This window comes from Bufo gargarizans, unplaced genomic scaffold (genome assembly GCF_014858855.1).
Source record: "Bufo gargarizans isolate SCDJY-AF-19 unplaced genomic scaffold, ASM1485885v1 fragScaff_scaffold_330_pilon:::fragment_2:::debris, whole genome shotgun sequence".
In the NCBI taxonomy this organism is placed as follows: Eukaryota; Metazoa; Chordata; class Amphibia; order Anura; family Bufonidae; genus Bufo; species Bufo gargarizans.
The window spans coordinates 82,632-154,720 of NW_025334095.1; positions in this window are offsets into that span (position 1 = coordinate 82,632).

Genomic DNA, 72,089 nt, shown 5'->3' on the forward strand with positions numbered 1-72,089 from the left:
CCTTTAAGATTCATGACGCCAGTGCCGGTAATGGTGGCACACCAATTTCTGATAGGAATAATTGAGGAACACGATGTTGTGGTGAACCAAAACTTCCTTTTACGGGAAACAGTTAACTTTGTACAGTCTTTTGACAAAGTTCCATATCACAGCAGCAGTCTCAAGCAGGCTTATACAACTGGCAGGCACAATGTTCTTGCAAGATACTCAGAGGGTTAAACACTTACAGATCAGGTTGCACTTTTCCTCAGAATCCTGTCTGTCTTTATCCCAAGGCCCGTATGCCCTAATGCTGGCTTTATCCTTGGTAGGGGAAACTTCCTCAGGTATATATATCCTTGCTTTCAGTAAAATCCTTCTGCCCTTCAGCCCTCAGGTTGTCTGGAACACTTTGGCTCTGCTCTGCTCTGGTTATGGGAACTTCAGGTTTGCTCAGGGGGTAACTCTTCCCCTGGTAACAAACTTCTGAGCTACACTTGCTCAGGAACCTCAGGCAGGCTAGATTGCACTCACTAGCCTCCTGGACTACTCTGCCCTCCCCTTTCCTGTCTGGGCCTAACTATATACTAGGGGTTCCCTAGCCCCCTCTACTGTCTAGGAGGAGGAACTACCCCTAATAGGCCTGATACAGGAAATGCACAGGGAAAATCACATAAAGCATCATTTACAATACAATGGCCATATTAACCCTTGTGTAGTACCCACATTTACCTAGTGGGACACTACATTACTAGGTATAAATCTTGAATCCATTTGAATTTACAGGAACCTCTGGGGCCTAAAGAGGATTTCCACACAAAATGTAAAAAAGGACATCTATGTTATAGTGATAGCCAAAGCGATAATGTTTCTTGTAGGCCTCATGCACAACTGTATATATTGTGCGGTCCACCATTGTGTCAACATTATTCACCTCACTTGGGTTTAATATTATGGCTGATGGGCTCTACAGAACATGTTTGCACTATATTAATGATGTGGAATAAAAATACACATAGAAAGGTGTTGGCACACAGAGTGTGCTTTATCTGCAATGTGGCATTCACACTGGTGACAAGCCAAGGTTAGCCTGGAGTATATGGAAGAATAATTAGAAAACTAGACATATTCATTTTTAGACATGCCATTTCTAATCAAAATAGACGTCTCGTTTTTCTAATGCTTTGCTTCCACCCTTTGGTTAAAGTAAAGTAATATATCCCCTGGAGCAGTTTTGTCAGATGACCTGAGTCTGCCCTCAAGACGCGCTCTCATCAATCCCCATCATCCTCCTTTTAGCGTTTGAATAGCTTAAGATAAGGCTGTAAAGACCGCAGGAGGTCTGACCCTATTTATAAATGATTTTTTTTAAGATCTTGTAGATTACCTTCTTGTCCTCTTACCTTATCAACAAGAGGATGCCTCAGCTCCCCGCTGCTCTATTCAGCCTTTAAGTACTGTAAATTTGAGGCTATTATGTCTCCTTGGGAATTTCTCTTTGTGTTCTAACAACTTCCCAGGGTTGAGTACTTAAGAATGCAATAAACCAGGACTAGACAATTAACTGGGGTGTAATTAACCCCTTCCATGTACACTATATAACACTATGATGTGGGAAATTGCATTCATTGGTAGTGGTCCTTTTTATTTTAATATATGGTATTTCTTCTTTTATTGCTCTTTGACCTCATGATCCCTATACTTCCTCTAATGATAAAAAAGCTGAATGCTTAAGGGGAAATAACTATTGCTTTGTCAGTTTCTCCCAAACATCGATTTTATGTGTTCCTTTATTTGTAGTGCATTGATAAGCTCTAGGTCACATACAGGGCATGCCATATTTGAGGGAGAGGGGCCTTGTGGCACTTTATACTTATACCTTGTTGCCCATTTTAAAGTCAGTTTTCCAGGAGCAGAATATTCATGGTCTAGCCTCAGTTTAAGTTACCAATATCTGATTGACGGGAGTCTGACTCCCAGGAACCTCCCCAATTAGCTGTTTAAAGAGGACGCTCCGGTGCAGCCTCTTCCTAGGTCAGTGATGGCCATTCTGTGGTAACCTGGCCTATGTGCAGCTTTATTCAAGTGAATGGGCCTGGGCTGCAATACCAAGTATAGCTACTATAAATGTACTACTGCACTGCGTTTCTTATGCTGTGAGGTCACCAGCCGCAGCACTCACACAAGCGCTTCAAACAGCTGATCGCCAGGAGTGCCAGGTGATCCCACCCATCAGATACAGATGACCTATCCTGAGGATAGATCATCAATATTCCAATTCTGGAAAACTGCTTTAAACATACTCCCATCTCTATGTTATAATTAATCACAAAGTCGTCTGATCAATTAATTTAAAACAGTCCGTACATTAGGCCTCATGCACACAACCCTTGTGGCGCCTGCAAAAGAGCAGCACTACCCTCACCGCTCCCCGTGCCTCCTGCATACTAATGAGCGCTTCCATAATGAAAGCGCTCATTAGTATTCACTTTCTTAGAAGCATTGTCATTCACCCTCCCCCTTTTTGGGTGAAAAACATGTCTTATAAATTGAAAAATATGATACTTAAACCTTTCAGCCTTGGCCAGAGCCCTCACTAATTTTTCTATTCATATAACCATATGGGGGCTTGATTTTTTGGGGGACCAAGTTGTACTTTCTAATAGTATCATTTACTATTGCATACAATGTATTGGGAAGCTGGAAAAAAGTTCCAAAAGGGGTGGAATTGAAAAAAAAAACACAATTCTGCCACAGTTTTATGGGTTTTGTTTTTACAGTGTTTCCTATGCAGTTAAATTCTCCTATTACCTTCATTCTCTGGGTCACTACAATTACGGTACAACATTTATATAGTTTTTCTAAAAAAAAAACTAAAAAAAAACTTTGGATATTTTTTTTTTATTACATCACCATATTTTGCCCCCTTGTAACTGTACTTTTATTGATACCATTTTGGAGTGTATTTGACTTTTTAATCACTTTTTTTAAAGGTGACGTGCAGAAAAAACATCAAACTTGCCATTTTGATTATTTTCTATTACGATGTTCACCGTAGGACATTTATATTTTAATAGTATGGGCTTTTTGGGAGCAGTGCAAATATAATATAACTTTTATAAATTAAATATACTTTTTTTATATTTTTAAAATCTTTTTTTCAAGTTTATCTAGGGGACTTTAACATGTAATCATTAGATTGCTTCTCCCATAGACTGCAATTATTTAACCCCTTCTTAACCAGCCCCGTACATGTACGGCGTTGGCCGGGACTAGAAAAATGGCGCCTGTTCATAAGTGTGACAGGCGTCATAGTCACTGAGTGCCTGCTGTTTCATACAGAAGACACTTGCAGCTAATGTCTGCAGCAAAGCAGGGCTCCATAGGAAAACAGTATAATTCCCATAGACTCCAATACTAATGCATTAAAGTCAAAGAAAGAAGCAATCTAATGATTGCTATTTATAATTATATATATTATATATAGGAACTATAAAAAAAAGTAGGATAAATATAAATACTTGTTTTTTAAATAAAAAAATTTAAAAATATAAAAATTCTAATCATCCCCCTTTCCTCAAAATGAAAATGGAAAAACAGAAAAAATAAAACAATACACATCATGGGCATTATCACTTGCAAAAAACGTTTGTACTATTAAAAGATAAGAATACTTATCCCACACTGAAAACAGCGAAATGGGAAAAAAAAGTCAAAATGGCTGATTCCCTATTTTTTGGTTGCTTCTCCTCTCACAATTTTTTTTTTATAAAAAGTGATCAAAAAGTCATACATACCCCAAAATGAAATGAATGAAAAGTACAGGTCACCCCGCAAAAAATGAGCCCTCACACAGCTCTATCCACACATCACTACAAAAAAGTTATAGGGGTCAAAATATGGCCAAAAAAAAAGAAAATAAATATATTTTTTTCCCAAAAATTTTTCCCCCAGTATAAAAAGGCAAGTAAAACTAAATCATATGTGGTATCACCGTAATTGTACTAACCTGGAGACTGAAAGTCACTGGTCAGTTTTACCATAGAGGAAATGCTGTAAAAAATAAACCCATAAAACTGGATTGGAATTGTGTTATTTTTATCCAATTTCATCTCATCTGAAATTTTTTCCAGCTCCCCACTATTGTATGGAATATTAAATGGTAAAATTAGAAAGTGAAACTTGTCCTACTAAAAACAAGTCCTCACATGGCTATGTGAATAAAAAGTTATGGCCCCAGAAAGGCAGGGAGTGAAAAAGGTAAAACCTCTGGGGCTGAAAGGGATAAAAATGCAGCCTAAGGGAGATTCAATATATTCTGATGAGCACTGCCACCTACAAACCTCCATATAAATACACCGGTGGCAGACATAAGAGCCTCTTGCAGGTTCCGGTGTACCACCTCCAATGAACAGCTTCCCTGATCTCAGCATGAGGAAAGGGAAAGCCTGGCTGTCAATGGCACCTCATTACACAAAATTTCCTTCAGCTAAGCACCTTGGAAATGGTCCAGGCAGAGACAGAGGTGAGTAATGAATGTGCCTCCTGTGTCCAGATAGTGGATAATGAAACTGAGGGAGCTACTGCTCGTGCTTGTTGGTGGATCTTCTCTACTGGTGGTCTGTCTGGGTCATCTGAAACCAGTTTGCTGTGTTTGCCCTCACATGTCCACTGCTCTCAACGCCTCTTAACAGCTAGGTCAGAATGGCCTAAATGGGGGAAATTCGTTTAAAACAACCATCCTGCTTCTCTCAGTCCAATGATGCCCCACTCTCAAAGTCTGTTAACGATTTCATACGTGCAAACAGGATCGTTCACTGCATGCACAATTACAGCACACCACTCAATTAGGGGCGTACATAGAAATCAGTAGGCCCCTTTGCAAGACTCTAAATTGGGCCCCCCATGCACCATTCATAGCCCCTTCCACTACCCCTTCCTTACCAATATATACAGCAGTGTACTGATATGTGAGGTATGAGTTATAAATGACAGCTCATACCTCAAATATCAGTACACTGCTGAATATGCTATATATACGGTATATATATATATATATATATATATTTATATATTGTATGTATGTACAGTATATAGAGTAGTATACTGATGTGAGAACTACAAGATATAATAGATGCAGTGTGCATAGATATATGTGGTCAGTTATATATTATGGTTATTGTCTGAGGTACATAAGGTAATAGTGGCTGTAACTATAAGTGAGATTTGAGTAAAAAAAAAAAAAAGGAATGGGGTGCAAATAAAGAGAAAGGTGAAGGACCTCCTCTTACCACTCCATTCTAGTCTCAGTGGAAAGCCATGCAGTTCTTCTCCATGCTTTTAGGGGTTGACGAACCTTTGATGATGCTCTGTGCAGTTCCTTTACTAGATGTACAGGACCTGTGATGCTAAAGATGATGTTATCACATGTCCTGGCAGAAGCTCCAATCTAACCATGGAACTACACCATGCTCTGGTCAGTTCCTTTACTAAATGTACAGCAGGACCTGTGATTACATCATCACAGGTCCTTTAGCTTTCTCCACTGATGGTAGGATAATATATTGGAGCTGAACAGTAATGAGCTTAATTAGGGAGCGGGGTCTTTGGTTCACTGTGGGTCCCTTTTCCTCACGGAAGACATGGCAGCTGCATGGTCTGCCTTTATTGGAGGTGCATCACTGCACTCAAGTTATCGCTTTGTGTAAACACAACGGTCTGCTTTACAAATGATGGACTATGTGATTAAAATTCCAATTTTGTGAACGACAATCGGCGTGTCTAATGGGTCACTGTTGAAACATTCACTGCACCAAAAAATTAAGAATTAGACTTACCGGTAATTCAGTTTCCATGAGATTATGTTCGCGAACCATGTGTTCACGGTGGACCCCATTCACTTTAATGGCAAGCGAACCTGAAAAACCTTTAGGTCATATTTGCAGCCACCAAATACTTACGAGAAGTGCACAAATAGTCCCACAACATGGACAGTGACATACTGGAGGGGGATCAATGGGGAAAATTCCCACCAAAAATACGTATTTTAATCAGGGGCCATTTTTATGCGTCTTAAAGGGAAACTCAAAAATGGGCCCTGCTGGAGCCTAGAATTTTTTTATTTTAGGCCACGGGAGTACGGGCCCCAAAAATTTGGCATTCACCTGACAGAAAAGAACTAGTGATTATGTGGCTGGAGGTACATTAGGCGGTCACTGAATAACAATTTTACTGTAGGCCAGTGGAGTGCAGGCCATAAAAATTAGGCATTCGCCTGACAGAAAAGGCCTTTTATGCCGCTGTAAATACATAAGACAAGAACCATTCTTTGTTCTGGGTGGTGGCAGATATAGTTGCAAGAAAAAGTATGTAAACCCTTTTGGAATGATAAGGATTTCTGCACAAATTGGTCATAAAATGTGATCTGATCTTCATCTAAGTCACAACAATAGACAATCACAGTCTGCTTAAACTAATAACACACAAAGAATTAAATGTTACCATGTTTTTATTGAACACACCATGTAAACATTCACAATGCAGATGGAAAAAGTATGTGAACCCTTGGATTTAATAACTGGTTGAATCTCCTTTTGGCAGCAATAACTTCAACCAAACGTTTCCTGTAGTTGCAGATCAGAGGTGCACAACGGTCAGGAGTAATTCTTGACCATTCCTCTTTACAGAACTGTTTCAGTTCAGCAATATTCTTGGGATGTCTGGTGTGAATCGCTTTCTTGAGGTGATGCCACAGCATCTCAATCGAGTTGAGGTCAGGACTCTGACTGGGCCACTCCAGAAGGCGTATTTTCTTCTGTTTAAGCCATTCTGTTGTTGATTTACTTCTATGCTTTGGGTCGTTGTCCTGTTGCAACACCCATCTTCTTTTGAGCTTCAGCTGGTGGACAGATGGCCTTAAGTTCTCCTGCAAAATGTCTTGATAAACTTGGGAATTCATTTTACCTTCCATGATAGCAATCCGTCCAGGCCCTGACACAGCAAAGCAGCCCCAAACCATGATGTCCCCACCACCATACTTCACAGTTGGAATGAGGTTTTGATGTTAGTGTGCTGTGCCTCTTTTTCTCCACACATAGTGTTGTGTGTTTCTTCCAAACAACTAAACTTTGGTTTCATCTGTCCACAGAATATTTTGCCAGTACTGCTGTGGAACATCCAGGTGCTCTTGTGTAAACTGTAAACGTGCAGCAATTTTTTTTGGGACAGCAGTGGCTTCCTCTGTGGTACTCTCCCATGAAATCCATTCTTGTTTAGTGTTTTTACAGTATCGTAGAATCGCTAACAGGGATGTTAGCATATGCCAGAGGCTTGTGTAAGTCTTTAGCTGACACTCTAGGATTCTTCTTCACCTCATTGAGCAGTCTGCGCTGTGCTCTTGCAGTCATCTTTACAGGACGGCCACTCCTAGGGAGAGTAGCAGCAGTGCTAAACTTTCTCCATTTATAGACAATTTGTCTTACTGTGGACTGATGAACGTAGGTCTTCTATCCATTTCTTAATCGTAGGTCTTCTAAGAGCTCTTTTGTGCGAGGAATCATTCACATCAGGCAATGCTTCTTGTGAAAAGCCAACCCAGAACTGGTGTGTGTGTTTTTATAGGGCAGGGCAGCTGTAACCAACACCTCCAATCTCATCTCATTGATTGGAATCCAGTTGGCTGACACCTCACTCCAATTATCTCTTGGAGATGTCATTAGTCTAGGGGTTCACATACTTTTTCCACCTGCACTGTGAATGTTTACATGGTGTGTTCAATAAAAACATGGTAACATTTAATTCTTTGTGTGTTATTAGTTTAAGCAGACTGTGATTGTCTATTGTTGTGACTTAGATGAAGATCAGATCACATTTTATGACCAATTTGTGCAGAAATCCATATCATTCCAAAGGGTTCTCATACTTTTTCTTGCAACTGTATGTGTGGGCTGGCATGAGGAAATTCCTCCGAGATCCATGCCTCATACCTGTCGATTGGTTAGCTGCAAGAATGATCTCATATCCGAAGTGACCAACACATCTTCAAACTGCCCTCTTCTTGCATGCGCTGTAGGATTGGTAATCGCAACTATTCCGCTGTGGGTGGAAATTCCTCTGCCAGCGCCTGCAGCAGCAGAATGCAGCATCTCTCGCAGCAAGGCCTGGAAATGCTGCATTCTGCCAGCCCTCTGTGATGCTGGTAACATGTCCGCCATTTTGTGTTTGTACCCGGGGTCTAAGTACATTGCCACACAGTACGGGTCATTGCCCTTTATGCTTTTTATACGGGGGTCCCTCTTCAAACACTGGCGCATGAAGGCCTGCATTTGCACTAAATTGAAAGCGGTGGAGCGTCCTGGCTCCTGCTCCTCCCCCCAGCCACGTACAACACCAGGGACCCCCCTCAAAGCCTTCTCTTCTTGCTCCTCCTCCCCCCAGCCACCATCCTCCTCTGACTCCTCTTCACACTCCTGCTGACTTGTCTCAGATGGAGTAGTCCCCCCTGGAGATTCATTCAGCATCTTCCAGCTGCTGCTCCTCTATGGCTTGATCAATAAAATGATGCAATACACGCTCCAGAAAGAAGGCATAAGGTACGATGTCACTGATGGTGCCCTGGCTGCGACTGACCAGTTTGATGATCTCATCAAAGGGCCGCAGAAGTCTGCATGCATCGCGCATGAGCAGCCACTGGTGCGGTGAAAAGAAAGCAAGCTCCCCAGAACCTGTCCTGCTACAGAGTTTGTACAGGTAGTCATTAATGGCACATTTCTGCTGCAGCAACCTATCAAGCTTATACAAGGAGACGTACCAGTGTGTCGGGCTGTCAGAAAACAGACATCTGAAGGACAGGTGGTGTTGCCGCTGAACGTCAGCAAGGCGAGCCATGGCCGTGTAAGATCTTCTAAAATGGCCAGAGATTTTCCTGGCCTGCCGCAAGACATCCTGGACCCCGGGGTATTTAGCAATTAATCGCTGCACGACTAAGTTCAGGATGTGTGCCATACACGGCACGTGTGTCATTTTCCCCTATTTCAGCACGCTTAGCAGATTGGTACCGTTGTCACACACCACTTTACCAACTGTCAAATTGAGCAGGGCTAACCACTGATCGGCTGTGACCGCAGAGCTGAAAGGAGTGCAGGACCGGTGTGGCTCTTTGCTTCCAGGCGCAACAGCCTCAGCACAGCATGGCAACGTCTCACGTGGCATGTCATAATAGGTTCTGGGGAGCTTGGGGGGTGCAGTGGAGGAGGCAGTAGCAGTGAAAAAGGAGGAGTCAGCTGAGGAGGAGACAGAGGATGGAGTAGGAGGAGGAGAAAAAGAGGCAAGTCTGCATGCAATCCGTCGTGGTAACACCAAATCCACACGGGTGCCACGGGTTACACGCTTAATGGCCGTCAGAAGGTTCACCCAGTGGGCAGCAAAAGTTATGTACCTTCCCTGCCTGTGTTTGCTAGCCCACGTGTCTGTGGTCAGATGTATCTTGGCACCGACACTGTGTGTCAGATATATTCATTTGCCACTGAATGTGGCCATATAGCTCTGGAATGCCCTTCTGGGAGAAATATTTACTTCCGGGACCTTCCATTGTTGTGTGCCAATGGCCACAAATATTCTAAAGGCCAACGAGTTCACCAGTTTATATGGTTAAGTTCCAACAAGCCAGTGGTCAGCTGTTGGGCAAGAGTTGAAGGTGGAGTGGAGGACAAATGGGAGATGAGAGGAGAAGGCGAAGAGGCAGGATGTGGAGCCTGGAGTGTGGCTGAGTGTTGCTCCCACTGGGCTCAGTGATGGGAAGCCAAGTGCCTTCTTAAGGCGGTTGTCCCTAGGTGAGTGTTGGGCTACACTACTGTCAGCAATTGAAATGTTAAAGAAAGCCCACACTGTGGAGCCATGTGCCGAAGTCCTGGGAGCGCAAGATGTGACCGTGCATGGTGGATGGCTCGCTCCAGATACATTTGCAGTTTGCTTTTTGCCTCCGGTTCACTGCGAGTTCTGCCTGCTTCTCCTCCCTATCTGCTGCTCCGTCTCTCCCTCTGAACTCCCCTCCTCTTCCTCTCTTTTGGGCACCCAAGTGACGACCATCGCTACGTCATCATTATCACCTTTACTACCACTGACATTAGAGATCTCGGAGTAGGCAGCAACAGCGGGGACCACCCTCCTTGGGCTGATCTGGGTACTGTCGTCAGACCGCTAGGTGGCGGCCGTTGCTACCTCCTCTTCCTCATCCAATGCCAAGAATGGCGGCGCATCGGTATGGTCTGAGAATGGATGAGAAAATAATTCCTCTGACTCGAATGGAGGGGCTATGGTGGTGGTGGTGTCTTTGGGGGTGCACACAGCAGAAAGTGAGGAGGATGCAGATACAGAGGATGAGTAGGGTGCAGAAGCAGAAGGATGAGTTGGCCACTCAACCAACTCTGGTGCGTCCTTTGACGTAATCACACGCGCCTTCTCCAACTTCCCACTTAGGCTCTGGCCTGGTGCACCTACCCCACCCCTACCACCCTTGCGGAATTGCCTGCCTGTTCCTCTGACCCTGTGCCAAAGTCCTTACAAAAGAGCAGTATTTGTGGAAGCAGGTATATCGCAGGCCTCAAACAGTATTTGGTGGAAGCTGGTATATCAATCCCCTTAATCAGTATTTTGTGGAAGCAGGTGTCTCGCAGGCCTCAATCAATATTTGGTGGAAGCAGTTATATCAATCCCCTTAATCAGTATTTTGTGGAAGCAGGTGTATCAAAGGACTCAATCAATATTTGGTGGAAGCAGGAATATCAATCCCCTTAATCAGTATTTTGTGTAAGCAGGTATATCGCACCCATCAATCAGTATTTTGTGGAAATAGGTTTATAGAAACCCTTAATTAATATTTGGTGGAAGCAGGTATATATCGCACCCCTCAATCAATATTTTAGGGAAGCAAGTATATCAAACCCCTTAATCAGGATTTTGTGGAAGCAGGTATATCAATCCGTATATCAATTACTATTTTGTGGAAGCAGGTATATAGAGCCCCTTAATCAATATTTGGTGGAAGCAGGTATATCGCACCCCTCAATTTGTATTTTGTGGAAGGAGGTATATCAAACCCCTTGACCAGTATTTTGTGGAAACAGGTATATAGAACCCCTTAATCAATATTTTGCGGAAGCAGGTATATCCCACCCATCAATCAGTATTTTGTGGAAGCAGGTATATAAAAACCCCATAATCAGTATTGTGTGGAAGCAGGTATATAGAATCTCTTAATCAATATTTGGTGGAAGCAGGTATATCAAACCCCTTAATCATTATTTTGTGGAAGCAGGTGTATTGCAGGCCTCAATCAATACTTGGTGGAAGCAGGTATATCAATCCCCTTAATCAGTATTTTGTGGAAGCAGGTATATCAATCCCCTTAATCAGTATTTTGTGGAAGCAGGTATATCGCACCCCTCAACCAGTATTTTTTGGAAGCAGGTATATAGAACCTCTTAATCAGTATTTTGTGGAAGCAGGCATATCGCACCCCTCAATCAGTATTTTGTGGAAACAGGTATATAAAAACCGCTTAAAGGGCTTCTGTCACCCCACAAAAGTCTTTTTTTTTTTTGGATAGTTACATTACTTATAGCGCGATATAGGAGAATATAATCTTGTCACTTACTTTGATGCGGCCGTTTCTTTAGAAAACGAAGTTTTATAATATGTAAATCCGGTCTCTACCAGCAAGTAGGGCGTCTACTTGCTGGTAACCGCAGCAGAAAACCGCCCCCTCGCCGTGTTGATTGACAGGGTCAGCCGTGATCTTCTCCTCCGGCCGGCCCTGTCAGTATTTCAAAAATCGCGTGCCTCTGTTCATTCGGCGCAGGCGCTCTGAGATGAGGAGGCTCGTCTCCTCAGAACTCCCTCAGAACTTGCCTGCCTGTTCCTCTGACCCTGTGCCAAAGTCCTTACAAAAGAGCAGTATTTGTGGAAGCAGGTATATCGCAGGCCTCAAACAGTATTTGGTGGAAGCTGGTATATCAATCCCCTTAATCAGTATTTTGTGGAAGCAGGTGTCTCGCAGGCCTCAATCAATATTTGGTGGAAGCAGTTATATCAATCCCCTTAATCAGTATTTTGTGGAAGCAGGTGTATCAAAGGACTCAATCAATATTTGGTGGAAGCAGGAATATCAATCCCCTTAATCAGTATTTTGTGTAAGCAGGTATATCGCACCCATCAATCAGTATTTTGTGGAAATAGGTTTATAGAAACCCTTAATTAATATTTGGTGGAAGCAGGTATATATCGCACCCCTCAATCAATATTTTAGGGAAGCAAGTATATCAAACCCCTTAATCAGGATTTTGTGGAAGCAGGTATATCAATCCGTATATCAATTACTATTTTGTGGAAGCAGGTATATAGAGCCCCTTAATCAATATTTGGTGGAAGCAGGTATATCGCACCCCTCAATTTGTATTTTGTGGAAGGAGGTATATCAAACCCCTTGACCAGTATTTTGTGGAAACAGGTATATAGAACCCCTTAATCAATATTTTGCGGAAGCAGGTATATCCCACCCATCAATCAGTATTTTGTGGAAGCAGGTATATAAAAACCCCATAATCAGTATTGTGTGGAAGCAGGTATATAGAATCTCTTAATCAATATTTGGTGGAAGCAGGTATATCAAACCCCTTAATCATTATTTTGTGGAAGCAGGTGTATTGCAGGCCTCAATCAATACTTGGTGGAAGCAGGTATATCAATCCCCTTAATCAGTATTTTGTGGAAGCAGGTATATCAATCCCCTTAATCAGTATTTTGTGGAAGCAGGTATATCGCACCCCTCAACCAGTATTTTTTGGAAGCAGGTATATAGAACCTCTTAATCAGTATTTTGTGGAAGCAGGCATATCGCACCCCTCAATCAGTATTTTGTGGAAACAGGTATATAAAAACCGCTTAAAGGGCTTCTGTCACCCCACAAAAGTCTTTTTTTTTTTTGGATAGTTACATTACTTATAGCGCGATATAGGAGAATATAATCTTGTCACTCACTTTGATGCGGCCGTTTCTTTAGAAAACGAAGTTTTATAATATGTAAATCCGGTCTCTACCAGCAAGTAGGGCGTCTACTTGCTGGTAACCGCAGCAGAAAACCGCCCCCTCGCCGTGTTGATTGACAGGGTCAGCCGTGATCTTCTCCTCCGGCCGGCCCTGTCAGTATTTCAAAAATCGCGTGCCTCTGTTCATTCGGCGCAGGCGCTCTGAGATGAGGAGGCTCGTCTCCTCAGAACTCCCTCAGTGCGCCTGCGCCGATGACGTCTTCTCTGTCATCGGCGCAGGCGCACTGAGGGAGTTCTGAGGAGACGAGCCTCCTCATCTCAGAGCGCCTGCGCCGAATGAACAGAGGCGCGCGATTTTTGAAATACTGACAGGGCCAGCCGGAGGAGGAGATCACGGCTGGCCCTGTCAATCAACACGGCGAGGGGGCGGTTTTCTGCTGCGGCTACCAGCAAGTAGACGCCCTACTTGCTGGTAGAGACCGGATTTACATATTATAAAACTTCGTTTTCTAAAGAAACGGCCGCATCAAAGTAAGTGACAAGATTATATTCTCCTGTATCGCGCTATAAGTAATGTAACTATCCAAAAAAAAATATATGACTTTTGTGGGGTGACAGAAGCCCTACTCAGTATTTTGTGGAAGCAGGTATATCACACCCCTCAATCTGTATTTTGTGGAAGCAGGTATATAGAACCCCTTAATCAATATTTGGTGGAAGCAGGTATATTGCACCCCTCAATCAGTATTTTGTGGAATCAGGTATATCGTAGGCCTCAATCAATATTTGGTGGAAGCAGGTATATCACACTTCTCAATGAGTATTTTGTGGAAGCAGGTATATCAAAAACCTTAATCAGTAGAGGTGGCCTTGCGGTTCACCTGGCCGTCATTTCGCGGCCAACATATGGCGATGTCCACCAGCGCCATATTCTTTGCATTGTGCATAACTTTGACGCATGACACATCCATCAGGTTGGACAGGACAGCCAATTGAGACGTTTCAGCACATGGACATCCCCCCACCCTATAAATAAACCAGATCTGGATGCCATTTTACATTCTGTTTTTTGCCAGTGTAGGGAGAGGTTGCTATGTGGAGCAGGGACAGACTGTTAGACAGTATAAAGACACTAAACGCTAGCTAATAGGGCCAAAAAGTCCTTTTAAGGACCAGTATAGGTGTGCTATCGATAGGTGTGACATACTGAGGGGTGTAATATACCTATAATATACTTTCTAATTTAAAGTATATTATAGTGAATTTGTATTGTGCAGCAGTTGTATGCGGTTCTGCTGCGATACTGCAGCTATACATAGGGACAAACGCTATTGGAGCAACTAATTACAACTGGTGTGCTATACCAGTTGCCCCCCAAAAAATATGATTGAGGCAGGGGTGTGGTATACCTGTAATATAATTTCCATATAGTGCATTTATATTGTGCAGCATTTGTGTGTGGTTCTGCTGAGATACTGCAGCTATACAGACATACAAACACCATTGGAACAACTAATTGCAACTAGTGTGATATTCCAGTTGCCCCCCAAAAAATCTGATCGAGGCAGGGGTGTGATATACCTATAATATAATTTCTATATAGTGCATTTGTATTGTGCAGCATTTGTGTGCGGTTCTGCTGAGATACCACAGCTATACAGAGGGACAAACAATATTAAAACAACTAATTGCAATTGGTGTGATATACCAGTTGCTCCCAAAAAAATCTGATTGAGGCAGGGGTGTGATATAAATGTAATATAATTTCTATATAGAGCATTTGGATTGTACAGCATTTGTGTGCGGTTCTGCTGAGATACTGGCCTTAAGTAAAATTTTTATCCAATGACCATCTAATATACCTCCAGCCACATTATTAATTGTGCTTTTCTGTACGGTGAATGAAAATTTTTGGGGCCTGTAGTCCACTGGCCTGCTGTAAAATTGATATCCATTGACCGTCTAATATACCTTCAGCCACATAATCATTAATCACTTGATCATTTATGTAGTGTGAATGCATAATTTTTGGGGCCTGTAATCTAACTGGCCAACAGTAAAATTGTTATACGTTGACCGCCTTATGTACCTGTATCCACATTATCAATTGTTCTTTTCTGTACGGTAAATGAATAATTTTTGGTGCCTGTGGTCCACTGGCCTGCAGTAAAATTGATATCCCTTGACCATCTAATATACAGTACCTCCGGGCACATAATCACTTGATCTTTTATCTACGGTGGAATGCATAATTTTTGGGGCCTGTAATCTAGCTGGCCAACAGTAAAATTGCTATGCGATGACCGCCTATTGTACCTCCATCCACATTATCAATTGTTCTTTTCTGACCGGTGAATGCCTAATGTTTGGGGCCTGTACTACACTGGCCTGCAGTAAAATTGATATTAAATGACCTTGTAATATACCTCCAGCCACATAATCACTTGTTCTTTTCTGTCCAGTGAATGTCTTATGTTTGGGACCTCAGATGAATTCAACACCTGTGACGACCACGTGTTATCGAATTTCAACAATTATCATTTGGGGTTTTTTCAAGAGGGGGGATTTTGTTAGCCATGTTTTTAATCAAATTTTATGTTTTTTTTGTTCTTTTATGTATTTGACATGTATTTGTACTGGCCTGCAGAAAAATGTATATGCAATGACCGTTTAATATACCTCCAGCCACATAAATACTTGCTCTTTTCAGTCCGGTGAATGCCTAATGTTTGGGGCCTGTACTCCACTGGCCTGCAGTAAAATTTATATCCATTGGCCGCCTAATATACCTTCAGCCACATAATCACTTGATCATTTATGTACTGTGAATGCATAATTTTTGGGGCCGGAAATCTAACTGGCCAACAGTAAAATTGTTATACGTTGACCGCCTAATGTACCTCCATCCACATTATCAATTGTTCTTTTATGTCCAGTGAATGCCTAATGTTTGGGGCCTGTAGTCCACTGGCCTGCAGTAAAATTGATCTCCAATGACCATCTAATATACCTCCAGCCACATAATTACTTGTTCTTTTCTGTCCGGTGAATGCCTAATGTTTGGTGCCTGTACTCCAGTGGCCTACATTAAAATATTTACCCATGGACCGCATAATGTACCTCGAGCCACATAATCACAATTTCTTGTATGTTAGGTGAATGCCTAATTTTTAAGGACCGTACTCCCGTGGCCTAAAATAAAATATTTCTAGGCTCCAGCAGGGCACATTTCTGAGAATTTCACTTTAAGACGCATAAAAATGGCCCCTGATTAAAATACATATTTTTTGGGGGGGTATATATTGCACCTCTCAATCAGTTTTTTGGGGGGCAACAGGTATATCACACCCGTTGCAAATAGTTGTTCCAATAGTGCTTGTCCCTCTATATACCTGCGGTATCGCAGCAGAACCGCACACAACTGGTGCACAATACAAACTCATTATATACTTTCTATATTAGAAAGTATATTATAGGTATATCACACCCCTCAATAAGTTTTTTTTGGGGCAACAGGTATATTACATCAGTTGCAATTAATTATTCCAATAGCATTTGTCCCTCTATATAGCTGCGGTAATGCAGCAGAACTGCACACAACTGCTGCACAATACAAATGCACTATAATATTCTTTCTATGTTAGAAAGTATATTATAAGTATATCACACCCCTCAGTGTATCACACCTATCGATAGCACACCTATACCAGTCCTTAAAAGGACTTTTGTGGCCCTATTAGCTAGTGTTTGGTGTCCCTAACAGTCTGTCCCTGCTACACAAAGCAAACTCTCCCTACACTTGCAAAACACAGAATATAATATGGCTGCCAGATCGGGTTCTGTTATACGGTGGGGGTGTGTCCATGTGCTGAAAAGTCTCAATTGACTGTCCTGTCCCACCTGATGGATGTGTCATGGGTCAATGCAAAAGAATATGGCGCATGCGAACATCACCATATGTTCGGCGAATCGCGAACGAGCATAGTTCACCACGAAACGACCGCCGGGCGAACCGCAAGGACATCTCTACATCTGAGTACCGACACTTGGACTTTAAATGTAGAGGGTCTGAGACCTAGCTCTAGCCCCTGTTGAAGGAAATCTAAGATCATTTGTATTTTTGGTCCCTTAAGGTTCGGAGAAGGTTCCCTCGACCAGGAACAGAACTTCTTCCAAATTTTCAAATAGCTGGCGGAGATCACCTTTTTCATACTGGACTTGATAGTGGCTATAACCTTATCTAAGAGGCCCTGGTACCTTAAAATTTCGACCTCAGGATCCAAGCTGTCAGTCTTAGGAACTCTGGTTGAGGATGTAGAATGGGCCCTTGATGTAGAAGATCCTTCCTGAGCAGAAGAGTCCAAGGGCTGGAGTCCCCCATCTGTCAACAATTATTTTGAAGACCTCCAAATTCAGGGACCATTCTGTTTAGTCTATTTTCCGCCGACTTAGGTAGTCCGCCTCCTGATTCAGAGATCCCTTGAGATGTGTCGCCGACATACAGTACAGACCAAAAGTTTGGACACACCTTCTCATTCAAAGAGTTTTCTTTATTTTCATGACTATGAAAATTGTAGATTCACACTGAAGGCATCAAAACTATGAATTAACACATGTGGAATTATATACATAACAAAAAAGTGTGAAACAACTGAAAATATATTATATTCTAGGTTCTTCAAAGTAGCTTTGATTACTGCTTTGCACACTCTTGGCATTCTCTTGATGAGCTTCAAGAGGTAGTCACCTGAAATGGTCTTCCAACAGTCTTGAAGGAGTTCCCAGAGATGCTTAGCACTTGTTGGCCCTTTTGCCTTCACTCTGCGGTCCAGCTCACCCCAAACCATCTCTATTGGGTCCAGGTTCGGTGACTGTGAAGGCCAGGTCATCTGGCGCAGCACCCCATCACTCTCCTTCTTGGTCAAATAGCCCTTACACAGCCTGGAGGTGTGTTTGGGGTCATTGTCCTGTTGAAAAATAAAATGATGGTCCAACTAAATGCAAACCGGATGGAATAGCATGCCGCTGCAAGATGCTGTGGTAGCCATGCTGGTTCAGTATGCCTTCAATTTTGAATAAATCCCCAACAGTGTCACCAGCAAAGAACCCCCACACCATCACACCTCCTCCTCCATGCTTCACGGTGGGAACCAAGCATGTAGAGTCCATCCGTTCACCTTTTCTGCGTCGCACAAAGACACGGTGGTTGGAACCAAAGATCTCAAATTTGGACTCATCAGACCAAAGCACAGATTTCCACTGGTCTAATGTCCATTCCTTGTGTTCTTTAGCCCAAACAAGTCTCTTCTGCTTGTTGCCTGTCCTTAGCAGTCGTTTCCTAGCAGATATTCTACCATGAAGGCCTGATTCACACAGTCTCCTCTTAACAGTTGTTCTAGAGATGTGTCTGCTGCTAGAACTCTGTGTGGCATTGACCTGGTCTCTAATTTGAGCTGCTGTTAACCTGCGATTTCTGAGGCTGGTGACTCGGATGAACTTATCCTCCGCAGCAGAGGTGACTCTTGGTCTTCCTTTCCTGGTGCGGTCCGCATGTGAGCCAGTTTCTTTGTAGCGCTTGATGGTTTTTGTGACTGCACTTGGGGACACTTTCAAAGTTTTCCCAATTTTTTGGACTGACTGACCTTCATTTCTTAAAGTAATGATGGCCACTCGTTTTTATTTACTTAGCTGCTTTTTTCTTGCCATAATACAAATTTTAACAGTCTATTCAGTAGGACTGTGTATCAGCTGTGTATCCACCTGACTTCTCCACAACGCAACTGATGGTCCCAACCCCATTTATAAGGCAAGAAATCCCACTTGACAGGGCAACCTGACAGGGCACACCTGTGAAGTGAAAACCATTTCAGGTGACTACCTCTTGAAGCTCATCAAGAGAATGCCAAGAGTGTGCAAAGCAGTAATCAAAGCAAAAGGTGGCTACTTTGAAGAACCTAGAATATGACATATTTTCAGTTGTTTCACACTTTTTTGTTATGTATACAGGTCCTTCTAAAAAAATTGCATATTGTGATAAAGTTCATTATTTTCTGTAATGTACTGATAAACAGACTTTCATATATTTTAGATTCATTACACACAACTGAAGTAATTCAAGCCTTTTATTGTTTTAATATTGATGATTTTGGCATACAGCTCATGAAAACCCAAAATTCCTATCTCCAAAAATTAGCATATCATGAAAAGGTTCTCTAAACAAGCTATTAACCTAATCATCTGAATCAACTAATTAACTCTAAACACCTGCAAAAGATTCCTGAGGCTTTTAAAAACTCCCAGCCTGGTTCATTACTCAAAACCGCAATCATGGGTAAGACTGCTGACCTGACTGCTGTCCAGAAGGCCATCATTGACACTCTCAAGCAAGAGGGTAAGACACAGAAAGAAATTTCTGAACGAATAGGCTGTTCCCAGAGTGCTGTATCAAGGCACCTCAGTGGGAAGTCTGTGGGAAGGAAAAAGTGTGGCAGAAAACGCTGCACAACTAGAAGAGGTGACCGGACCCTGAGGAAGATTGTGGAGAAGGACCGATTCCAGACCTTGGGGGACCTGCGGAAGCAGTGGACTGAGTCTGGAGTAGAAACATCCAGAGCCACAGTGTGAAGGCGTGTGCAGGAAATGGGCTACAGGTGCCGTATTCCCCAGGTCAAGCCACTTTTGAACCAGAAACAGCGGCAGAAGCGCCTGACCTGGGCTACAGAGAAGCAGCACTGGACTGTTGCTCAGTGGTCCAAAGTACTTTTTCGGATGAAAGCAAATTTTGCATGTCATTCGGAAATCAAGGTGCCAGAGTCTGGAGGAAGACTGGAGAGAGGGAAATGCCAAAATGCCTGAAGTCCAGTGTCAAGTACCCACAGTCAGTGATGGTCTGGGGTGCCATGTCAGCTGCTGGTGTTGGTCCACTGTGTTTTATCAAGGGCAGGGTCAATGCAGCAAGCTATCAGGAGATTTTGGAGCACTTCATGCTTCCATCTGCTGAAAAGCTTTATGGAGATGAAGATTTCATTTTTCAGCATGACCGGGCACCTGCTCACAGTGCCAAAACCACTGGTAAATGGTTTACTGACCATGGTATTACTGTGCTCAATTGGCCTGCCAACTCTCCTGACCTGAACCCCATAGAGAATCTGTGGGATATTGGGAAGAGAAAGTTGAGAGAGGCAAGACCCAACACTCTGGATGAGCTTAAGGCCGCTATCGAAGCATCCTGGGCCTCCATAACACCTCAGCAGTGCCACAGGCTGATTGCCTCCATGCCACGCCGCATTGAAGCAGTCATTTCTGCAAAAGGATTCCCGACCAAGTATTGAGTGCATAACTGAACATAATTATTTGAAGTTTGACTTTTTTTGTATTAAAAACACTTTTCTTTAATTGGTTGGATGAAATATGCAAATTTTTTTAGATAGGAATTTGGGGTTTTCATGAGCTGTATGCCAAAATCATCAATATTAAAACAATAAAAGGCTTGAACTACTTCAGTTGTGTGTAATGAATCTAAAATATATGAAAGTCTAATGTTTATCAGTACATTACAGAAAATAATGAACTTTATCACAATATGCTAATTTTTTTAGAAGGACCTGTATAATTCCACATGTGTTAATTCATAGTTTTGATGCCTTCAGTGTGAATCTACAATCTTCATAGTCATGAAAATAAAGAAAACTCTTTGAAAGAGAAGGTGTGTCCAAACTTTTGGTCTGTACTGTAGATTTGACATTGTTCTCTGCCCAGTAGAACATTTTGTTTGATAGAGCTAGCAGCTTTTTTAGTTTCTCCTTGGTGTTAGAGATAAGCAGTTGTCGCTGTTGTCCGACAGGATCCTCAGGTGTTGATCCCAAAGAATCTCTCTCGGTATGTTTAAGGATTCCCACACTGCACTTAGTTCCCTGAAGTTTGAAGATTGGCTGCTCACCGATGGCGGCCAAGAGCCTTGGTAATAAAAGTCACCAATTTTCGCTCCCCAGCCCGACAGGCTTGCGCCCGTCTTGATCTGGATATAAGGGGATTTTCTCCAGGCTACCTCTTCTGAGAGGTTTCTTTGGATCTTCCACCAGCACAGGGATGACTTTATGTACCAGGAATGAGAACTTTCCGATCTAGAGACCTTTGTTGTTTGTCCCAGATTTCCAGAATCCAGGATTTTATGGTACGGAAATGCAACTGACTCCATGTTACTGAAGGAATGCATGACATCAGCTTCCCAACAGACTCATTGCTTCTCTTATGAAACAAACCTTCTTTTCCTGGAAGGTTCTGACTTTTCCTTTAAAGATTGGATTTTGTCTTGAGGTAGAAAAGTGGTCTGTACTCGAGAGTCCAGGATGACTCCCATGAACCGTACACTGGTTGATGGCTGTAGAAAGGATTTTACTGGATTTATAGTCCAGCCTAGTGCTTCTAGCATGGATAGAAAGGTGTTTAGATCTGTTAACAAATGGTCTACTATATCTCCTACTAGTAAAAAATTGTCTAGATATAGAAATAAAACTAGGTCTTTTTGTCTTAGGTACACTACCATTTTGACTACCAGTTTGGTGAATACTCTGGGAGCGGAGGAGATCCCAAATGGAAGTGCTGTAAATTGAAAACTGTGAATGTTGCCTCTCTGATCTATTATGGCAAATCTTAGGAATTTTGGGGAATTGTGGTGGATCGCGATATGGTAATATGCATCTTTTAAGTCCACTGTGCACATCAAAGCATTCTTTTTTATCAAGGGAATTATGGACCCCAGGGATTCCATTCTGAACTTCCTGTAAGTTATGTACTTGTTGAGGAATTTTAGGTTTATTTTCGTATGGAAGAAAAAGACTAGAAAAAAAAATGGAATACTAGAAAAAGACTGGAATAAAACCCCTGGCCTTGATCTGGAACCAGGACCTGAACAACAACTCCTAGTTTTATTAGTTCTTGGACCCCCTGCCAGATGCTGTTCTGAGATTTTACAGACCCCAGGTTTGATTGTCACCAGGAATCTTCTCGGAGGGACTGAAGAAAATTTTATTTTGTAGCCAACTCTGACTACCTCCTGGGCCCAGGGATTTCCAAGGATGAAAGAAAGTTCTTTAGTCTCTCCCCTACTCTGGCATCATTGCTTATCTCCGGACTTGTTCTGAGGATTAAGTCCCCTTACCCCCTTTAGGGTAACTCCAGCGTCCTTACTTCCCTTTCCTCCTATAGGATTTACCCTGGTCCGAAAAGGAATGAAAGGGAAATTTCCTCCTGTATGGTCTATCCTCAGGAAAGCCCTTTTTCTTGTCTGACGCCTTCTCCAGAATTTTTGTCTAAGACTGGCCCAAAAACATATTCTCGTGAAAAGGGATGGAGCATAACTTCATCTTTGAAGTCTTGTCCCCTGACCACAACTTCATCCAAAGGGCTCGATGAGCCGCATTGGAAAGTCCTGCATCTTTGGCTGAAAATCTGACAGATTTGGCAGAAGCATCTGCCAAGAAGGCCATTGCTGATTTAAGTAGAGGGATGGAATTTATTATTTTGTCCCTAGGAGTCTTGTTCCTTAAATGAGATTCCAACTCATTCAACCAAAGGTATTGTGGGGATTCGCTCTGGTAGTTGGGACAAGCGGGTGCAGTACAGATGCAAAGTGCAAGTTCACAATTCAAATGTCTGTGTTTATTCACACATAAGATCAAACAAAAAACAATCTTTGCAGGGTTGGTTCACACCGAGTAAAATGTTCATGCATGACAAAAAATGTCAACTTGTTGGCGGTTCTGCCTCCAGCAGTCTCAATGCAGGCTTTAGGTGGCTTGCTCTCCCAACGCACGGGTCTCAGCTTTTCAGCCCAGCACAGGTCTCAGATCACAACACACAGTTCCCTGCTGCTGAGCCCAGTTGCCTTTTTAAGGATAGCCAGGTGCTGTCAAAACCCGGAACATGGGGAGTAGTCACCCACCCAGCACTACTCCCAATAAGAGCTATCCCGGATCAGCTATTTACAGCCATACTAAATAGCAAAAGTGTCAATCAGCATTTGCTGCCGCTGACACATGAAAATACAGGCTCTTTCTTCACCGAGGCCAGGAACCTCAGTGAGACATACCTACCATCAATGACGACCCCTTGTACCTTACTACAGTACATAGACCTGGAGACCGAAGTTGCCACAATGTTGGATTTCAGATTAAACATAGAAGCTTCCCAAGATTTACATAACAAACTGTCCTCTTTCGTTTCCATAGGGTCTCTCAGCTGAGACGCATCCTCAAAGGGTAGTGAAGTTTTTTTGTTCACCCTGGCCATCTGAACGTCTATTTTAGGAATATTTTCAAAAATTTTGACTCCGCAGGATCAAACAACAGACGGCTCTTGAAATCCCTAGACACCCCTAGCCTCTTCTTAGGGTCTGACCATTCCTCTAGGATCATGTATAAGATATTCTCATTAATGGGAAACACTCTGGCTCTTTTAACTCTTAGACCACCAAACATCTCCTCCTGGATGGAATGTGCTTTTTGAACCTCTTCTATAGAAACATAGAATGTGTCGGCAGATAAGAACCATTTGGCCCATCTAGTCTGCCCAATATACTAAATACTATGAATAGACCCTGGCCCTATCTTATATGAAGGATGGCTTTATGCGTATCCCATGCATGCTTAAATGCCTTCACTGTATTTGCAGCTACCACTTCTGCAGGAAGGCTATTCCATGCATCCACTACTCTCTCAGTAAAGTAATACTTCCTGATATTACTTTTAAACCTTTGCCCCTTTAATTTAAAACTATATCCTCTTGTAACAGTTTTTCTTCTTTTAAATATTCTCTCCTCTTTTACCTTTTTGATTCCCTTTATGTATTTAGCAGTTTCTATCATATCCCCTCTGTCTCGTCTTTCTTCCAAGCTATGTATGTTAAGGTCCTTTCCTGGTAAGTTTTATCCTGCAATCCATGTACTAGATTAGTAGCTCTTCTCTGAACTGTCTCCAAAGTATCAATATCCTTCTGGAGATATGGTCTCCAGTACTGCGCACAATACTCCAAATGAGGTCTCATTAGTGCTCTGTAGAGCGGCATGAGCACCTCCCTCTTTCTACTGGTAATGCCTCTCCCTATACACCCAAGCATTCTGCTAGCATTTCCTGCTGCTCTATGACATTGTCTGCCTACCTTTAAGTCTTCTGAAATAATGACCCCTAAATCCCTTTCCTCAGATACTGAGGTTAGGACTGTATCACTGATTTTATATTCTGCTCTTGAGTTTTTACACCCATGGTGCATTATCTTGCACTTATCAACATTAAATTTTAGTTGCCAGATTTTTGACCATTCCTCTAGTTTTCATTTCATTTGGGATATTCATGATTGCACTAATCAGGGGTCCATATAAACAAAACTATAGTGGCCAATATGGGGGAACCTGCCCAGGCCCCAAACACTGTAGCGTGTCTCTGATTGGGCGAGCAGTCCCACCACATATGGACCACAGAAATACAGTGGCAAGTATGGGGGAGCTGCTCAAACCCCAAACACTGTAGCGTGTTTCTCATTGGGGGAGCAGTCCCACCGCATGTGGACCGCAGCAAACGACCATCCCGAGCAAATAATGCATACAAAGCAGGACGCCAGCGCGGTCCACATGCACCACAAAAGCATCCTACACAGACTGGAGCATTGTGCGGATGAAAATACAATTATATAAATCACTGAAAAAAATGCACCAAACAGATATGTCACTGACTATACTAGCTGGTCATACAAGCAGATATTAAAAGCTGAGACTTTTGCCAATAGATTCCTGTCAGGAAGATATCAGAGCCCATCATGCACCACGTCACGGTCACTCAGCATGGCAAGGGGCCCTACCACTGCGCTAACTCTGGTGCACTAACTATGGTGTGAACACAGGTCTGAAGGTGATGAAATCCAGCTCACAGCCAAGCTCCCACACAACCGCATAGCAGGACAACTAATGCAATGTGAACAAAGCAAGACTGTGAGCCACACCCATATCAGACCATGTGATGGAGGTCTACCAGGTGCAAATGAATGCACACCTTAAATACATATAAACAAAACTATAGTGGCCAATATGGGGGAACCGCCCAGGCGCCAAACACTGTAGCGTGTCTCTCATTGGGTGAGCAGTCCCACCACAAATGATCATGGGCAAATGGCGCAATGGAAAAAAACATCAAAATGGATGATTCCCCATTTTTTCATTGCTTCACTTACCCATGCCACCCCCTTCCCCACAAATTTTATCAAATGTGATAAAAAAGTCACATTCCAAAATGGTATCAATAAAAACTACAGATCGTCTGGCAAAAAAGAGCCCCTACACAGCTCCCTAGACGTAAGTATAAAAAAGTTATTCGGGTCACAATATGGCAATGAAAAAAAAAATTCAAAGTTTTTATTTTTCAGTATTAAAACACAAGAAAAACTATATGAATGTGGTATCATTATAAGGATTCTGACCCAGAGAATAAAGGGATCAGGTCAGTTTTACAGCATAAGGAACACCATATTAAATGATGGCATTAGAATGTACTACTTGTCCTGGAAGAAACAAGCCTCCATACGGCTATGTAAACTGAAAAATAAAAAAGTTATGGCTCTGGGAGGACAGGGAAGAAAAATGAAAATGCAAAAATGAAAAGACATCAAGAGGTTAAAAATGTACTTACAAAATTCCATTGCATTCACAATACATTACATTCAAAACTACTAACAGCCCTCCCACCACTGCACAAGCTCTTAGGCTGGGTTCACACCTGAGCGTTCTGAAAGGAGCGCTCTGTATGCGCGATTGTACCGGCGTTCACAATCGCGCATACAGAGACAAGCGAACGCTCATTGTCGCGCGTTCCCGAAAGTCTATGTATGGGAACGCGCGACAAAACGCCCCAAAGAAGCTCAAGGTATTTTTTGAGCGTAGGGCGTTTTTCAGCGTGTTCAAACGCGCTGTAAAACACTCAAGTGTGAACCAGGGCCATAGGGAAGCATTGGTTTTCATGTGTTGAGCGTTTTACAGCGAGTTTGAACGCGCTGTAAAACGCTCAGGTGTGAACCCAGCCTTAGAGAAGAAGAAAAGAAAAGAACTAAATAAAATAAAATTAAAATATTATCTCTCCGACTAGCAGTGATCCCAGGAATGTCACCAGCTCTGATGGATGGTCTTCAGTAAAAACAGGCTAGGGCAGTGCTAAAGACCACCCATTAGTGCCGGTCACTAGTGATGAGCGTCAGGAGTCATATTCGAATTCGTGATATTTTGCAAATATTTTGAAGAATATTCGCCGAATATTTGTGAATTCGAATATTCGTTATAGTCTACGATTTTTTTTAACAAAAAAATCGACAAAGTAATGAATATTCGAAATTACGAATATATATTACTATATTCTAAATATTCGCGAATCTTCAAAGTACCTATATTCGCTATAAAAATTAGCAATTAGAATATTCCTGATCAACACTACTGGTCACGTCACTTGGTTCACTGCTAGGTTGAAGCCTCCGCCCTGCTTACCCTTATCACTTACTATCTGGGAAAGAATACTGTGGAGGTAACATGCTGGTACACAATGAGTTACTGTCTGTCCCAACATCTGTCTGTCTGTATGTCCGACCAAACGACTGGACTGATCTTCACCAAATTTGGAACACAGGTACATCAGGTGTCCGGTAAGGTTTTAAATCGGGTCTCAGCCCTCTAGGACGTACCATTCCTGAGATATTCCCCAAAAATGACCTGCATTAGCCAATACAAGCCTGCAAGTCTTTCTCTTCATATCCCAACTGCCATACACACGGTCACAAGACCCTTATTAGCCAATAGCAGTTAGCAGGCTCTTAGTCTCCACATACACACAGTTTTACTCCAGGTTTTCATAACAACCCAGCCATTTTTATTCACTGCTGTAGGTCAGCTTTAGGCTAGGGCTACACAACGACATGTGTCGCGCGACAATAAGTCACTTGTCACATAGGGCACAACTACACTGCTACATGTGTCACGGGACATTGATGTTGCACCGATGTCGCCCGACAATTTTTATAATGATAGTCTATGGTGTTGCATCTTGGATGGAGTCGCAGTATGTCACATGTGGCAGTGCGACACCATAGCCTAACATTATAAAAATTGTTGAGACAAAATATCATGCAACACATATTGTTGTGTAGCCCTAGCATTAAAGGGGCAGGGCGCTGTGGAGGGCACTATTAAAGGTTCGGGCACTGTGGAGGTCACTGTTAAAGAGGCGTTCGCTGTGGATATTAATGTTAAGGAGGCAGGCCGCTGTGGAGGTTACTGTTATACTGTTAAAGGGGCGCACACTGTGGAGGTCACTGTTAAGGGGGCAGTTGCCACTATTAAAGGGGAAACTGCTGTGGAGGTCACTGTTAAGGCAGCAGGGTACTGTGAGGTCATTGTTAAGGCAGTGGGTTACTGTGGACATCACTATTAAGGGGGCGGGCCCCTGGGGAGGTCGCTCTCAAGAGAGTAGGGTGCTCTGAAACTCAGTGTTAAAGGGATGGGCTGCTGTGGAGGTCCCATTTTAAAGTGGCGGGGCACTGTGGGGGGGGGGGGGGGTCAGTGTTAAGGGGTGGGGGACTGTGGAGTTCACTGTTAAAGGGGCGGTGTGCTGTAGAGGTCACTGTTATGGGGGATACTGTCGATGTATTTTAACGACACACACAAACATTAAATGAAATAGATGAAATATACCCGTGTGAAGCTGGGTCCTTCTGCTAGTATAGGAAATATAACTATGTGATAAGAAATTTGTAGGTTGGAATAAAGGCAGCTACAATTTCTTTTAAAACATTTTTCTCGTCTCTAATTATAAAATCTATTTTCTGTATTCCAGAATTATACATATTTTTTATGTACCCATTTTGTGACACATACTATAGCTATGGGGAACCTGCAGGGATTTTTTTTTGTAAATGGACATTCTCTTCCATGTTGTGATCACAGATGAAAACACCCTAACTGGAGATCAGAAGACAGCCAGACATCAATTATTTCACCTAAGGGAGCTGTTTGCCTCAGGCACCACAATTCTGCTATCAGAAATACCTTTACAGAACCAGGCGTCAACCAGAATAGACTCATCTGTCCTTACAGCTCAGCCAGACTTCTACCTTCACTTGCTTATAGATTTCTGTTCAGTAGTAATAAAAAATTTAACCCCTTAGGGACATAGGGCGTACAGGTGATCAGAACCCCGGCGATCGGAACCCCGTGCCTGCTCAAATCATTGAGCAGGCACTTGGGGCAAATGCGCCGGGGGGTCCGGTGACCCCCCCATGTATGCGATCGCAGGAAAACTGCAGGTCAATTCAGACCTGCGGTTTTCAGCGTTTCCGGGTTATTCGGGTCTCTGACACCCGATAACCCGGAACAGGATGGTGATGGTGGGGTGATTTCACCCCACCAATCACCATCCAGCGATCCTGAGTGGTGATTGTGACATTACCACTCAGGATCGCTTCTGATTGGTCTGTGGGTGGTCCGGCGCGATATTCAAAAGAGGCAGGCGCTCCTCTCCTCCTCCTTTTGTGTTCCGGAGAGAGGAGCTGCCTGCACGTGTGTCCACCATTGCTGCCAGCACCCCGATCTGTGCCACCAGCACCCCCCATCAGGTACATAGGGACAGCATAGGGAAAGTTTGGGTTAGGCAGGGAAATAAAAGGGAAAGTTAGTTTTTGCAGTTTATTGCATCACCCTAAGTTAGGGTGTCTGGGGTCCACAGCACAGCTGTGTGACCCTAGACCCCCCAGGGGTGCTGCCTCTTGCCCCCCCTTTTTTGGGCTGCAGTTTTATTTATTTTTTTGTGTACGCTGACTGTGGCCGGCACACTTAGTGGCCGGCCACTGTTAGCGCATCGCACACCCCACCGCTGATCAACTTCGGACAGTTGATCAGCGGTTTTGAATTTTTTTCCCCACATTTTTTGCTCTTTTTTTTAGTTATTTTTTTCTGTTAGTTTTAGGGTTAAGTCCGCGAACACCCATGCCCCCACACACACGCACACCAAATAAAGATTTCCACACACGCACATATACACGCAGACACACACTCCCCTATGGCCCGCCGGATGTTCTCGGCCGAGGAGGCATACGCCCAGCTTGCCTCCGACTCCGAGAGTCCCAGTGAGGACGAGGATGACCCCACATTCCTGTTGTCATCCGCGTCCTCCTCATCATCAAGCGATCGTCGACTACAATCAGTATATGGGAGGAGTTGATCTCTCGGATCAAGCCCTCAAGCCATATAACGCCATGCGCAAAACCCGGGCATGGTACAAAAAAGTTGCGGTCTACTTGGTACAGGTTGCCATGTACAACTCTTTTGTACTATCCTGAAGCGCTGGCAGCCAGGGACATTCCTCCAGTTCTATGAGGCAGTCCTCAAGGCCCTGATCTTTTCGGACCAGGAAAGAGCAGGCCGGAGTACCTGGCCCGGATCGTCCCTGGCCAACACTTTCCAGGTGTGGTCCCCCATACTGGAAAGAAGGGACAAACCCCAAAAAAGTGCAGAGTGTGTCGCAGGAGGGGGATACGGAAGGACACCACTACTCAGTGCGACACGTGCCCCGATCATCCGGGCCTCTGCATTGACGGTTGCTTCAGGGAGTATCACACTTCCATGGAGTACTAAATTTGTATCCCAATTTAGCACTGACATCGGATAAAAAAAAAGCTGGTTCTCAGACTTGAGACACCCCAAAAAACTGAAATCATTTATTAAAAGTAGACATATTAGGTATCGCCGCGTCGGTAATAATCTCCTCTATAAAACTACCCCATGACCTAACCCCCCAGATTAACACGGTCCAGAAAAAAAAAATATAAAGGTGCAAAAAAAGTTTTTTTTTGTCACCTTACATAATAAAAAGTTTAATAGCAAGCGATCGAAAAGTCATATAGCCCCCAAAATAGTGGCAGTAAAACCGTCATCTCATCCCGCAAAAAATGAGCCCCCACATAAGATAATCAGATAAAAAAAAAAAAAATGACACAGACTTTAGAGATACCAAAAATTTTTGGGGTATCAAAAAGGATAATATAGTCAAAAACCTAAATTATTGTAAAAAGTGTAGACTTATTAGGTATCGCCACGTCCGTAAGAATCTCCTCTATAAAAATACCCCATGACCCAACCCCCCAGATTAACACGGTCAAAAAAATTTATAAAAATAGGTGCAAAAAATTATTTTTTTTGTCACCTTACATAACAAAAAGTTTAATAGCAAGCGATAAAAAAGTCATATAGCCCCCAAAATAGTGCCAATAAAACCGTTATCTCATCCCGCAAAAAATGAGCCCCCACATAAGATAATCGGATAAAAAAAAGACACTTAGACTTTAGAGATACAAAAAGTAGACTTATTAGGTATCGCCGCGTCCGTAAGAATCTCCTCTATAAAAATAACCCATGACCTAACCCCCCAGATTAACACGGTAAAAAAAAAAAAAACTGTGCCAAAACCGCTATTTTGGGCACTTTTCCATTTCAATCCATTTTTCCCGGTAACAAAACAAGGGTTAACGACCAAACAAAAGTTTAAATGTATTACCCTGATACTGCAGTTTACAGAAATGCCACATTTGTGGTCGGAAACTGCTGTATCAGTAAAAGGCAGGCCGCAAAAGGAAAGGACCGACATGGTTTCTGGAAGGCCGATTTTGATGGCCTTTTTTATTGACACCATGTCCCTTTTGAAGCCCCCCCTGATGCCCCCCTAGAGTGAAAACTCCCTAAAAGTGACCCCATCTAAGAAACTACACCCCTCAAGGTATTCAAAACTGATTATACAAACTTTATTAACCCTTTAGGTGTTCCTAAACAGTTTATGGCAAATGGAGATGTAATTTCAGAATTTCAATTTTTGGTAACCTTGCCTCACAAAAAGGTAATATGGAGCAACCAAAAATCATATTTACCTTAAAAATGGTCCCCCAAAAAATGCCACCTTATCCCGTAGTTTTCAAAATGGGGTCACTTTTAGGGAGTTTCTACTCCAGGGGTGCATCAGGTGGGTTGAAACAGGACACGGTGTAAATAAACCGGTCCATAAAAATCAGCCCTCCAAAAACCAAACGGCGCACCTTTCACTCTACGCCCTGCTGTGTGGCCGTACAGTAGTTTACGGCCACATATTGGGTGTTTCTGTAAACGGCAGAGTCAGGTAAATAAAGATACAGTATTGTTTGGCTGTTAACCCTTGCTTTGTTAGTGGAAATAATGGGTTAAAATGGAAAATTTGGCAAAAAAATGAAATTCTCAAATTTCTTCCCCATTTGCCAATAACTCTTGAGCAACACCTAAAGGCTTAACGATGTATGTAAAACAGTTTTGAATACCTTGAGGGGTGTAGTTTCTTAGATGGGGTCATTTTTAGGGAGTTTCTACTCCAGGGGTGCATCTGGGGGGGGGGGGGGTTGAAACAGGACACGGTGTAAATAAACCGGTCCAAAAAAATCAGCCCTCCAAAAACCAAACGGCGCACCTTTCACTCTACGCCCCGCTGTGTGGCCGTACAGTAGCTTACGGCCACATATTGGGTGTTTATGTAAACGGCAGAGTCAGGGCAATAAAGATACAGTCTTGTTTGACTGTTAACCTTTGCTTTGTTAGTGGAAATAATGGGTTAAAATGGAAAATTAGGCAAAAAAATTACATTTTCAAATTTCATCCCCATTTGCCAATAACTCTTGTGCAACACCTAAAGGGTTAACAACGTATGTAAAATCAGTTTTGAATACCTTGAGGGGTGTAGTTTCTTAGATGGGGTAATTTTTGGGTGGTTTCTATTATGTAAGCCTCGCAAAGTGACTTCAGACCTAAACTGGTCCCTAAAAATTGAGTTTTTGGAAATTTCTGAAAAATTTCAAGATTTGCTTCTAAACTTCTAAGCCTTGTAACATCCCCAAAAAATAAAATATCATTCCCAAAATAATTCAAACATGAAGTAGACATATGGGGAATGTAAAGTCATCACAATTTTTGGGGGCATTACTATTTTTTTTGACTTAATTTTACCAGTGTCATGAAGTACAATATGTGACGAAAAAAACTGTCTCATAATGGCCTGGATAAGTCAAAGCGTTTTGGCTTTCTCCCTAAGGGGTTAATAGCTGGATATCGATGGTATTAATAAGCAGATTCCTGTTTCATAGCCGTAATACCAATATCTTCCAATATTGTCATTTTATTAATTATTCCTCTCATTACAGAATAAAAGAACAAAAGGATGGAATATTATATCTTTCACAAAGTATGAAAAAAGCATTATAACAAACAATGAAATGAGGGCACATTGAGATGTAGTATAAGGAATTTTGTCACCGAAATCCTGTGTGAATTAGAAAACCATCTTTGTCCAGGGGTTTTAATACTTCATCTTCACTGCAGTATCTGTATGTACAGTATATAGCCATGGTCTCCAACCTTGTGTAACTGAGTGTCATATGAAGCCCATTCAGATGAATGGCTGACCATAAAATACAAGTCACACCCCATAGGATCTTGCCCTATAAAGTCCACATCTTAATAGGAACCGCTTGAAGTGGTCACACAAGGTTCTGACATACAGCACACTACCTTTTCATGGTACACAGGCTGTTTTTGGACCCTTTTTCAGGTAACAAGAGCAATTCAGATTGCACAAGAAATCAAGCAGCTTCACAAAGAAGGGAATGCAAGAGAACATAATTTTGTAAGTTATTCCAGGATTTCAATATTGATGAACTGTCCTCTGGTACAGCCATGACTATCTGGTCCGACACTCCGTAGCTCACCAATCAGATGTCCCCGAGTAGCTCCAGCTTTTGACATTGATGTTGGACCCCCACCGATCAACTGATGATGTGTACCTTAGTATCTCCATTATCATCAATATTAAAATCCTAAAATACCCCTTGAAGCTTTGGCATGCAAGTTTATTTCAGAGGAAGAGGAATACACCTCTAGCAGCGTGTCTCTAATGTGTATGGCCAGTTTTTAGTCTGTAGGCACAGTATTAGGCCTCCGGCGCCCCATGGCCGTGCTGCAGCCCACAAAATGCGGGCTGCAATGCACAAACACTGTCTGTGGGGCAGCTGCGGCAGATCGCGGGCCCATTCACTTTAATGGGTCCGCGATCCGGACGTTCTGCAAAAAGATAGGACATGTTCTATCTTTTTGAGGAATGGAAGTACGGGACGATACCCCACCTGTAGTGCTTCCATAGGATTCCGTTCCGTGCTTCCGTTCTGCACCATTCCGCCTCTCCGGATTTGCGGACCCATTGAAGTGAATGGGTCCGCATCCGTGATGCGTAATGCACAAGGAACCGTGCCCTGTATTGCAGATCCGCAAATGCGGTCCACAATACGGCAACAGGACACCTACAGTTGTGTGCAGGAGGCCTTATATACATGTTACTTTATATCAGAAAATTCCATATTCAAAGTGACTGATCCTGTAATAACCCTCACAATCAGCTGACACAGTTTTTCAGCTTCATAAAAATAAAAAAAATCTAATGACAGCTGCTTATAGTCCATTTTAATCCCCATTTACAGGAAATCTTAAGTACATCCCCAATGTGCTCAGTAAGACAAGACTCCACAAATAAGCACTTATTGGAGCACACCGGCATAAGTCTACCCTCTCTGAGATCCATTTCGTTGGACAAAAAATAGGTTTGTTGGAAGGCATGCAAATAGACACATACTAACCTTTTAAATCCTCCTCAGATCCAGTGCTGATAGACCCCGCTGTTCTTAGCGTACATGAGTGCAATGATGTTGTGCTGTACCTACCCCTAAGCCTTGGCCTTAGAGATGGTGTGATGTACATCCTGACATCACTGCTGTGGACAGTAAATAACTATAATGGTTGCACATCATCAATGCAGTGATGTACAGTACAGAGGCTAGTGGGGTTCAGTTCTGAGTCGGCAGTCATCTTATTATCATGGGAGGGACAGATTACCAAAAAAGTTAACACCTCTATTTACAGCTGTAGGCATATGCTCGCACCATTAACAAAAGGTTATTGGGTCATAGGTATGAAAACAGTTATTCTCAACTGACAAATATGCAGCAATTGGAAGAATAATCTTCATCGGAATCTCTAAACTGTCCATAGCAAAATATGCTTGACTAATAGAAAAATATATTTGGATACATCTACATGGTATCATACAGATACTGAAAACATGTATTGGTCATGAAACTGGCAGGAAACCTTTATGTCTATGCTCGTGTTTGGTGACCACACCACGGTTCAGTGTAACATTCATCTGAATGGTTGAGGAGAAATACATTTAAAGTTATAAACTGATCCAGACTTGAACCCATACTATAGAAAGTCACGATGCATGCAGTTCATGCATGAAGACTTGCCAATGTCTACTTTGAAGCATTTCTGCACTGAAGAGTGAGAACTACAGGGACTGGAATATGAAACTATAGGGAGCATTTGGTTGCAATATGAAACCAATGGTTAAAGGGGTTATCCATGATTTGAAAAACATGTCTGCTTTCTTCTAAAAACATCCCCACACTTGTCTGTGTGTGGTATGGCTCCTCAGCTCCATTGAAGAGAATTGGGCTGAGCTGTAATACCTGTGAACAGGTGCAGTGCTGCTTTTTGACTTTTCTAGTCTGGGACAACCCCTTAGTGGTATTTTATTTTCATATGTATATTATTAATTGAATACCCTGTTCCTTAAAGTGGTTCATAGACTAAACTATCATCAGTTCACTGAAGGTGGCAGTGAGGCCACTGGATGCAAGGGACTCCAAAAAATCCCAAATTTGGGTATATTCACTGCAACCAAAAAAAAAGATGTGACAGCATCTGAGGCAACACAGTGATGAAATGTATTCATGTTTTCCACACGCAAAGAACGTGACGTTTCAACCCGTCTAGTGGGTTTTCTTCAGGTATATTTTAAAGAGACCCACTGGACAAGTCAAAACATCACACTTTGTGTGTGGGGGAAATGTGAATAAATGTCATCAGCACATTTCCTTGGATGCTCTCAAGCTTTTTACTTTTATTTCTTGCTGTCTCAATAATGAAATCCTTTCCTACATGCCTTGGATTCCTAGAAAGCTGTAAGCACAACCCTGTGTACTCTCGGCACAGATGCTATAATGAAGGTGAATCTCGACCAAGTACTGCCTTGTAGCCATACCTTAGGCAACATAGGATTTTAAAGGCATTTCAGGTACATGGCTTCAAAAAAGTGAACAACTTTTCAATAACTTGCAGAACTGAGAATTTTAGTAAAATGAGAAAAAGAAAAAAAATGCTTTGCACATAGTCAAAACTGAAATTATGGAGGACAAAGGATAATCATGTGCACACAATGCCTAAATATTAATATGCTATGAAGCCTCCAACTCCTAAAATCAAAGTAAGGCTAAGCGTTACCAATCTTCCTGTTGTACGGAACAGAATGTCATCGGGTTATTCTTCTGAATGCAATCCAACGGGGAGCCATACAAAACCACTTACATACGGTTATGGGAGATAATTGCTTGTTAACAAAATTGCATAGAATTTCAGCTATACTGATCTGTCCTATGGTGCTCCGTCTGTCCAAATAATGATGTGTCTTTTGTTTCCTTAAAATTGTCTTGCTGCAGATTTTGTGTAATCTCACGAGTTCACTTCAATTTCATAGAAGAAAATAGAGAACAAAGAAGAGGCTTCAGAATGTAGACATGACACCTGATATGACTGAAGTTCTAGAGAGTGCGGTGTGAGACATCTGCTGACTCACAATCTTCATAACTAGCATCCAGAGCTAAGACGTCTTAGAAAACAAGGCAATGACTGGACTGAGTCATTTGAATGGATCACAGAACATTTAATTAGTTCCTAACCAGAATCTGAGTCACTTCTCCTTCTTTTCATATTTAATCCTCTACTGGTGATAAATCTGTCTACCCCATCTATGTCTTCCGGTAACACACTACCCATCTTCCAGTAAATATGGTCCCTCAGGTGACAGTGTTAACATTTACCGGCTCAATGCATACATCTTCACTTATTCACAATGTTTGTTAACTCTTGAGTCACCGATCAGAAATAAGGGGGCGTTCACATCACCGTTTTGCGTTCTGTTACACTTTCTGTTGTTGTTGTTTTTTTTTTTTAAATAATGGAGAAGAATGGATCGGTCACAGATCCGCTATTTATAATGAAAACAAAGGTTTTGACTGCAGGACTTTTTTTTCAATTTCAAATAACGCATCCATGATGGAAAGGGCTAAAAACGGATGCAAAATGTGCATAATGCATGCTCAGAATCCGTTTTTTCTGTTCCTCTGACGGATCAAAAGAACGGAAACCTAACGGTGATGTGAACTTCCTCTAAATAAGGTGTTACTGCAAGGTCACTCTACTTCAAAAATGTTCCATTCCTTTAAGTTCCTGTTGCTTTTGACAGGCAGAATAGCGTAGCATTGTTCTTTAAAAATGTGCCACCAATTACCCAACAAAAGACAAGAACACTTGTTGGATTATCCAATCATGTTTCTGTGAAGCCTTCCATGTGGCAGGGCTCCATAGGAAAAGTGGATTTTATTCATAGAAATTCAATGGCTGAAATCCACAAATGAATCTGCATATAAGACATGTGGATCTCAGTGTGGATTTAACAGTATAATATTAATTTGGATGTTGAGCCTTTAAATAGTCTGACACTTGTTTACATTTAAATTTTAATAGTCACTTCATTATCATCACAGACAGGATTACAATGAAATGTAACGCCTAACTATAGATAACACAATGACAATAAGTGGCAGTCACACCTCATCTCCATCCCCTCCCTGCACAATGACCTCTGTGCAGGTCACAGAGCATGCCTAGAAAACTCTCCCATAGAAATCAATGAGTTATCTCCAGTCTACAGATTCATATGGTCCAGCTGTTGCAAAACTACAACTCCCAGCATGCCCGAACAGCCTACAGCTATCAGCTTACAGCAGGGCATTGTGGGAGTTGTAGTTTTACAACAGCTGAAGGGCCGCAGGTTGAGCATGCCTGGTCTATGCTATAATGCATATCCCTAAATGCTGTTAAATAAAAAAAATATACAGTCAGGAAATACAGATTAATATAACAGAATGTTAATCAATATCAGTTTTTATCTAGTAAGACAATATGTGATACATTCTTTATTAGTCAGAAAACCTTTGAATGGTGTGATCCTGTGTTTTATGCCTCCAGCTTTAGAATAAAATGCTTACATATCATTGTTACATGTTACTCCACCTTCTTCTGATAATGAGACGACTGCTGACACTGCCAGATAAGCTGAAAAGTGATGTCAGTGAATGTCAGTTTGTTTGTGAAGCTCAGAGTGAAAACTGCAAGATTTCTGGATTTTTAAAAAAATTAATAGTGTTTGTTAGTATACATAGTCATAGTGAAAAATAATGAAACATCATCATTGTTTTTTTTTCATAAATATGTTTGTCATAAAAACTTTAAAATAAGCTACTGTCTTATTATTTTATTTCAAGAAGACTTCAATACAAGGTTGTTTTAGCAAATACTTGTATTCCCCAAGAAATAACAATTCAGGAGCATTTTTTTCAAAACCTTGCATTGCACCATTCCTCTGGGGCGTGTTCTGCCCAGTCTGGTACTGTCAGCATTGATTGGACAGTATCACACTGTTTAGGGATACACTCCTACGTGGTAACACCCAGCTGTTGGGTTACTAATACAATGCTAGGAAGAATATAAAAGAACAGATGCAAAATCTAAGAAAAGGTTCTCCAGAATTATTATTTCATGAGAACACAATTCTGGATTATTTTTCTCATAACTTTTCATTGTGCAGTTCCTCTGGGGTGTGTTCTGCCCAGTCTGGTACTATTGGCATTGATTGGACAGTGTCACACTGTTTAGGGTTGGTTACTCCCACTCATGGCAACACCCAGCTGTCAGGTTACTAATACAGTTCTAGGAAGAACATAAAAGAATAGATGCAAAATCGAAGAAAATATTCTCTAAAATCATTATTTTACGAGGACACAATTGTGTATTATTTTTCTTAAAATTGTGCATTGTGTCGTTCCTCTGGGGTGTGTTCTGCCCAGTCTGGTACTGTCGGCATTGATTGGCCAGTGTCACACTGTTTAGTGGTACACTCACACATGGTAACACCCAGCTGTCCGGTTACTAATACAGTTCTAGGTTGAACATAAAAGAAAAGATACAAAATCTAAGAAAATATTCTCCAGAATAATTTTTTCATGAGGGCACAATTCTGTATTATTTTTCTTAAAATTGTGCATTATACCGTTCCTCTGGGGTGTGTTCTGCCCAGTCTGGTACTGTCAGCACTTATTGGACAGTATCAATATGTTTTGGTGTACACGCACACGTGGTAACACCTAGCTGCGAGATTATTAATACAGTTCTAGGAAGAACAGATGCAGAATCTAAGAATAGATTCTCCAGAATAATTATTTCATGAGGGCATAAATATTTACTATAATAGACATATCAGGAGGGTTGTCAATTCCTTTTTTAAGAACATTATTTGCAACATTGTTGCAGCATTAATTTCAAGTAAGGCCAGTGCTATGGATAGATTGCTGTTATATCTGTAGCTTAGGCTGATTGCATTGTAGTCAAATATTTCCTGAGCTGCCCCTGTCCCTACTATTGTAATGATGATGACTTTATAATATGTGACACGTAATGACTATCTTATCAGGAACATTCAGAGCTACTGAGCACACAGTTATCTAATACATGACAAAGGGCCAAGTAATATGGGACAAGTCAAAGCAATCTGGTCCCTTTAAGAAACCAGACAGCCTAAATGACTGCGGGTTAATTCCCAAGAGCTCTTCTGTACCAGGCTCTGAGAGCAGCACAACAACAGACACAGCTGTCTCCTATTGTCCCCCGGGAATGGTATTTATGTTTACATGAATGATCACTTGGTAACCTCTTCTAGCTTCTGGCCAGGCCACTCACTTACCTCATCCTCAGCAAAATTACCTCACCCATTTAAAGTGGAGTAAGTGCAAGGAGTAGCACAGCACAACGGCCTCATTATGTGCCTACGTTCAGTATATGTGAGGAACCTCTTTTAACCAGCGTTAAAGGGTTTCTGTCATGAGAAATAACGTTATGTAGCTGCGATTAGCGATGTGCTAACCTCAGCAGTACATAACAGTGTGCTTTATAACTCCCTGCCTGCCGGCGTTCTCTTAAAATAAAGACTTTTTTAAATATGCTAATGAGCCGCTAGGTGCTACTGGGGCGTTGCTTCAGCACCTAGAGGCTCGGTCTACGCACCCTTTGGCACGCCGAGGTCCAGTTGATTGACTTTCGAGTTCTCCTCATCCCTCACTGCACCTGCACCAAAGGAAGGAAGCCGGCAGCAGGAGCGCGTCCTTCACTCACTGCGCCTGTGTCGAATACTAAAAGGGACGGTGCAGGCGCGGGATTTACGGGACACTGAGAAGAACTCGAAAGTCAATCAACTGGACCTGGGCGTGCCAAAGGGTGCTTAGACCGAGCCTCTAGGTGCTGAAGCAACGCCCTAGTAGCACCTAGAGGCTCATTAGCATATTTATTCTGTCTTTATTTTAAGAGAACGCCGGCAGGCAGGGAGTTATAAAACATACTGTTATATAGTGCTGACATTAGCACAACGCCAATGTCAGTCAGCTACATAACGCTATTTCTCATGACAGAAACCCTTTAAGGAGAATAAGCGTACTAGATATTCATTTAAGGGTGATTCATATAAACATACAATAATAAACACATCAGCTCTAAAACAAAACAAAAAACATCTTGAATCAAAACTTAAAGGGGTTATCCAGGAAAATATATTTATGACTTATCCTCCGGATAGATTATCGGTATAAAATCTGCGGGGTTACGACACCCGGGACCCTTGCCAATTAGCCATTGAGCGCTGCAGCCTCTTGCTAGGCCAGTGACATCACTGTACATCGGACACATGGCCTAGTTGCAGCTCAGAATCAATTTAACCTGAAATAGTGTTAAAAAAAACATACCTACCCTTTCCATTTGATCGCGACGGGCCGGCCGCCGCCATCTTGATTGAAGATCTTGGCAGAAATACAGTGCGTGGTGATGTAAGACACCGCCCGGAAGTAATTTGTCACAAAGCTATTTTTTTTTCCAAAACTTTGCTCATCTCTACTGATAATGATGACCTATCCTGAGGATAAGTCATCATTATCTTTTCCAGGATAACCCCTTTAATACTGGCAGAAATGATCAAACTTGAACAAAGAGCAATAGCCAAAGTTTAGTCACTAGGTCTTTTTTTGCAAAAGTGACATCAGGAACTGTAGCCATATTAGTTGTCAGTTGTGTAGATTATTTTTGTTCTTTTTCCACTTAGAATCTAAGGCTCTGTTCACATCAGTGTCATAGGCTTCTTAGTACTATGTGCAACACTATCCGTTATGCCAAAATGCCAGACAGCACTCCAGAACCTGACGGACCTAATTCTAAGTCATATGGTTCCAAAATGTAAGCTACAGCCAATGTGGTTGCTAATGTCTCAGACGGCCCAGGAGAAGGGATGATGAGAGTGGTAGTTGTGGCCTGGACAGTGGTTTTTGTCCTCTCTGGGTCTGTGCAGTGACTGGAGGGCACACCCTTTATTTCCTCGGGGCACCTCCTGATGTTGGGGCTCCTGCCTGGTGATAGTTGGGGTGCCCTTGATGTTTTATGTTATTCTAGGTGCAAGGCAGGAGGGCAGGTGCAATGGCCAGCGAATGATGGAGTCAGTAAATAGGCTAGTTGTTGTAAATAAATATTTCTATACTAAAGTGCAAAATAGTAGTAGTACATCTGACAATGACAAGTAGATCACAGTGCAAATCCTTCCCCAATAACAACATATGAAGAAGAGAAATGATGGGGGTTATAGTACTTCTCGCTGCCTCTGTAAAGTCTCTCTGCAGAACCTTAAAGGGATCAGCAGATTTGTACCTATGAAACTGGCTGACCTGTTACATGTGCTCTTGGCAGCTGAAGACATCTGTGTTGGTCTCATGTTCATATGTGCCCGTATTGCTGAGAAAAATGTTTAAATATATGCAAATGCAAATGGATGAATCTCGTCTGGTGGTTCCAAACCAACTGAATGGATCCAACCGGACGTGACTCAAAAACGAAAACACTATAGTAGGCGCCACTCCCAAAAGTATGGAGGAGATAGGTGTGGTAAGTAATACCCCCTTACACCAGATTATGGTGATGATATAGAGTATCCAGAATCACCAACCTCCTCTTAGTAGAATACTCTATATCATCACCATCATCTGGTGTAAGGGGGTATTACTTACCACACCTATCTCCTCCATACTCTTGGGAGTGGCGCCTACTATAGTGTTTTCGTTTTTGAGTCACGTCCAGTTGGATCCATTCAGTTGGTTTGGAACCACCAGACGAGAGTCATCCATTATTGGTATGTATTATGACAAACATGACAGACAATGCAGTCAATTGCAAACAAAACATGGAGACAAAAATAAAAAATGTCAGCATGTAAGGCACTGACAGTGATCTTCAAACTAATATACAGTCGTGGCCAAAAGTTTTGAGAATGACACAAATATTAGTTTTCACAAAGCTTGCTGCTAAACTGCTTTTAGATCTTTGTTTCAGTTGTTTCTGTGATGTAGTGAAATATAATTACACGCACTTCATACGTTTCAAAGGCTTTTATCGACAATTACATGACATTTTATGCAAAGAGTCAGTATTTGCAGTGTTGGCCCTTCTTTTTCAGGACCTCTGCAATTCGACTGGGCATGCTCTCAATCAACTTCTGGTCCAATTCCTGACTGATAGCAACCCATTCTTTCATAATCACTTCCTGGAGTTTGTCAGAATTAGTTGGTTTTTGTTTGTCCACCCGCCTCTTGAGGATTGACCACAAGTTCTCAATGGGATTAAGATCTGGGGAGTTTCCAGGCCATGGACCCAAAATGTCAATGTTTTGGTCCCCGAGCCACTTAGTTATCGCTTTTGCCTTATTGCACGGTGCTCCATTGTGCTGGAAAATGCATTGTTCTTCACCAAACTGTTGTTGCATTGTTGGAAGAAGTTGCTGTTGGAGGGTGTTTTGGTACCATTCTTTATTCATGGCTGTGTTTTTGGGCAAAATTGTGAGTGAGCCCACTCCCTTGGATGAGAAGCAACCACACACATGAATGGTCTCAGGATGCTTTACTGTTGGCATGACACAGGACTGATGGTAGCGCTCACCTTTTCTTCTCCGGACAAGCCTTTTTCCTGATGCCCCAAACAATCGGAAAGAGGCTTCATTGGAGAATATGACTTTGCCCCAGTCCTCAGCAGTCCATTCACCATATTTTCTGCAGAAGATCAATCTGTCCCTGATGTTTTTTTGGAGAGAAGTGGCTTCTTTGCTGCCCTTCTTGACACCAGGCCATCTTCCAAAAGTCTTCGCCTCACTGTGCGTGCAGATGCGCTCACACCTGCCTGCTGCCATTCCTGAGCAAGCTCTGAACTGGTGGCACTCTGATCCCGCAGCTGAATCCTCTTTAGGAGACGATCCTGGCGCTTGCTGAACTTTCTTGGACGCCCTGAAGCCTTCTTAACAAGAATTGAACCTCTTTCCTTGAAGTTCTTGATGATCCTATAAATTGTTGATTGAGGTGCAATCTTAGTAGCCACAATATCCTTGCCTGTGAAGCCATTTTTATGCAACGCAATGATGGCTGCACGCGTTTATTTGCAGGTCACCATGGTTAACAATGGAAGAACAATGATTTCAAGCATCACCCTTCTTTTAAAAGGTCAAGTCTGCCATTTGAACCCAATCAGCCTGACATAATGATCTCCAGCCTTGTGCTCGTCAACATTCTCACCTGAGTTAACAAGACGATTACTGAAATGATCTCAGCAGATCCTTTAATGACAGCAATGAAATGCAGTGTAAAGTTTTTTTTTGGGATTAAGTTAATTTTCATGGCAAAGAAGGACTATGAAATTCATCTGATCACTCTTCATAACATTCTAGAGTATATGCAAATTGCTATTATAAAAACTTAAGCAGCAACTTTTCCAATTTCCAATATTTATGTAATTCTCAAAACTTTTGGTCACGACTGTACATCACTTACCGTACCTTACCAACTCACATGCTAACTGAACCAGCTTTATCCATCCTAGATGACTTAAATGGGTTAATGGTATTGTGGCTTATGTGCATTTATTGAAATGAAAGTTTTCTTCTTACCCATTTTTTTTTTTCCAAATTCTAATCTTTCCAAATAATCCAAATTTTCTAAGCAACGTGCCCTCTACATGTCTCTGAGATGTGGAAACCCTTGAAGGACATTTTTTTTTCTGTCTTAAAGCCAAATAATTTTACATGGGGTGTACGGAATGTCCCTGCCCAGCAGTGCCAGGTGTGAATGTATATTATATTTCACAATATCCCACTCCTGGGGGAAAGAAATAAACGATAATAAAGTAATTAAGAAGTTACATGCATTGCACATCAGGGCAGGCTTGTGTGTTTGAAGCTGTGGCTGGGAATTTGAAGGACAGCTCTGTGAGCAGGTAATATCCCACCATGCCAACACAGCGCTTGTTGCTAAGGTCTCGGAGACGAGAAGATCATCTACAGGTAAATAATGAGCAACATAAATGATAATATATGAATTGTGGCAAAGATATGTAGGGAAATTTGTTTGTCAAGTTACGCTGTAAATTAAAGGGTTTTTTCAGAACTTAGATGTTTTTGACCTATCCTCTGGATAGGTCATCAATAGAGATGAGCGAAGTTGGCGATTGCACCCCTCAGATGCCGCGTTCATCGCTGATTGTGGCATCTGAGATGAATATTAAGGCCTTTCAGGGGTTGATCAAAAAAATAAATAAAGGAAATCATACTTACCTTATCCATTTAAGTGCGAAGAGGCTGCAGTGGCCATCTTGCTTGAAGATCCAGCACGAAATCTCGTGCAGCACAATATAAAGTCGGCCGGCGTGGTGATATCATACTGTATGTCACCGTGCATGAGATTTCTTCAAGCAAGATGGCAATGGCGGCCTCTTCGCGCTCCAATGGATGAAGTAAGTATGATTTTTAAAAAAAAATTATCGCCATTTCAGGGAAAATCGATTCATTACCACAAAGCATGAGGAAATTTGGCTTAGTGGCAAATCAAATTTTTCGTGAACTTCGATTCGCTCAACACTAGTCATCAATATAACATCGTGGGGGCCCGACAACCCCTTCTACGAGCACCTAGTTAAGGTTTTGGATATTTTAGGACACATTTATCTAACTGGTCTAAAGTAGAACTGGCTTAGTTTCCCATAGCAACCAATCAGATTCCTCCTTTCATTTTTGACAGCTCCTTTGGAAAATGAAAGGTGGACTCTGATTGGTTGGAATGGGCAACTAAGGCTACTTTCACACTAGCGTTCGGGTGTCCGCTTGTGAGCTCCGTTTGAAGGGGCTCACAAGCGGCCCGAACGCATCCGTCCAGCCCTAATGCATTCTGAGTGGACGCGGATCCGCTCAGAATGCATCAGTCTGGCAGCGTTCAGCCTCCGCTCCGCTCAGCAGGCGGACACCTGAACGCTGCTTGCAGCGTTCGGGTGTCCACCTGGCCGTGTGGAGGCGTGCGGATCCGTCCAGACTTACAATGTAAGTCAATGGGGACGGATCCGTTTGAAGATGACACAATATGGCTCAATCTTCAAACGGATCCGTCCCCCATTGACTTTCAATGTAAAGTCTGGACGGATCCGTTCAGGCTACTTTCACACTTAGAATTTTTTTTAACAATATAATGCAGACGGATCCGTTCTGAACGGAGCCACCGTCTGCATTATATGAGCGGATCCGTCTCAGACGGATCCGCTCTGAACGCAAGTGTGAAAGTAGCCTTAGCCAGTTCTACTTTACACCGGTTTGATAAATGTGCCCCTTTGTTCTTTACTCTGTTTCATGCATTTTTTTCCTAATGTAAGATAAATGAATACGGTCATGTCCCACACAAGGCTCCTTTCTTTATGCGGTTCCCATCCAAGTTTTTTGTCACTCTTAGTATAAAGTATACACTATACTATGTGGTATACATTTTTTTTTCTGCTCTGCTATTCCATATAGTAAAAGAGAAACATCCCTCAGGGATACTGGTCCGAATACTCTTTTGGCTTCTGTTGGATGGATGGGGAAGAGGGGGGGGGGGGTATTTAATATATATGCCAGGAGCTTTCCAGGTCCATTCGGTAAATGTGTACCTGAAAACAGATTGTGAAAAGGACTTCATATATGGAAACATGTCAAGGGATAGTAAACTTAATGGGCCTCTTTTAACAAAACTCTGTAAAATATAAGAAAACAGTTTTTGCTGCCCATAGCAACCAATCACATCCTTACTTTCATTTCTTAAACTACTCTGTTAAAATAAAAGCTGAGCTGTGATTGGTTGCTGCAGGCCACAAGGGCAGTTTTTCTTTTAGATGATTTTGATAAGTTGCTACATAGGAATCCTGCTCACAGTGATGTCACAGCACAAGGTTAATACAAAAAGATTATACAGTACTATATATGGATCTCCCTACAGCATTAGGCCTCATGCACAGGGCCGTGTTCCGCTGCCGAGAGCGGACCGTGGAAACCCGACCGGGATTCCTGCTGTATAGTGTATTACTGTACAGCAGCGGCTGCATGAAGCGCACGGCGTCATAGCAACCAATGACGCCGTGCGCTCATGCTGTCAGCAGGAATCCCGGCCGGGTTTCCACGATCTGCTCTAGGCCGCGGAACACGGCCGTGTGCATGAAGCCTTAATCTGAAGCTATGTTGTCTTAAAACCTAAGTAGTGGGTATACAGTATATGTTCTTGTGAGCTTGTGGTTTTGCAGGTAAATCACACTTTTACCCTTAAAATAGCACACTCATTAGCAATTCATTTGAAAACCACGCCAGTTTGTGGAAAAACAGGTTGTTCAGTTGTAATTAATATTCTATATAGCAGCGTGTGATTAAGGTTTGTGAAAATCACTTCGCAAAACATTTAGCAGGAGCCGCCATCCTACCTCTGGAAACCAGACTACATGAATCATGTGCACATGCACTAAACTATGGAGATATCGCGCATTATCCAGTCAATCGCTTGGTGTAAATTCAGACGCAGTAAAATATATTATATTATTATTATTAATTTATTTATTATTATTATTTCTATTATTATTGTCTTTCATTTGTTTCATACAATTGCTCCCCTGGCTTGCAGCTATGATTTCTATTGATATCAAACAGAAATCCATGGTAAATCCTCCCTTACTGATGTGGAGACTGCAGCAGGTGGACCTGAGTGAAGGAAACAGAAGGATCCTCAGGGTGACAGGAAAATGAGCCCCATGGGAACTAATCTTTGAGAAAGTAGAAATTAATAGCAGGGGTGTAGCTATAGGGGTTAGCAGAGATAACAGTTGTACCCACGCCCTGGGGCTTGATGTGCCCAAATATTCCTCTGCCACATGCATCTCTGCCAGTATTATTGTGTGCACATGGTAGGTGAGTATTCCAGTCACTTTCGCTTGGGGCCCATTATCTCCAGGTTATACCTCTGACTGATGGCCAATATAGTGATAACGAAAGGTAATATCAATAATACTGAGTGGAGATACAAACTTAATTCCCCCATACCAAATTAATATTTCCTATGGTGGTGCCATGTGGACAATCTCTTTGTTATACTGCAGATATTGGTGTCAAACACATACAATAAATGCATAAACATAAATAAATAAGAAAATAAAAGCCATTCAACCCTTGGAGATCTTGGATGGAGTTTAGGAAATGGACTTATTAACATATCAACCATCCATGATATTGCACGCTGATCACGTGCTTTGATAGTGACGTTTTCATCTTTGGCTGGAGATACATGCTATTTCTGATCAATTAAAAAATTATATTATAAAGTATTAAAATAATGAAATAATATTATATTATACAAATAGTGAGCCACCATGCCACACCTCTATAATAAGTGAACTGTCATACATACACTGAACATACAATGAAAAATGTCATTTTTCATTTCTTTATATTGGATTCCTAAATATAAGCAGTGTGCAGAACAGATACCTTCGCCTGGTAAACATAATGAAAGTAATTTATTAAACTGATGACGGAGAAAGAAGAAAAGCTCCAGCGATAACCAAACTGGTGTGAGTGAGCGTGAGTGAGTGTTGGATTGGCAGGGTCCATTGCTTACAAGGATTGAAGGAGCTATTCATCATAGATCAGGAAAGAAGGGTATAGGGGGAACACGTTTGTGGAAGGAAGTGGGGGCAATTACTGTACATATATATTTATATAGCTACTGGCACTATTGTATGGGGACGGCTATGGATATTACTATTATATGGGCATAGCAATGGCATACACAGTTGCATGGGCATAATTATGGATGGCACTATTTCATAAGAGTTATTATGGCTGGCAATATTATATGAGCGCTGCAAAGGATTGCACTACAGTGTACTACAACTACTATGTGCCTTTTTCAATAGTATTGGTATTATTTGGTAGTATTTATTTGTATTATTTTGTATTTGTTGCACTGCTATGATTTTGGTTGGCACTAATGTATCAATACTAATATCAATATTGTAGATACAGTGATTACAGTAACATAGCTGAATATTCATAACTTTAGCATCCTTATCTTTAAAGGAGTTGCCCCAAAATTAATGAAAACATCATATAGTACATGACAATATTTTTATAACAAAGCTGGAACTAGTCCTGTACTTCTTGTGGATCCAGCGATCTCATCGTTTGTTGCCACATTTGGTCTGCTAGATTTTCTTCAGCTACCACAGTTTAAGGGGGTAGATCCTTTCTGCTACAGCTATCACAGCTCAGGGGATGTGTCCCTTCTGCTACCTTTGTCTATTACAGCCCAGGGGGCTTGTCCTTTCTTCTGCAGTTCTATCCCTATCACAGCTTGCAGGGACACAACATTCTGTAACAATGACTTTGCCTACTCTTTAGGAGAAGCTTCACGAATGCCCCACCTTACTTGTTTTTTCCAGAAAGCGAGACCAGCTCTAGATAACTGAAGAAGAGGGAGAGCCTGGAGCTACCACAGAGTGAGAGGAGAAAGGTCGGAGCGGTATGGAAGCAGAGCTATATAGTCCCTGACAAAAGTCTTGTCGCTTCTCTATTTTGTAGAAACTCCTGCTATTAACCTGACTTTTAATTAAACAATTGGTAGTTAGAAATAGCTCATATGAAAAGCTAAAGCCCTCCCAAATGACGTTTAATGCACTGAAATAAATTAGTTTCACTGAAAAAAGATTTATCATTTAATCAAGACAGAAAGGTCAAATTTTGGCAAGACAAAAGTTTTGTCGCCTATACAGAAATTGAACAACTTTACTGCAAATCCAAAAATATGTCAGCAAATTAAGTAGTGGTGCTGTGAGATCCAAATTTAATATCTTGTATGACTTCCATGAGCTTGAAGGACAGCATCCATGCGGTTTGGCAATGATTCATACAATTTATAGATGAAGTCATCAGGAATAGCAAAGAAAACAGTCTTGCATGCTTCCCAGAGTTCATCAATATTCTTTGGTTTCATCTTCCATGCTTCCTCTTTCATTCTACACCACATATGCTCAATGATGTTCATGTCTGTTGACTGGGCTGGCCAATCCTGGAGCATCTTGATCTTCTTTGCCTTAAGGAACTTTGATGTGGAGATGGAAGTATGCGATGGACCACCATCCTGCTGCAGAATTTGGCCTTTTTTATGGTTGGGAATATAAGAGGTAGCTAAGATTTCTTGGTATTTTAGACTATTGATGTTGCCTTCCACCCTGCAGATCCCTCGCACACCCCCATACTGGATGTAATTCCAGACCATGATTTTGCCTCCACCAAACTTCACAGTTTTCTGGGTAAATCTCGGCTCCATGCGGGTTCCAGTAGGTCTCCTGCAATATTTGTGGCGACTGTGGTGTAATTCAACAGAAGATTCATCTGAAAAATCCACCTTCTGCCACTTTTCCAGCGTCCATCCTTTTAGCAGGCTGTGGCCCTTGGCAAATGCCACACGTTTTTTCAATTGTCTTTTGTTTAGTGCTGGCTTATGGGCACTGATTCGACCATGGAGGCCATTTCAAGACAGAATCCGACAAACTGTTCTGGTTGACACAGGGTCTTCAGATGACCAGGTCTCGTGGAGCCAACAAACGGTCCTCTCGAGCAGTTGTCTTGCGGGGTCGGCCTGACCTGGCCTTGTCCAAAACGTCTCCAGTCTCTTCAAATCTTTTTTTATCCTCTGAACTTGACGCTGAGATACATTGAAGGTGTCTGCCACATCAGCAGTGGATCTGGTCTTCAGCCTCTTGATAATCAACACTTTAGTCTCCGGGTGAATCTTAGGCATGTTTGCAGAGGTCTAGTTGCAGTTGATGTGAAGGTCTAGTGTACTGGGGTTCTTTTTATACACACCTGAGACCTAATAGATCCATTATTAGTCACAGGTGAAGCTCATATGACAAGGCGACAACACTTATGTCTTGGCAAATATTGACTCAATGAGCTTTACCAAGCTGTGAATATTAGAATACTTCTTGTCAGTTTCGTTTTGCACTGAAACTATTAACAAAAGCTGTTGGGATTAAAATTACCCATTTCTTGTAACAAAATCTTGATTAGAAATATATTTTAGCGGCACTTCAGGTCAATTTGTACACAAGCGACAAGACTTTTGTCAGTGACTGTATGGCTGGGCTCTCTCTTCATCTGCATGTGAGTCTCCATCCACTGTATGAGCCTCTGTACACAGTACAAGTTCTTTTCTCCATAGAAGAGAAATGAACAGGATTAGACATTTTCTATTGGCTGTCAAGAAATTTTGCAGAGGTGTAGCTAGGCTTTCCAGCACTTGGTGCAAGGATTCAGTATGGCGCCCCTCCCCCTTCCCCACACACAGTTACCTGCTAACTTTAGTAAAGCAGAAATAGGGAAAATATCAGCGGAGAACTTAGAACACCGTGGCAAATTTTTATACTAAGCCACATCTCTAACTCTGGCCAATGCATAACTATATTCACCCAATCCCACCCAGTCCCCTTAAGGTTATGGGAGAATAGCTTGAAAGATAACTTTTAATAATATCCTTATGAATATTTGTATACCTGTTTTAGAAGTAAAAATTGTCGCAAACCTCCTTTTTGCAACTATTTAGAAGTGGCAAGGGTGTGATGGGGGCCGGGACACATTTACTATCTTTTATGCCTGAAAACAGGTGTAAAAGAGAAGTAAAAACTACTCCAGTCAGGGGCCCAAGTAGTATTTTCACATTTTTTCCAGACTCACGGACTGAAAGAGAAGCACCTAATTCATAAATTAGGCTAATCCTCCAGCAGTGCAGAGCGGAACAAAGATCGGTGTAAAAAGCCGGTTTTTGTAAATGACACCCAGTATGTATACCTGATAAAATCTATCATAGGGTACGCGGTGGTACAAATACACCTTGCAATAAATGATAGATCCAACTGGTCGTACCACGTCCAGGGTTTCACTGGCGTGTCGATGTGATGTCCATTGGAATTGGAACAAGGTCACTGTGGTGATAGAGAAAAAAGTATAATCATGGAATTAAATGTCTCTCCCCTTCTACAAACACACCACACATGGGTATTGACAATTTTCAATGGTACTAATGCAGTAATATATAACACAAGTATATTTGATAACACAAGTATAATAATGGCATTATAGCAGTATTGCTTTTGCTATATATAGCACTGAACTGTGTTTTGCAATAATATACAATGCGTTCAATAACACAGGTATAATTATGGCATTATTGCAGTAAAATGATTTTGCTAGAGCATTGAACGGTATCTTGCAGTAATATACAATCCGTTCCATAACACGGGTATAATGCACTGAAACGCCCAATTACAAAAGGTGAATACAGTAACAGCTTTCATGGTGATAAACAGAAAAATACTTTCCCTCCAAAATTTTCTCCAGTATTATACTGCATTTATTTTGTCTTGCGTTTTTAAAAGCCTTTTTGCCTTGTCAGTGCTATAGGGTAGCTTTCCCACCACCATGGTTTACAAAGATAATAGGATCATTTTGGTGGTTTATAGTGTGCAGGGGTAGGCAGAGTAGGTACTTTGTTCAAAATGATGAGCACAATTTATGGATTTGCATATAATTACAATTAATAGTGTACAATCACATGTAAAAGGACACCGAGAGGAATAAGGCGTGGCCTACTTGATGGGCAGGGTATAAGATAACAGTCTGTGCATACTTGCTTCTGAAGTATAAATCTGTTATGCTATGTGTCAAATGTCTTTTAAAATAACAGAATGCACAAATATGATAGAAGTGTCTCAAAGACCATGAATCACTATGAAGACATGCCTTAGTATGTTTTTACTTTTATTGCACAATTTCAGAAGAATCGAGAGATTAAAAGAGTTGTTCATTATTTTTGGCATCCTCCTTTCTGTGCTTTTTTTTTTACTTTTCTGTTTACCTTCCCCTAAAAGTATACAGAGTATTTAGAGATAATAGCTTACGCTTCATCTCTTATCAAGTCTGACAATCCATTAATACTGACCTTCTGCTATTTTCTAAACCCATTTAAATAATTTCCTCCATGTAGCCATACATCTCTGCTCGGTTGTAGTGTACCCCCTGACGGTACCAGTTGACTACACAACCATTAAGCCATGTCAACATCATATACTATTAATCATGCTCCAGATGCTGGAACCAATTTAAGATAACAAAGTACAGGGATTTGCCGAGTCTGTGTCTCTCAGACAAAGGGTTTTATTTTGGATGTACGCTGTGTTATAAATGTGCACTAGATGGACCTAAAATGTTGTATACACAAGAATACATCATATTTATGACCAGTCACCATATGACACAAAGAATAGAAGATTTAACAAATAGAGAAATGTAAAATTGAAATGAATTTTTATTATTAATTGTCAGTATTTTTTTCAGGATCATTTGGATTTATTTCTTTTTGTTCCTTTTCACCCATGAACACCCCACTCCTGTATGGTCTATTAATATGACGTCCATAGAAATATACAGTCCCCACTTGTATCCCCATATTCTTTCTTTTTTCATACAGAAGCAAATGGAATTTGTGAGAGAAAAACGTATTGCATGCTGCATGCTTAAAGGGGTTTTCCAGTTTGCATTAACATACTTTAAAATTATTATTTAAGAAGGTGGTTGTAATTTTTTTTATTTATTTCCCGTTACTTATATTGCTCCTGTCTTCCGTTCTGGGCTATTCATGCAGCGCTTTCTTATTTCCTGAGATGTTATGTCCATGGGCGTGTCAGTGATAGGGGAGGGTCTATGTAATTAGGTGGGTGGGAGGAGCTAGAAACTAACTGGGCATTATTATTGGCTGTGCTGGAGCTGTGACAGAGACAGGAGAAGTGCATCATGGGTTTGGTTGGATACAGGAACATGAAATGCTATAAACAGGATGTAAAGAAACCAGAGTGGTGAAAGCAGGTCAGGAATGTCCAAATAAAAAAATAAAAATAGCATGGGAAAGATGTACATGAGGTAAGCAACTACATGCATCATAGAATATCTGTTGGAAAGCATAGTTATCAACAGATATAAATATGGAGGTGTTCCTCCTTACCCAGAAATGCAGTGACCAAATAGAGTTACTACTCAGGTTCCTTATTTTTAAAATGTTTATTGTGATGATGATTTGAGCACAGTGAATCCCCAAAGGTGATATATAGGTAGGAAGTAGTTAAATCTGGCAGTCTTTAGTTGGTTGCTGGGAGACAGGGTGGTCTTGCCCCCAGTTTGTTAGAGTAGAGAGTTCCTAGCCAGCAGAGCTAGAGGGAAGACTAGAGATGAGCGAATCGAATCCCACAAAGTGGAATTCGATCCGAATTTCAGGATAAATTCGATTTGTCTAGAAGCCGAATTTCCTCGTGCTTCGTGTCAGCGAATCAATTTAACCTGAAATAGTATAAAAAACTAAAAAATTCTAACTTACCTCCTCCATTTGCTCGTGATGGGCCGCCAGCCTCCATTTTGCTTGAAGATCTCAGCCGAAATCCTTAGCGGCACGAGATTACATCATCACGCTGGCCAAGATCTTCAAGCAAGATGGCGGAGGCTGGCCCGTCGCGAGCAAATGGAGGCGGTAAGTTTGATTTTGTAAGTTTGAATTATTGTTAATTTTACACTCAGATGCTGCGATATATGAACGCGGCATCTGAGGGGTACAATGACGGGGGTGGCACTATCGCAGCTCCCTGTCATTGCACCCGCTACTTAGAAAAAATGCGCTTTGTGACAAAGTAATTTGTCACAAAGCAAATCTTTTTGTAATATTTGGCGAAGCAGCCGAATCTAATTTTCAATAAATTCGCTCATCTCTAGTGAAGACCTACCTTGGTATGTTCTGCCAAGTTGGCCTAAAGAAAAGCCTCATCCAGGAAAACATCATTCTGAGAACTGCCATAAAGCAATTCTATTAAGGCCTCATGCACACGGCCATTGTTGTTTGGGTCCGCATCCGAGCCGCAAAAGATGGGGCCGCAAAAGATGCGGACAGCACTCTCTGTGCTGTCTGCATCTGTTGCTCTGTTCCGTTACCCTGCAAAAAAAAATAGAACATGTCCTATTCTTGTCTGTTTTGCAGACAAGAATAGGCATTTCTACGATGTCGCAAATTGCAGAAGGCACACGGGCGGCTTCTGTTTTTTGCGGCACCACGGTTTGCGGACCGCAAAAATCGGAACAGTCGTGCGCATGAGGCCTAAGGATTATTTCTCTGAGAGAAACGATAGCATTGAATTTAGATGCAGCTCTGGCCCCATAGAAGTGAATGGGGCTTCAGTGAAAAACGCATTGTGATCCGGATGCAGTCCGGGTGCAATGCATTTTTCACTGAAGGTTGCTAGGAGATGTTGTTTGTAAGCCTTAATTTTTTTTTCACGCATCAAAACGGATTGTAGCCGTACAGAAAAAACTGAAACACTGAACTCAAATGCAGACAAAACTGACTGAACTTGCTTTCAATTGAAATTGTGCGAGTTTGGCCTCATGCACACAACCGTTTTTTTTTACGGTCCGCAAAAACGGGGTCCGTAGGTCCGTGATCCGTGACCGGTTTTTCGTCTGTGGGTCTTCCTTGATTTTTGGAGGATCCAAACGGATCCGTCCTGAATTACAATGCAAGTCAATGGGGACGGATCCGTTTGACGTTGACACAATATGGTGCAATTGCAAACGGATCCGTCCCCATTGACTTTCAATGTAAAGTCTGGAGTCTCTTTTATACCATCGGATCGGAGTTTTCTCCAATCCGATGGTATATTTTAACTTGAAGCGTCCCCATCACCATGGGAACGCCTCTATGTTAGAATATACTGTCGGATATGAGTTACATCGTGAAAACTCATATCCGACAGTATATTCTAACACAGAGGCGTTCCCATGGCGATGGGGACGCTTCTAGTTAGAATATACTACAAACTGTGTACATGACTGCCCCCTGCTGCCTGGCAGCACCCGATCTCTTACAGGGGGCCGTGATCAGCACAATTAACCCCTCAGGTGCTGCACCTGAAGGGGTTAATTGTGCGTATCATAGCCCCCTGTAAGAGATCCGGGGCTGCCAGGCAGCAGGGGGCAGACCCCCCTCCCTCCCCAGTTTAAATTTCATTGGTGGCCAGTGCGGCCCCCCCTCCCTCCCTCTATTGTAATAATAACATTGGTGGCACAGTGTGCGCCCCCCTGCCCGCCCCTTCCTCCCTCTATTGTATTAATACGTTGGTGGCACAGTGTGCAGCCTCCCCCGGCCCCCCTCCCTCCCTCTATTGCATTAATAACATTGGTGGCAGTGTGCGGCCTCCCCCTCCCTCCCTCCCTCTATTGCATTGATAACATTGGTGGCAGTGTGCGGCCTCCCTTCTCCCCCCCTTCTCCCCTCCTCGATCATTGGTGGCAGCGGAGTTCCGATCGGAGTCCCAGTTTAATCGCTGGGGCTCCAATCAGTAACCATGGCAACCAGGACGCTACTGCAGTCCTGGTTGCCATGGTTACTTAGCAATAGTAGAAGCATCATACTTACCTGCTGGCTGCTGCGATGTCTGTGTCCGGCCGGGATCTCCTCCTACTGGTAAGTGACAGGTCTGTGCGGCGCATTGCTGTCACTTACCAGTAGGAGGAGCTCCCGGCCGGACACAGACATCGCAGCAGCCAGTAGGTAAGTATGATGCTTCTACTATTGCTAAGTAACCATGGCAACCAGGACTGCAGTAGCGTCCTGGTTGCCATGGTTACCGATCGAAGGCCCAGCGATTAAACTGGGACTTCGATCGGAAATCCGCTGCCACCAATGATCGGTAGGGGGGGGGGGAGAGGGAGGCCGCACACTGCCACCAATGTTATTAATGCAATAGAGGGAGGGAGGGGGGGGGCCGGGGGAGGCTGCACACTGCCACCAATGTTATTAATGCAATAGAGGGAGGGAGGGGGGGCCGGGGGAGGCCGCACACTGTGCCACCAACGTATTAATACAATAGAGGGAGGAATGGGGGGCCGGGGAGGGGCGCACACTGTGCCACCAATGTTATTATTACAATAGAGGGAGGGAGGGGGGGGCCGCACTGGCCACCAATGAAATTTAAACTGGGGAGGGAAGGGGGTCTGCCCCCTGCTGCCTGGCAGCCCCGGATGATCTCTTACAGGGGCTATGATACGCACAATTAACCCCTTCAGGTGCAGCACCTGAGGGGTTAATTGTACGGATCACAGCCCCCTGTAAGAGATCGGGTGCTGCCAGGCAGCAGGGGGCAGTCATGTACACAGTTCGTTGTATATTCTAACTAGAAGCATCCCCATCACTATGGGAACGCCTCTGTGTTAGAATATACTGTCGGATCTGAGTTTTCACGAAGTGAAAACTCAGCTCTGAAAAAGCTTTTATGCAGACGGATCTTCGGATCCGTTTGTATGAAAGTAACCTACGGCCACGGATCACGGACATGGATGCCAATCTTGTGTGCATCCGTGTTCTTTCACGGACCCATTGACTTGAATTGGTCCGTGAACCGTTGTCCGTCAAAAAAATAGGACAGGTCATATTTTTTTGACGGACAGGATACACGGATCACGGTTGAAGGTCAATGCGTCCGCGAAAAAAAATGGAAAACGGCACAACGGCCACGGATGCACACAACGGTCGTGTGCATGAGGCCTTTCACTGAATGCACCCTGAAGGCATCCTGACACAATCCGTATCAAAGAGGCCTAAATTTGTTTTCTGGATATCAGTATACTGTACACGAATTTTCTGGACCTTGGTATATTTTTACATTGGTTCAGGTCTCTTTTCTGTGGATTCTCCATGCTAGAAAACCCCTATTATAAAGAACTAGACATTAAGCCCATTACAATAATGGGCGCTGGAACAGTAGTTTTTTATTTATTTATTTCTTTCTCTTAGCGTTTGTTTTTTACGCTGATTTTCCAGTTCTTGTATAGATCTATTTGCTCTCCTGAGTCTTTCACTTTTAGCATTTTTGTGACGCTCATTTTTTTATTTTTTATTAATCTATTCGCTCATTTTTTTCTTCAGTTTTTTAGCCTTTCTTTTTTTATGTTTACTTGCTGAGCTGACCGTTTATCCAGGAGAAGTTGCTTATGTAGAATTTAATTGTCTGTGTCTTTTGTCCTACTTGACATGTCCTTTTTTGGGTGGCATGTTGTTAGTAGAAAGTCCCAGTAATATAGGCTTGTACTTTTGTAATAATTTCTGTTAATGTAATACTGGCTTATATGTGGATGTAATATGCGTCACTGGCACTGACTGATGGTGCTGAGACTGCTGGCACTGTGACTGGTGGCTGGTGGCACTGACTGATGGCTGAGACGACTGGCACTGACTGGTGGCTGTGGCTTGTGGCACTGACTGATGGCTGAGATGACTGATACTGACTTCTGGCTGAGACTCCTGGCACTGTGACGGATGGCTGAGACGGCTGACACTGACTGGTGGCTGAGACAGCTGGCACTGACTGGTGGCTGAGACTGTGGGCACTGTGACTGGCGGCTGAAATGGCTGGCACTGACTGCTGGCACTGACTGGTGGTGCTGAGACTGCGGCTGAGACTGTTGACTGGTGGCTGTGGTTAATGGCACTGACTGATGGCTGAGACAGCTGGCACTGACTGGTGGCTGAGACGGCTTGCACTGACTGGTGGCTGGGAAGACTGGCACTGACTGATGGCTGAGACTGCGGGCACTGTGACTGGTGTCTGAGACTGCTGGCACAGACTGGTGGTGCTGAGACTGCAGCTGTGGCTGAGACTGTTGACTGCGGCTAATGGGTAAGACAGCTGGCACTGACTGATGGTGCTGAGACTGCTGGCACTGTGACTGGTGGCTAGTGGCACTGACTGATGGCTGATATGACTGGCACTAACTGGTGGTGCTGAGACTGCTGGCACTGTGACTGGTGGCTGTGGCTGGTGGCACTAACTGATTGCTAAGAAGACTGACACTAACTGGTGGCTGAAACTGCAGGCACTGTGACTGGTGGCTGAGATGACTGGCACTGACTGGTGGCTGAGACTGCGGGCACTGTGACTGGTGGCTGAGACGGCTGGCACTGACTGGTGGCTGAGACTGCGGGCACTGTGACTGGTGGCTGAGATGGCTGGTACTGACTGGTGGTGCTGAGACTGCTGGCACTGTGACTGGTGGCTGTGGATTTTGGCACTGACTGATGGTTGAGACAGATACACTGACTGATGGCTAAGATGACTGATACTGACTGGTGACTGAGACTGCGCACACTGTGACTGGTGCAAACTACAAACTGGCGTGGTATTAAAAAATTAAAAAGCAGGAAGTGCTCACCCCATATGCAGTGGTGCATCTATACCGGGGGGGGAGGGGGGGGGGGGGCAGATCCTGCACTTGTGGTCCGCTGCTAATGGCAATCCCCAGCAAAAATGCATACAATGGAGGATGCCTGCAGTGGACCACAAGTACCACAATGGACATCCTTCACAGGATAGCAAATGTGTGGATGTGATAAACAGTATATATAATATAACAAAAACAAAGACAGGTGCACTCTGCGGTCTTACTAAGCCCTTAAACTGTTGTTAAAATTGAGAGATTAGCCAACATGTCCTATGTGAGAACATGTCTGAGCCCGAGCACCGCGCCAAGGTTTCTCAAGTTGCTCGGGACCTAACGCTAAACATACCTGTCTCTACTTTATTCTGCCATTAGTATGGCCAGCATAAAGTTGATGACAGGTTCCCTTTATCTGAAGGGTACCAACAAGTTTGTCCAAGTGTGTATGTCGCTTGTAGCATCAGTAGTAAAAAAGATGAGGTCTGCACACGCTTGATTGGTGGATGCTCATAGAAGACAATAGTCTATCCAATGTGTACAGTAGGTAAATCTATAGCACACCAAAGTACTTTTTCAATGCTGCTTTAATTAATATTCAAATGATTTTGTACATTCTTCCATATCCAGATTATACAGTTATCCTTACAGGTCATATAAAGTCCCAACGTTTCGGTCGATTGACTACCTTTATCAAGGGATCTATCGCCAAAGTCTGTAGTTGATCTGAATGGCCACCTGTGGCCGGCATTTATTCCCATCTCACGGTGAGATAGGACAACCCCATTAAGAACTAGGAATGAGCGAATCCTTTAAGTCATTTGCCTGTTCTTCCGCCCACAGAATAGAGTAGGAGAATATCAAATATCAGACTTAGCAATTTTTTTGCAGCAATGGCTGGCGATGGGTGAATGAGTGACGCAAAAATCTGCTGGAAGAAGCAAATCACAAGCGCTTGCAGGTAACGATGTATCCTCTCTGTAAACACTCCCAAATATAATCAATGTAATGGAATATTGGTGTGAAAAGAAGGTTCACTTATTAACCACTTCAGCCCCGCTAGGTGAAACCCCCTTCATGACCAGGCCACTTTTTACACTTCGGCACTACACTCCTTTCACCGTTTATCGCTCGGTCATGCAACTTACCACCCAAATGAATTTTACCTCCTTTTCTTCTCACTAATGGAGCTTTCATTTGGTGGTATTTTATTGCTGCTGACGTTTTTACTTTTTTTGTTATTAATCAAAATGTAACGATTTTTTTGCAAAAAAATGACATTTTTCACTTTCAGCTGTGAAATTTTGCAAAAAAAAACGACATCCATATATAAATTTTTCGCTAAATTTATAGTTCTACATGTCTTTGATAAAAAAAAAATGTTTGGGCAAAAAAAAAATGGTTTGGGTAAAAGTTATAGCATTTACAAACTATGGTACAAAAATGTGAATTTCCGCTTTTTGAAACGGCTCTGATTTTCTGAGCACCTGTCATGATTCCTGAGGTTCTACAATGCCCAAACAGTAGAAAAACCCCACAAATGACCCCATTTCGGAAAGTAGACACCCTAAGGTATTCGCTGATGGGCATAGTGAGTTCATAGAACTTTTTATTTTTTGTCACAAGTTAGCGGAAAATGATGATGATTTTTTTTTTTTTTTTTCTTACAAAGTCTCATATTCCACTAACTTGCGACAAAAAATAAAAAATTCTAGGAACTCACCATGCCCCTCACAAAATACCTTGGGGTGTCTTCTTTCCAAAATGGGGTCACTTGTGGGGTAGTTATACTGCCCTGGCAATTTAGGGGCCCAAATGTGTGAGAAGAACTTTGCAATCAAAATGTGTAAGAAATGACCGGTGAAATCCGAAAGGTGCACTTTGGAATATGTGCCCCTTTGCCCACCTTGGCAGCAAAAAAGTGTCACACATGTGGTATCGCCGTACTCAGGAGAAGTTGGGGAATGTGTTTTGGGGTGTCATTTTACATATACCCATGCTGGGTGAGAGAAATATCTTGGCAAAAGACAACATTTCCCATTTTTTTATACAAAGTTGGCATTTGACCAAGATATTTTTCTCACCCAGCATGGGTATATGTAAAATGACACCCCAAAACACATTCCCCAACTTCTCCTGAGTACGGCGATACCAGATGTGTCACACTTTTTTGCTGCCAAGGTGGGCAAAGGGGCACATATTCCAAAGTGCACCTTTCGGATTTTGCAGGGCATTTTTTACACATTTTGATTGCAAAGTTCTTCTCACACATTTGGGCCCCTAAATTGCCAGGGCAGTATAACTACCCCACAAGTGACCCCATTTTGGAAAGAAGACACCCTAAGGTATTCCGTGAGGGGCACTGCGAGTTCCTAGAATTTTTTATTTTTTGTCACAAGTTAGCGGAAAATGATGATTTTTTTTTTTTTCTCTTTTTTCCTTACAAAGTCTCATATTCCACTAACTTGCGACAAAAAATAAAAAATTCTAGGAACTCGCCATGCCCCTCACGGAATACCTTGGGGTGTCTTCTTTCCAAAATGGGGTCACTTGTGGCGTAGTTATACTGCCCTGGCAATTTAGGGGCCCAAATGTGTGAGAAGTACTTTGCAATCAAAATCTGTAAAAAAATGACCGGTGAAATCCGAAAGGTGCACTTTGGAATATGTGCCCCTTTGCCCACCTTGGCATCAAAAAAGTGTCACACATCTGGTATCGCCGTACTCAGGAGAAGTTGGGGAATGTGTTTTGGGCTGTCATTTTACATATACCCATGCTGGGTGAGAGAAATATCTTGGCAAAAGACAACTTTTCCAATTTTTTTATACAAAGTTGGCATTTGACCAAGATATTTTTCTCACCCAGCATGGGTATATGTAAAATGACACCCCAAAACACATTGCCCAACTTCTCTTGAGTACGGCGATACCAGATGTGTCACACTTTTTTGCTGCCAAGGTGGGCAAAGGGGCACATATTCCAAAGTGCACCTTTAGGATTTTGCAGGGCATTTTTTACACATTTTGATTGCAAAGTTCTTCTCACACATTTGGGCCCCTAAATTGCCAGGGCAGTATAACTACCCCACAAGTGACCCCATTTTGGAAAAAAGACACCCCAAGGTATTCCGTGAGGGGCATGGCGAGTTCCTAGAATTTTTTATTTTTTGTCGCAAGTTAGTGGAATATGAGACTTTGTAAGGAAAAAAGAAAAAAAATGAAAAATCATCATTTTCCGCTAAATTGTGACAAAAAATAAAAAATTCTAGGAACTCGCCGTGCCCGCCACGGAATACCTTGGGGTGTCTTCTTTCCAAAATGGGGTCACTTGTGGCGTAGTTATACTGCCCTGGCAATTTAGGGGCCCAAATGTGTAAGAAGTACCTTGAAATCAAAATGTGTAAAAAATGGCCTGCGAAATCCGAAAGGTGCCCCTTTGCCCACCTTGGCTGCAAAAAAGTGTCACACATCTGGTATCGCCGTACTCAGGAGAAGTTGGGCAATGTGTTTTGGGGGGTCATTTTACATATACCCATGCTGGGTGAGAGAAATATCTTGGCAAAAGACAACTTTTCCCATTTTTTTATACAAAGTTGGCATTTGACCAAGATATTTTTCTCACCCAGCATGGGTATATGTAAAATGACCCCCCAAAACACATTCCCCAACTTCTCCTGAGTACGGCGATACCACATGTGTGACACTTTTTTGCAGCCTAGATGCGCAAAGGGGCCCAAATTCCTTTTAGGAGGGCATTTTTAGACATTTGGATCCCAGACTTCTTCTCACACTTTCGGGCCCCTAAAAAGCCAGGGCAGTATAAATACCCCACATGTGACCCCACTTTGGAAAGAAGACACCCCGAGGTATTCAATGAGGGGCATGGCGAGTTCCTAGAATTTTTTATTTTTTTGCATAAGTTAGCGGATATTGTTTTTTTTTGTTTTTTTTCTCACAAAGTCTCACTTTCCGCTAACTTAGGACAAAAATTTCAATCTTTCATGGACTCAATATGCCCCTCACGGAATACCTTGGGGTGTCTTCTTTCCGAAATGGGGTCACATGTGGGGTATTTATACTGCCCTGGCTTTTTAGGGGCCCTAAAGCGTGAGAAGTCTGGAATATAAATGTCTAAAAATGTTTACGCATTTGGATTCCGTGAGGGGTATGGTGAGTTCATGTGAGATTTTATTTTTTGACACAAGTTAGTAGAATATGAGACTTTGTAAGAAAAAACAAAAACAAACAAAAAATGTCCGCTAACTTGTGCCAAAAAAAATGGCTGAATGGAGCCTTACCAGGGGGGGAGTGATCAATGACAGGGGGGTGATCAATGACAGGGGGGTGATCACCCATATAGACTCCCTGATCACCTCCCTGTCATTGATCACCCCCCCTGTAAGGCTCCATTCAGACGTCCGCATGATTTTTACGGATCCATGGATACATGGATCGGATCCACAGAACGCATGCGGACGTCTGAATGGAGCCTTACAGGGGGGTTATCAATGACAGGGGGTGATCAGGGTAATCAGGGTGATCACCCCCCTGTCACTGATCACCCCCCCTGTAAGGCTCCATTCAGACGTCCGCATGATTTTTACGGATCCATGGATACATGGATCGGATCCACAGAACGCATGCGGACGTCTGAATGGAGCCTTACAGGGGGGTTATCAATGACAGGGGGTGATCAGGGTAATCAGGGTGATCACCCCCCTGTCACTGATCACCCCCCCTGTAAGGCTCCATTCAGACGTCCGCATGATTTTTACGGATCCATGGATACATGGATCGGATCCACAGAACGCATGCGGACGTCTGAATGGAGCCTTACAGGGGGGTTATCAATGACAGGGGGTGATCAGGGTAATCAGGGTGATCACCCCCCTGTCACTGATCACCCCCCCTGTAAGGCTCCATTCAGACATCCGCATGATTTTTTACGGATCCATGGATACATGGATCGGATCCACAGAACGCATGCGGACGTCTGAATGGAGCCTTACAGGGGGGTTATCAATGACAGGGGATGATCAGGGTAATCAGGGTGATCACCCCCCTGTCACTGATCACCCCCCCTGTAAGGCTCCATTCAGACATCCGCATGATTTTTTACGGATCCATGGATACATGGATCGGATCCACAGAACGCATGCGGACGTCTGAATGGAGCCTTACAGGGGGGTTATCAATGACAGGGGGTGATCAGGGTAATCAGGGTGATCACCCCCCTGTCACTGATCACCCCCCCTGTAAGGCTCCATTCAGACGTCCGCATGATTTTTACGGATCCATGGATACATGGATCGGATCCGTAAAAATCATGCGGACGTCTGAATGGAGCCTGACAGGGGGGTGATCAATGACAGGGGGGTGATCAATGACAGGGGGGTGATCAGGGAGTGTATATGGGTGATCACCCGCCTGTCATTGATCACCCCCCTGTAAGGCTCCATTCAGACGTCCGCATGATTTTTACGGATCCATGGATACATGGATCGGATCCGTAAAAATCATGCGGACGTCTGAATGGAGCCTGACAGGGCGGTGATCAATGACAGGGGGTGATCAGGGAGTGTATATGGGTGATCACCCGCCTGTCATTGATCACCCCCCTGTAAGGCTCCATTCAGACGTCCGCATGATTTTTACGGATCCATGGATACATGGATCGGATCCGTAAAAATCATGCGGACGTCTGAACGGAGCCTGACAGGGGGGTGATCAATGACAGGGCGGTGATCAATGACAGGGGGGTGATCAGGGAGTTTATATGGGGTGATCAGGGGTTTATAAGGGGTTAATAAGTGACGGGGGGGGGGGGGGGGTGTAGTGTAGTGTGGTGTTTGGTGGGACTGTACTGACCTACCTGAGTCCTCTGGTGGTCGATCCTAACAAAAGGGACCACCAGAGGACCAGGTAGGAGGTATATTAGACGCTGTTATGAAAACAGCGTCTAATATACCTGTTAGGGGTTAAAAAATTCGGATCTCCAGCCTGCCAGCGAGCGATCGCCGCTGGCAGGCTGTAGATCCACTCGCTTACCTTCTGTTCCTGTGAGCGCGCGCGAGAAGACGCGTATATGCGTCCAGGAGGAGTAAAGCAACCACCTCCTGGACGCATATACGCGTACGGCGGTCGGGAGGTGGTTAATTACCACTCATCCCCATTACAGGAAGAAGGAAGATTACATTCATTTAAAGCTTTATGTTCCATATCATCATTTCATGTTTGCGAGGAAGGAAGCATTAGGGTGCAATTGGAGCTGGCTTTTACTTTTTTAATGATAATGACTAAGACCAGTCACTATGCTGACAGAGAAAGAATGGGACTCACATTATTAGCTGGGAAAACAGCGGTAATATTTAATTAGCCTTTTGAAACAGCTAATCTGGGAATCTGCACGTGTCAGCTCATCTTTACAACCGAGGGTCTGTGTGTTTGTCTGCCAAAATCAACATACTTGCTCTAGGGATTTGTTCCATTCGGGATTTACAGTCCATAGATAGAAAAGAAGACATACTGTATTTTCACATTTTAAATAGCCATTCCATGGCGCATTTTGCTAATACTGGAAAGGTGACATTACTTTTGTGCATTCAACTTTGGAAATGCAAGCTAACAAGCAAAAAATGAATGTAATTGCAGATGATAATTCATTTTCATTTATATTCTTCTGATGATGAAGTTGTAAATCAGCAGCAAAATAGATGTCCGCTCAGGGAACCCATGGAGGAGTCCTCCTTAGTGCAGCAGTAAGAACCATAATTCAGTAATTTTACAGGTGAAAAGTACTACTTAGGGCACATTCATATAAGAAGAAAATCATGCAGATTTGTAGTGGATTTTGCTGCAGATTTCCAGTGGTTTTCACCCTATGCGTTGCAAGGGTTGGATTCAGTGGTGGTGACCCACAGCATAAATTGCCATGCTACACATTAAAAAATTGGTACTGCTTGTGAAATTCTGCACAGATTCCGCACAAGTTTTATTGCAATCTTTGCATGAGATTTGTTTGAAGGTGTTTTCCAAGATTCTAATATAATACATGACCTATCCGACACCCGGCACCCTGATGATCACCTGCTTGAAGAGGCTGCAACACTCTGGTAAGTACCGTGTCCTCCTTGCAGCTTACCAAGCACAGTGACGACCATTGTATAGAGGCTGCTCTTGGTATTGCAGCTCAGCTCCCTTCACTTGAATGCTACTGAGCTGCACATGACCGATGAATGTGATGTCACTGGTTAGGAAGAGGCCATCATGAAGCTCACCGGAGCAACACAGCCTCTTCAAACAGCTGATTAGCAAGGATGCCAGGAGTCAGACCCCCGCTCATGACCTAATCTGAAGATGGGCAATCAATATCAGAATTTCAGAAAACCCCTTTAAATCTCATACGCTTTCCTGATAATATAATATTCAGCGTATTTTATGTCCATAATTCTGTGGCAGAATATCTGCAGCATATACGCCCTGTGTGGGTGGATTCTCCCACCACATAGCAGTGCAGTTCTAGGTAAAGCACAATGCGCTATACACTATATGGAAGTTCTCCCAGCCCGTAGCTTTCAAATTATTCCAAAATTACTACTCCGACTATGCCCTGACTCCCATAGGCTGTAGTTTTGCAAAAACTGAACATCAAATTTTTGTTTCCCCTAATATGTACCATTGGTGAGAGTCAGTACACAGTTATACACATGAGACAGTTGACTGACCAAAATTGGTGTTTGCTAGTGTACAGGTACTTTACTAAAAACAATGGACAACATGAACTTGAACTAACTTTACCGGGAGCTCTCTTCTCTCCACTGAAAACTAACCTTTGCAAAAATTAGCTTTTAAGAGGGGTTTCCATCAACACCGTGAGCAGGGCAGTGGCTCAGTATTTAGCATTGTCTTGGGTTCAAATACGACTGAAGATAACATCAGCATGGAATTTGTATGTTCTCCCCATATTTGTGTGGGTTTTCTCCAGGTACTCCACGTAACATCCACATTCCTTTAAAGGGGTTGTCCCATGAAAAATATTGTACAGTTTTCAAACCAGCACCTGAATCTGAATACTTTTGTAATTGCAGTTAATTAAAAATGTACCATAACTACTGAGGTATTCAATAAAATATATCTGTATAGCACCACCTGTGCGCTGAGAAGGCCGCACATGCTCAGTTTCATCCTTCAATTGCCTCCTGAGTTGTCAAAGGGAGAGCTGAGACACACCCCCTGAGCTGTGATTGGGAGAACTTAGACACGCCCCCTGAGCTGCAGCAGAAAAGACACTCCCCTTGAGCTGTCAGCTTGATATAAATCTAGCAGAGCAATGAATGGGGCGATCTCTGGATCTATGTGAGGCACAGGGCTGGTTGTAGCTTTGGTAGAAAGAGATTGTCATGTGGCATAACCCCTTTAACATCCGGAATTCAGATTGTGAGCCCCAGTTGGGACAGGGACAAAAGTGAGTGATGACAATCTCTGTGCAGAACTATGGAAAATGTTAGCACTATAAAAATAAATAGAATGACAGCTCTATTCAGTGGCTAATAATGGTGGGTCCCGGGTGGGTGTCCTCCCTCAATGATACCAATAGGCCCTAACAGAACATTGGAAAAGGGAATGTCTTATTGAATTGAAACAACCTCTTTAGAACTCCTACTTAGTTAAATATATATTTACAATGACTGGGTACAACCCCAAAAGGTAAGAGTTACACTTTCTAAATCCTCTGCTACTGTATTACAACATAAAAAGACAGATTTCAGAACTCCATGGTGGCAATTGTAATGTCAACTATAGAGAGGCTTCCCGGGATTTTTTGTGTGTTTTTTTTTAAAGGAATTTATATTTACATTTATATTTTTTAAGTTGTGGTTGGCAATTGGAGTTTGCCCCTGGGGAGCCAGTGCAGAGGGGTAATGGCCCTAATGAGATTACACATTCAGGCCATCAGTCCCTGGGGATCGATGCAGCAAAAAGATGGTGCAAGAAATCAGGCCAGAAGTAGAACACAAGTCTCTCTTTACTAAATACAAAGGATAAATTGTAGTGCATCCAGCAGTAGTGTACAGAAATTACAATTTCACTCCCCAGATCATGAGGTATGGTGGCAGATTATCGCACTCTAAGTATACAAGCTGTCAAAAGTATCTCTCTCCTGGTACTCTTGCTAACCACAATAAGCTGGCACTTGTGGCTATAGGTGTCCACTTGTGAAATGTAGGCTTGTGAGTGTGCCTGTCCTGAACCATGGTGATGGGTGTCTTAACACGTTTCCCCTCACCTGTAGAGGAGTCTGTATAGCTGTAGTGCTGATCACTACGGTGACTATAAATGCTGTAGCTTGCAGAACTTCTGTGGCCTAGGACCCTGCAGTCTCTCTAGAGTCTTAACAGTCCCTAAGGCCCTTGGAGTGGGAGCAGATGGACATGCTTCCTCACCCCAGGCTTTCCAAGCTAACTCTCCTTCCGGACTGAAGTCAGACCAGCCCACTCCTATCAAGAGTGGGGGGAAGAAATGGAGTGGTTTTATTATAGATTCATTATTGTCAGGGCATGGGCCCACTAGAGGGATCCATTATTGTCAGAGCATGGTTCCACCGGAGTATCCCCCAGTACCCATACACCATCTGCTGGTGTAACATGTCAAAAACGTTACAAATATTACTTTACAAACCCAAACTTTGCAGATATCCGCATGTCTGGGATACTGCACAATGCTTATTAATATTCTTATGAAATTCAAGGAAATCCTGCTAACGATAAGTCATCAATATCTAATCCCCAGAAAACCTTTTTAGAAGCTGCTGGGTTTAAAAAATGGGCTTGTCCTCTGACTAGTGTTGAGCAAATCAAAGTATCTGAAGGGACTTCGATCCAAATTTCAGGAAAAAAGTCGATTCACCACAAAGTTGAATTTGCTTGCGCTTTGTGGTACCAAATCAATTTTTCCTAAAATGGTGGCTGAAAAAAATAAATAAAATTATACTCACCTAATCCACTTGCTCGCGGAGAGGCCATCCACTTCTGTCATGATTTAAGAAGACCAGCCAAAGGACCTGCGGGTGGGTTTTCTTCAATCAAGACAGGAGTGGACAGCCTCTCCGTGAGCAAGTGGATTAGGTGAGTTTAATTTTTTTTAGCCCCTGATTAACCCCTGAAGAGCTTAAAGGGAACCTGTCACCTGGATTTGGGGTATAGAGCTGAAGACATGGGCTGTAAGATCGCCGCTAGCACATCTGCAATATCCAGTCCCCATAGCTCTCTGTGCTTTTATTGTGTAAAAAAACGATTTTATAGATACGTAAATTAACCTTAGATGAGTCCTGTCTCCTCCATGCTGGAGGGATGCACGAGCTAGCGCATGCGCAGTTCGTTGCCTGAGGCTGATGCCAGCACAGGGAAGGAACACTATGCCGAGACTACGCATGCATTAGCTCGCGAGATTACGGCGCTCTAGCTTTGTGACGTAGGGGAGCAAGGAGGAGATTCGAAGGATGCGGGCGGTGCTGGGCTCCTTCACAGTGGCCGTGGCTGGGCTCCAGAAATGTTAGTAGCATCATTTACATATATATATAAAATCTTTTTTTGACACAATAAAAGCACAGAAAGCTATAGGGAATCAATATTGTGGATGTGCTAGTGGCAATCTAGCAGCCCTTGTCCTCAGCTCAATACCGAAATGTGAGTCACAGATGCCACGATCAGCATTGAATGCAGCATCTGAGAGGTTAGATGACGGGGGCAGCACGATCACCGTTCCCCGTCATTTCGCCCGCTCCATACAATGAATATCGATTTATGATGAAGTAATTCGTAACAAATCGAATTTCTTGTTGAAGTTCGTCGAAGCAGCTGAATTGAATCTTTCAAAACTTTGTTCATCTCTACTGACAATTATAATCCATATGTCAATTAGGATGGAATCATTTCACTTTTCACAAACTGAACATTCACTGTAGATACATCTCTCAGACAGGCATTATTTCATGTTTTCAATGGCGCTGTCATATATTGTTGAGAAACCTTTGTGTGATGATAATCCCGCTCTTCTCTTATGTATGGCATTTATCACTTCTGTGCCACCCACAATGTCTGTAGGATCTCTATGAAAGGGCTGAATGCACATGAGCACTTATAGCCCTGGGTATGGAGGTCTCCCTCCATTCTGTTGTGTTGGAAAAATTATTAATGTCATTTTATGTATGTGAATTCTTTGTTGCCCGCATTTCTCAGTCGCTCTTCAATATGTAAGTGTTTTACCAAGCCAGTGGAACGATACGAGAACATGCAATATGAACTGTATTATGTCCGAACCAACATCGGCTTTACTGTATTCTCCTTTGAAGCAGTGAGTGAAATTCCCTAAGCGCGTGTTGTAAAGAACACAACAGCATTTATCAATTTGGAGACATGTCATTCATTCTTTAGCCTGTCTTCAAAGTTTCCAGCACCTGTAAGTTGTACAAAACATTCACGGGTCATCCTTAAAGGGGTTGTCCACTTTATATTAACATTTACAAATCTGCAGACAAGAACACAATACCTTACTAAGATATTGTTATTATGGCGCCTGCTTCTACTATATGTTCCTCGCTGTGCAGCACCCACCTCTTGTCCAATGTAGCAGTGCAAGCCTATCTCAAAATGGCCACTGTTGGAGAATCACATGACTTAGACCCTCTATTGAGGAACACAGTGCATGGTACTGCAAATTCAGTGTTAGGCCTCATGCACACGACAGTATTTTCGGCCCCCCCCTTCCTCCCTGTATTGTAATAATTATTCGTTGGTGGCACAGTGTGCGCCCCCTATCGCCCCCCCCCTTCCTCCCTGTATTGTAATAATTATTCGTTGGTGGCACAGTGTGCGCCCTCTATCGCTCCCCCCCTTCCTCCCTGTATTGTAATAATTATTCGTTGGTGGCACAGTGTGCGCCCCCCCGGCTCCCCCCTTCCTCCCTGTATTGTAATAATTATTCGTTGGTGGCACAGTGTGCGCCCCCTATCGCCCCCCCCCTTCCTCCCTGTATTGTAATAATTATTCGTTGGTGGCACAGCGTGCGCCCCCATCGGCCCCCCCTTCCTCCATGTATTGTAATAATTATTCGTTGGTGGCACAGTGTGCACCCCCCATCGCCCCCCCTCCCTCTATAGCATTAACAACATTGGTGGCCAGTGTGCGGCCTCCCATCTCCCCCCATCATTGGTGGCAGCGGAGTTCCGATCGGAGTCCCAGTTTAATTGCTGGGGATCCGATCGGTAACCAATGCAACCAGGACGCTACTGCAGCCCTGGTTGCCATGGTTACTTAGCAATAGTACAATAGTAAAAGATTCATACTTACCTGGGAGCTGCGATGTCTGTGTCCGGCCGGGAGCTCCTCCTACTGGTAAGTGACAGGTCTGTGCGGCGCATTGCTGTCACTTACCAGTAGGTGGAGCTCCCGGCCGGACACAGACATCGCAGCTCCCAGGTAAGTATGAATCTTTTACTATTGTACTATTGCTAAGTAACCATGGCAACCAGGGCTGCAGTAGCGTCCTGGTTGCCATGGTTACCGATCAGAGCCCCAGCGATTAAACTGGGACTCCGATCGGAACTCCGCTGCCACCAATGATCGGGGGGGGGGGGGGGCGATGGGGGGCGCACACTGTGCCACCAACGAATAATTATTACAATACAGGGAGGAGGGGGGGGCCGATGGGGGGTGCACACTGTGCCACCAACGAATAATTATTACAATACAAGGAGGAAGGGGGGGTGCCGATGGGGGGCGCACACTGTGCCACCAACGAATAATTATTACAATACAGGGAGGAAGAGGGGGGGGCCGCACACTGTGCCACCAACAAATTATTACAATAGAGGGAGGGGGGGCCGCACTGGCCACCAATGATATTCAAACTGGGGAGGGGGAGGAGTCTGCCCCCTGCTGCCTGGCAGCCCTGATCTCTTACAGGGTGATATGATAGTACAATTAACCCCTTCAGATGCGTGATTTTTCAGCGCAAGTGCAAAGGGTTTTAATGCGTTTTGCGCACACGTGAGAAAAATCGGCATGTTTGGTACCCAGACCCGAACCCGGACTTCTTCACAGAAGTTCGGGTTTGGGGCGGGGTTGTGTAAATTTTATTATTTTCCCTTGGTTATAAGGGAAAATAATAGCATTCTTAATATACAATGCTAAGTAACTTAGGGATGGAGGGGTTAAAATAATAAATTAATTAATTAAACTCACCTCATCCACTTGTTCGCGCAGCCCGACTTCTCTTCTTTCTTCTTCTTTAAGGACCTGGGAGAAAAGGACCTTTGCTGACGTCACTGCAGTCATCACATGGTCCTTTTCCTCTCAGGTCATCAAAGAAGAAGAAAAAAAGCAAGCCAGGCTGCGCGAACAAGTGGATGAGGTGAGTTGAATATTATATTTTATTTAACCCCTCTATCGCTAAGTTACTTCGCATTCTGTATTAAGAATTCTATTATTTTCCCTTAGGCCTCATGCACACGACCGTTGTGTGCACCCGTGGCCGTTGTTCAGTTTTCCGTGATTTTCTGCGGATCCATTGACTTTCAATGGGTCCGTTGAAAACTCGGAAAATGCACCGTTTGTCATCCGCCTCCGTGATCCGCGTATCCTGTCCGTCAAAAAAATATGACCTGTCCTATTTTTTTGACGGACAACGGTTCACTGACCCATTCAAGTCAATGGGTCCGTGAAAAAACACAGATGCACACAAGATTGGCATCCGTGTCCGTGATCCGTGGCCGTAGGTTACTTTCATACAGACGGATCTGAAGATCCGTCTGCATAAAAGCTTTTTCAGAGCTGAGTTTTCACTTCGTGAAAACTCAGATCCGACAGTATATTCTAACACAGAGGCGTTCCCATAGTGATGGGGACGCTTCTAGTTAGAATATACTACGAACTGTGTACATGACTGCCCCCTGCTGACTGGCAGCACCCGATCTCTTACAGGCGGCTGTGATCCGTACAATTAACCCCTCAGGTGCCTCCCCTCCCTCCCTCTATTGTATTTATCACATTGGTGGCCAGTGTGCGGCCCCACTCAGCCCCCCCTCC